The 72,089-nt window shown below is 32.8% G+C and overlaps 5 protein-coding genes, 2 non-coding genes and 1 pseudogene across 13 annotated transcripts; 4 read left to right on the forward strand and 4 right to left on the reverse strand.

Annotated features, from left to right (window-relative positions):
- The first annotated feature begins 4,654 nt into the window (after positions 1 to 4,654).
- LOC112766957 (uncharacterized) lies at positions 4,655 to 10,431 on the forward strand. 7 transcript variants are annotated; one of them, XM_025812846.3, is made up of 6 exons: positions 4,655 to 5,090; positions 5,178 to 5,301; positions 5,507 to 5,645; positions 7,309 to 7,348; positions 7,708 to 8,014; positions 9,880 to 10,431. In XM_025812846.3, exons 1-6 carry the CDS (start codon positions 4,905 to 4,907, stop codon positions 9,999 to 10,001), a joined length of 918 nt encoding a protein of 305 aa, XP_025668631.1. In that variant the 5' UTR covers positions 4,655 to 4,904; the 3' UTR covers positions 10,002 to 10,431. The 7 variants fall into 7 exon arrangements, with proteins under 7 accessions (XP_025668631.1, XP_072079707.1, XP_025668632.1 ...); XM_072223606.1 differs by having other exon boundaries at positions 4,659 to 5,090; positions 7,729 to 8,014; XM_025812847.3 differs by having other exon boundaries at positions 4,741 to 5,090; positions 9,897 to 10,431.
- A 5,851-nt stretch (positions 10,432 to 16,282) lies between these two features.
- LOC112766064 (uncharacterized) lies at positions 16,283 to 17,668 on the reverse strand. Its single transcript, XR_011874959.1, has 2 exons — positions 17,415 to 17,668; positions 16,283 to 16,623 (listed from the first exon to the last, which is right to left on the reverse strand). It is a non-coding gene; the product is annotated as an uncharacterized protein (transcript).
- Positions 17,669 to 21,275: 3,607 nt separating this feature from the next.
- Positions 21,276 to 27,712, reverse strand: LOC112763949 (alanine--tRNA ligase, chloroplastic/mitochondrial-like; annotated as a pseudogene).
- Positions 27,713 to 39,641: 11,929 nt separating this feature from the next.
- LOC112767463 (7-deoxyloganetin glucosyltransferase-like) lies at positions 39,642 to 42,223 on the reverse strand. Its single transcript, XM_025813318.3, has 3 exons — positions 41,538 to 42,223; positions 40,718 to 41,293; positions 39,642 to 40,137 (listed from the first exon to the last, which is right to left on the reverse strand). The coding sequence occupies exons 1-3, from the start codon at positions 42,046 to 42,048 to the stop codon at positions 39,761 to 39,763; spliced, it is 1,464 nt and encodes a 487-aa protein (XP_025669103.1). The 5' UTR covers positions 42,049 to 42,223; the 3' UTR covers positions 39,642 to 39,760.
- An 18,413-nt stretch (positions 42,224 to 60,636) lies between these two features.
- TRNAM-CAU (transfer RNA methionine (anticodon CAU)) lies at positions 60,637 to 60,720 on the reverse strand. Its single transcript is given in 2 exon segments — positions 60,637 to 60,672; positions 60,683 to 60,720. It is a non-coding gene; the product is annotated as a tRNA-Met (tRNA).
- A 3,081-nt stretch (positions 60,721 to 63,801) lies between these two features.
- On the forward strand, positions 63,802 to 64,933 carry LOC112764537 (protein PHOSPHATE-INDUCED 1). Its single transcript, XM_025810197.3, has one exon. It carries the CDS (start codon positions 63,802 to 63,804, stop codon positions 64,756 to 64,758), a length of 957 nt encoding a protein of 318 aa, XP_025665982.1. The 3' UTR covers positions 64,759 to 64,933.
- Positions 64,934 to 65,711: 778 nt separating this feature from the next.
- LOC112766382 (uncharacterized) lies at positions 65,712 to 67,417 on the forward strand. The gene is made up of 4 exons (XM_025812273.2): positions 65,712 to 65,784; positions 66,189 to 66,752; positions 66,859 to 66,922; positions 67,033 to 67,417. Exons 2-4 carry the CDS (start codon positions 66,484 to 66,486, stop codon positions 67,171 to 67,173), a joined length of 474 nt encoding a protein of 157 aa, XP_025668058.1. The 5' UTR covers positions 65,712 to 65,784; positions 66,189 to 66,483; the 3' UTR covers positions 67,174 to 67,417.
- A 3,207-nt stretch (positions 67,418 to 70,624) lies between these two features.
- On the forward strand, positions 70,625 to 71,831 carry LOC112765451 (protein PHOSPHATE-INDUCED 1). Its single transcript, XM_025811350.3, has one exon. The coding sequence runs from the start codon at positions 70,698 to 70,700 to the stop codon at positions 71,616 to 71,618; it is 921 nt and encodes a 306-aa protein (XP_025667135.1). The 5' UTR covers positions 70,625 to 70,697; the 3' UTR covers positions 71,619 to 71,831.
- The last annotated feature ends 258 nt before the right edge of the window (positions 71,832 to 72,089 follow it).

The following is a 72,089-nucleotide window of genomic DNA, read 5'->3' on the forward strand; positions in this document are numbered from 1 at the left end:
TATCGTTATGATGATTATTTATTAAGAGTTTATGGAGCCAACTATCCCCTTGAGTGCGGCAGGTTCTTTTGGCATAGACATCGCAGCAATAGGTGTTAGTTGTTGATCTCCCTATGGTTGCGGAAAAAAAAAGAATACATACAATTATTTTAACATAATTTTCAGCACATCATACTAATAAATGTTTAGATATATACGATTATATTAAGCTAGCTAAGATTCTTTCTTCCTATATTCTTTAATTGTCAAACTAGCTAAATAAATAGTAGATGTGAGAGGCCGTTAAACTTATCATAGTTTGTGAAAATGAATAATATTATGTTAACATTAGAAATAGAATTTTACTAAGTAGACCATCGCTTTTGTAAACGATCTGAACAATAATATATAATAATAATAATAATAATAATAATAATAATAATAATAATAAGGAGGATGTTTTTATAAAGACGCACAAAACGTCTTTTTGTAAAGACACTTATGTGTCGCATTATTATTGGACGTATCAATGAATTGGTTATTTTTGAATTTCTTAACAAACTAGAATAAAATCAATTTTTTTATAACAATAACAATAAACTCAATTATTATCAAATATGGTCGAACTGACTAATTTACATAACCTACCGGATCATAGTTTTTTTTTAAATAAAAATTAGGGATATATTTGTCTTTTTCATCAAAAAATTTAAACATAATTCAGTTTAAATTGTGTAAATCGGTCGGATCAAATTGGGTCTAATAATTATAATGCGGACAATTGGGTTTATTATTTTTGCTATAATAAATCAATTTTGTTTTGGTTTATTAAAAAATAAATTATTAATCGGTTTAATAAAAATATCCAATAATATTATGACACATGTAAACGTCTTTAAAAAAAATATTTTTAATGTGTTTATCGAAGGGAGCCACTCAAATAAAGGCGCCTAAAACGTTTTTTTAAAGATGTTTTTCAGTAATTAAAATTTAACATATATAATCGATTAAATCATGTTATTTTTGTCAAAATTAGACTAGACAATTTGATTTAATCAAAAAAATAGTGAATCAAATCTTAAATTGGTCTAAATTAATATTATTTTTTTTATAAAAAATGACTACAATACTCTTATTATATTAATTTAAATCAGTTCAAGATTTGATTCACCATTTTTCAGTCAAATCAATTTGTCTAGTCTAATTTTGACAAAAATAACATAATTTAATCAATATATATGTTAAATTTTAATTATTAAAAAATATTTTTATAAAAAGACGTTTTCAGCGTCTTTATCTGAGTGACTCCCTTATCGAAGTGGGCTCCCAATAATAATATAATAATAAGAGGGTTTGTCCAATGGGCAAAAGAAGAAACATGTTAAGAAGAGGGTTAACAAAGACATGAAACATAAGTCCCAAAGTGGAAATCTATAAGGAAGAAGAGATTTCCCAAGTGATACTTCTTTTATAGATATGGTGAAAACAGTAGTAGTGGGTTAATAACAAGTATGTGAATATGATGAAAACTTTATAAATGGGGGCATTGATTGGTGGGTGTTGGTTGATGAAAACCAGTGCAAGTTATATTATGTACTTTGCCTAATATGTAATGTATCATATCCTCTCCCCTAAGTAGTAGATGGAAATCCAGCTCATAGTTCTTGAGCACTCATAGGACCCCATGTGGCCAGTACTGCCAGTTCACGGACTCATAACCTTAGCTTCTATTCAATTCAATGGTTTCTTCCTTTAATTTTCTTTTTTCCAATGCTTCATAAACATATATAAACTAGAGGGTCCTTATAGCTGGCAACAAGCTACATAATCACCCTTTCTTTCTCTGTTCTAACTTCTAATCAGGTCAGTCCAAAACCCATTACACACATCTTAATTAATTATTCCTAGCCTCAATAAGATATTAGTTAGTATACAATATAGTTGACGCCATTTTGATTCCAATTTTTTCATCATATTATATATTTATCATTTAATCAACTCTTAACTATAGTCTGTAATTTTAATTCATTACTTTTAGAAAGGAAAAAAAAAAGAGGGGGGGGGGTCATTTAGAAAGTTATGTTGTTATTTGATGATTAAAGGCAAGGTGTAATATAAACATGATGGGAGTGCCAAACATGTATGATCCAACTATGTATGACTGTGGAAGAATCATACTTTGGAAGAAAAGTAGTATATTTTTTGTTAATTAATTAAGTGGTAGCAAGAGATCAGAAGGGATAGGACTTTGTGGCTCTCATGTCTCCTGGGGCTTGTGGACAAGATAATTAATGATCTACCATATACATCATTAATTAAAAAATAAGTGGCATGTTATTGTTACCCTTATATATAGTTGGTATTAACAATTCTTATTATTGTGGATCATGAATTGACAAGGGAATGATACGATGGTGATGGAAACAACATAACTCATTTCATAATTAATTAACACCAGTGATCTTAGGTTATATGTTTCTTTGTTTTTGCCATTATCTAGGGCTAAGTACGGGTCGATTTGGTTTGGGTTTATGGTAAAATTAGAATCGAACCGATCAAAATATAATTGGTTCGGTTTAGTTTGGATTTGCATTTTTTTTATATGTACTCGAATCAAACCAAATCGATTAAAAACGGATTAGTTCGGTTCGGGTAATTGGGTACCCGATGACTTTGAAATTCATAAAAAAAAACCAAAATTTTATCTTAAAAATTCAACAAGTACAATAAACATGTAACATCAGTAGAAATAATCCAAACATGTTAAACATCAAATACATTAAAAACTAAACTCATTAAAATCCAAACATATTAATAATGAATAATCATTGTCTAATGAAAAAGTCATATATATTTTTTTATTTTTTTATTTAATTAATATATGATCGGGTTCGCGAGTTAGTTCGGGTTCCGCACTTCCAAAACCGATACTCGAACCAATCACTAACAAAAGTTATCGGTTTAGTTTGGGTTGGATCCGATTATCCGTTAGTTTCAGAACCAATTTAATTGGTTTGGTTCAGGTTCGGACGAGTAATCAGGTACCCGCTACCCGTGCTCACCTCTACCATTGTCCCCTTCTCTTGCTGCCATATGGCTGTGGCACATGATTTCCTATTTTCATTAAAGAAAAAAAATTCAAAACCTAACTGTAAAATGTTGGTATTGGTTTGATTTTTGGTCTGTTTATAGTTTAAGATTAGGGGATTGTGGCTTAGGAACATGGGGTCATGTGGATATATATTTTTGGTCCCAACATTAAAAGGAAAAAGGTGTAATAGTGATTGGTGGCAGATGATTACACTAGTGCATGTGTGCACATAACATAGTCAAATGTAATTGACCAACAAATGAAAACTCTCTAGGCAACAAATTAAATTAAAAATTAAAGTAGTGGAGGTAATAACACTTGGTTATATAATAACATAAACATGATGAATAACTCTTGCAATGCAACCAAATTAAACTGCATGGAAAGAAGTGGAGAGGCCAGGGAACTATAAAAAAATTGAGCCCCACTCTGTAACTGAAAACCAAAGCTGCAAAGCACAGCATAGCATGCACCTTATTGTAATAATCCATTTCAACAGTATTAGTTTCTTCTTTTCATGTAAAAATATATTACATGTTTCTTAATTAATTAATATATATATAAAGAAGTTTTTAATTTTGAATAAAAAAAGAGATTGACATGTGGGAGTGTTGGTGGAGAAGTGTCAAAAAAAGAGAAGCGAAAAATCAACGGACAAGAAGATGGAGGACAAAGGGAAAATAATAGAGAGTACTTAGCAATAAGCACAGAGAGAACTAAAAGGGAAGAAGTGATTGGACGGTAGGAAGTGAGTATATTCAAAGATACTATTTTTATATTAATATCAGTTATTAAAATTAATTATTATATATTTATATATAAATATATATTATTTAATCTATTTTTAATATATATTTTATGATAAAGATTTACATATTATTTTTATGTGAAGTTTATAATTTAGTTAAATTTATTAAATTATTTAATAATTTTTAAATATTAATTTTATATGAAGATAATTGTATATAAATTTTTTTTATATTTTATACGAGTAGTTAATTTCAATAATTAATTTTAGTATATATTTAATATGGTCAGAATATATTAATGGAGGAGTAAATAGTTAAATTAATCTCTGAAAATTATTCATTATTCAAATTAGTTCTTAAAAGATTTTTTAGTTAAATTCATCCTTTAAAAATTTTAAATTAGTTATGTTAGTTTTTCTGTCACTTTTTTTGTTGATAGTGTCAAAATTTATTAATATGACACGTTAAGTGACACTCCAACATACACTTAGAAGTCTTAATTGATTATTAACATGATTAGTTTATGAAATTAGATAAAAATAACTTCAAATTGAGGAATTTTAATGTCTCAAGTTCTTTCCATAATTAAATTTTTATTTGATCTAATTTTATAAATTTATTATGTTAATAGTCAATTAAAACTATTAGATATATATTAGAGTGTTATTTAATGTGTTACATTAGTAAAGTTTGATCAATAAATAAAATGACAAAAAAAATTAACATAATCACTAATACAAATTTAATTAAAAAAATTTTAAAAATTAATTTAAAAAATTGGTAATTTTTTAAGAACTAACTTGATTATTTAGTCATTAATGGAGAGGGACAGAGAGGATGTACACTCACACACTCTCTCTAGTGAGAGAGTTACGCAGCTGTCACTACCCACTACAAAACCATTCTCTTTCTCTTCTCTGTATCTTCTTCTTGGCCAGCAAATTAGCGTTTGCACTTCTCTTTTCTCTGTCTTTCTTCGAGAATGAAACAACACATCTATGGTCTTATTATTAGCATAAGAAGAAGCAGCTTGATTTGAAGGAGCACGCTCTGATCTCTTAGCTTCTTTGGTTGATCATCGGACGATGGCATATCCGCATTACCGGCCACATCAGTTCGGAGACACCACATTCACCAAACTCTTCGTTGGAGGCTTAGCTTGGGAGACTCCAACTGAAGAACTCAGAAAGTACTTTGACCAGTTCGGTGAAATCCTTGAAGCCGTTATCATCACTGATAAGAACACAGGAAAATCCAAAGGCTACGGTTTCGTATGTCTTCTTCTTCTTCTTCTTCTTAATTCTTTTCATTCTTTTCCTTTTCTTCATTGTTTCTCACAACGAATGAAAATAAAGCAGGTAACGTTCCGCGATCAAGAATCAGCAAGGAGAGCATGTGCTGATCCAAACCCAGTCATTGATGGAAGAAGAGCGAATTGCAATATTGCTTCTCTTGGCAGGACTCGACCATCACCACCCCGAGGTCAATTTACATTTACACCCCTTATAGGAACAATTAACATTGAGGTTCTGATATTGGTAAAAACTCAGGTGTAGTAGACTTCAAGTGAAGTTGATACATGAGAATCGTTAGATGAAAATTTAGTCTAACGACTTTTAGGTATTAACTTTAGGTGAAGTTGACTGAGTTTCCACCTCTGATATTAATATATAAATATATAATGCAGGCAGGAACTATATGGTTCAAGGAGGAGGAGCAGCACAACAGGGTGGTGCGGCAGGGGCGTCGTACGGCGGTGTTCCGGCGGGAGCAGGACCGTCATCATTGGGAGCAGCACCACCACTAATGTACCCGCCACCGTATGGGTGAGTAAAACTCTTCATTTACTGTGTCACCCATTAATAATTATTATCGCTTAGTCAAACCTCCGTGGTCCATGTTATTAATGTGGAACTGCATGTATCACATACTTTCTACTCTACGTATTTTTGAAATGGAAGGATTAATAATTAATAATTTAATATTAAATATGTTTCGGTAAGATACAAATATTTGTCGAATACATATACGATGCTTGACTGCTCCCCCACCATTTTCAGTAGGTATCAGTGTCAGCCCCAAAATCATGTCCCAACAAAAGTACAAAGGGAAAAAGGTTGCTCTGACCATAGTACTTAACGTCCATTATTGGCCCCCTCTAATTTTCCATAATCTCAATAAACTTAATAATATTCCCACCAATCCTCTTCATCTTCATTCTGCACATAGGGATAATAAGGGAAAAGCACATTGTATCAACAATGGTAATAGTAGAAATGCTGGTGGTGATAACAGGTAGTGATAATAATAGAGGGATGTAATCTGTGGTAATGGATGGATGTACGTATATTTATGTCTCACAGTGGTCCTGCATCGATCAATTAATTTGATTTATGATCTTGTACATGATAAAATCTCACAGCTCTCGATCGGTACTTTTGCCTGCTTCTCAAACCATTCAGTCATTTTCACACCAGCGATGTTATTGTTGTCTAATTACAAATGTATATATATCTTTCCTGCTAATTTGTTTTTCTTCTTTAAAAAGAAATAAACACACACTATTAAAGGATGTTCCACTTATAAAGGTAAGTGGACTTATTCCTTTTTGGACATTTCTCATTTCTCAATGCTAGCTCTGGATATAGTAGACAGAGAGAGAGAGAGAGTGTGAGAGATTCCAATAAGTTGATAATAAGGTAGATTAGAATAATGTATGTGAGATGTACATATATCAATTAAATAACATTAGCTGAATGCTTTCTTTACTCTAAAGCAAAGGAATATGGTAAAAATATGTTGGAAACACAGGTGAAGTAAACTTGACGTAAAGTTGATAATCAAAAACTGTTATATAAAAATTTAGTCAAATCATTTATATCATTTAACAACTCTCAGCTATTAACTTTACGTGAAGTACAGTTGACTGCACCTGAGTTTTCACCTAAAAATATATGGAGGGTTCTGAAATTAGTTTGTGAATTTCACGCAACTAAACTGACTCAAATTTAATTCTTTAATTCAATCACAACTTGATCAATCAATAACTTGCATGGTAAGTAGCCTATCAACTTGTTAGTTCCTCCCTTAAACATACACTACAAATTGATCACACACAAGTTATATATAACAAAAGGAATCGATGAAGTCATAACTAGTTAATGATTAATACAATAATGCAGCCACACATATTTAATTTCTCATCAATCTCTCATTATACAATGATGATCAATATGGGAGCCAGTCACATAAAACGTCACTGGTATTAAATGATATTACAGTCCTCAGTAGAGACATACATATTGAACAGAAGTGCAAGACAAGAAAAGAAAGAGTGGTGCCATTTTAAGTCATTGCTTCTTTTTATAAGAAAAGAATAATATAAATCATTGAATCATGTGTATGTTTGTTAGTTTTTCTTTTTCATATTACATATATACCACATTATTAATTAAATTATTGTTCCTTTCATTTTTACTACTCTTTCAGCTACCCAACCTACACTCCTGAATACGGGTACCACCACCAAGTAAGCACCTCTAACTTTTAATTATCCCTCTACGTATATCCTCTCTTTCAAAATTATTACATATCGACTTCATGTGAAGTTGATACTCAGAGCTGTTAGATGAAAATTAGTCAAATCATCTAACGATCTCTCAGATATCAACTTCACGTAAAGTCGACTGCACCTGAGTTTCCACCTTAATAAATTTGACTTAATTATTATTTAATAGTAATTCTCTTTATATTATATGAATATAAATATAACTGCAAGTCAGTTTTTACTTTATTATAAAAACAAGATATTATCTAAATTAAGAAAGTAATATAATGGGAAACAGTTGGATAATCTTTAATGATTATAATAATGTGATGAACACATAGGCGACATTGTACACCCCACAGATGCAGCAAGCGCAATATTATCATCATCAGCAACAACAAATATATGGATCACCATCATCCGCTATGGGATCACCATATTACTATGGTGGTTACTCAATGCAAGCACCAAGAAGCACATTACTTTCTTCACCGCAGCATGCAAATCGCTTACCACCACCAGCTGCAGCTGCCGGACCCTCCTATGTATACTACCCTACCACACCAATGGAACCCTCCTCCTTCACTCCTTACCATCATCATCCTCTCCAACAACCAACGATAAGGCATCCCTTTCCATCTCCTACTGGTACATACATGCAATGCAACTTAATTTCTCTTCTCATTAATATTGATTCTTTTTGGTTTGATATGTTTAACTAAAAATAAAAATTTATATGCAATTATTTTTATATAAAGTTAATATTTAAAAATTATTAAATAATTTAATAATTATTATCTGATAATTTTTAACTATTAATTTGATTGGTACGAAACCAATATGCATGCAGTTATAATTACAGTTGCAATATTGATCGTACCATTACTAAATTAATTATTTGTATAAAATATAGGGCTACTTAGATAAAGTCGTCTAAAACGTCTTTTTTTAAAAATATTTTTTATTAATTAAAATTTAACATATATAATCAATTAAATTATGTTATTTTTGTCAAAATTAGGCTAGACAAATTGATTTAACCGAAAAAATGGTAAATTAAATCTTGAACTGGTCTAAATTAATATTACTTTTTTATAAAAAAATAACAATACCCTTAGAGAATGATTAAAATACTCTTATTTTATATATATATATATATATTAATTTTAAAAATTCTAAATCCTAACCTAAGATAGAAAAATAAAGGACTAAAATTTAAGATTCTCAAAATTAATATATATAATAAAAGTATTTTAGTCATTTTTTATAATAGAGTATTGTAGACATTTTTTATAAAATATAATATTAATTTAGATCAATTCAAGATTTAATTCACCATTTTTCGATCAGATCAATTTGTCTACTTTATTTTGAGAAAAATAACATGATTTAATCGATTATATATATTAAATTTTAATTATTAAAAAATATTTTTATAAAAAGATATTTTAGACGTCTTTATCCGACTCCCTAAAATATATATTAAAAATAAATGAAAAGAAGTATATTGATATGATTCCTTTTTTCAATAGTTGGTTGATCTTTCTTTCCTTTCCGTTACATAAATCTCAAAGAAAGACACATGCACATATGGCCACGCATAGAGGGCAGTGCAAAGACACACATAGGTAGATATATGAATTATGAAGCAGTTACTGACAGAGAGAAATACATAAGAGAAATAATGAAAATGGGAAATGGAGGGTGGTGGCAATATTATATGTGGGGATAGGGGTCCACATGGGGAAGGCAGAGAGCCATGTGAATGAGCTGTCTTGGTTGTGCCGTATATAAAAAGATTATAATAATAAAATGATGAAAATGGGTCAAAGTGGGATGACAGAGAGGAGAAGATAGAGGTGGAGAGGGTCATCGTGTAAAGTAACAGGGATGCATGTGGTTTTCTCAGTATTGCGGTGGTTAAATTCTTTAAGATGCGGTCAAACCTTCTTTCTTACATGCATTGGCCCACATTGCATCTTTCCATATATCACTCCTTGCTGTAACTTTCGTATTTCAATAATCAAACCCCACCTTGTTAACATTTTTATACTGCTTACATCAATTTTGGTCTACTTTTAATTCTAGACAAATACATAAAATGGTGGAAACTCAGGTGCAGTCGATTTCACGTGAAGTTGATATTTGAGAGCTGTTAGATGATTTGATTGATTTGACTAAATTTTCATCTAACGGCTCTCAAAATATCAACTTCACATGAAGTCGAAGTCGACTACACCTAAGTTTCCACCAAATAAAATAGTCTCTTTCATATTGTAACAGTACAAATGTAATATATAGGGTATAGAATTGACTTTGTTTAACCGATTCTGATAATTTGTACCGTATGAAAGTGATCTGAAGTAATACTTAACTTAGTATATAGTAGTATATATTATTACCAATAAGATATAGCAAGATTTGAGTTTTTGTTTTAGTACTTGCTCTCACACTGTCTCCTTTATAATCCAATGTGAATTATTGGTGTATTATGGTGTTGTTGTATTAATCAGATCTACAAACTCAGCAGCAGCAACGAACATCATCATCATCAACTGAAACAGCAGCAGCTGGAGGAGTAGTTATAACTTCATCAGAAAGTTCGAATACCCAGCAAGGGAAGAAGAATAACTAATAGTAATAAAAATATATACACCATGCTAAGTTTCAACTGTATAATCCTTCAAGTTGAACTTTTTCATCACATTATTAATTCTTCTTCTTCTTCATCTTTATTTTCACCCATCATCATATCTTCATTTTTTTGGGTCCACAAGCTGTCACTTTAGCTAAACAATAATGGGTTAGCTGATTACTTGTGTTCTCCACAGCTATGGCATTCAAAAGATCATCCATCATGGACTAATCAACTACTTCATTCAGATACCATCCCTCCTCATCCTCCTATTTTTCCTTTTCTTCAATCCCTCTTCACTTAATATTTATTATTATTATTATTATTATTATTTTTCTCTTTTACATACATTATATTATGAATTTAATTATTTTGGTACATGATATTCTAATTATTTACACTGTTATTCAATGGAATCTCTTTATTTGCATTATTACTGTTCAAGAGGCTGGTGTGGAATATATTGAAAGTCATCTACCTCTACTTTGTATCATAGTATATAGTTAAATAATAAAAGCATATACCTAAGTCATGCATTAAGATCGAAAATTTCTTAAGCCATTACTTAACTGTTTATATATATGTTTCTACAGAGTCAATAGAAGAAATAAATTAAAAAGAGACCAGCATATGCTGGTTGAAGTAATAAATATATACTCCTTCCCTTTAATTAATATATTCAATAGTTTTAAGTATATCTTTACGTGAAATTACATTGTTAGTTGAAAATCGTTAAATAATTTAATATAATTAATTAAATTATTATTTAATAATTTTTTAATCTCAACTTCATATAAAAAATAATTCCATGTGAATTTTTACCGTATATTTTTAATAATGAGAGAGTCATACCTCTTGTGGCAAACTCAATTTAGTTACTCATATAAAAGTGTATGTACTTCAATATATATCAGAAGAAATTGAAGACATTATTATAATATGTTAATTTGTTTGATATTTACTAAATGTATTTTTGTGTATTGATAAGCTTATTTAATGAACATTATCCTAAAATTAGAATGAGTTAGACTTGAGTTATAGTGCAAGATGATTTGAAAACTTGCTTATTTTTTTTATTTATTGGAAAACTAAGTTTTTATTTGAAGGCATGACTTGTCATTATGCGGTTTAATTATGTTTAGAACTTTGGATATTGTTTTTGAAACATAAATATAAAATAATAAAAGTATTATATATACACGAAAAAATTAATTATTATATTTATCATATTTATATATAAATATATATGTTATTTAATTTATTTTAAATATATATTTTGTATTTTAAAATATATTTTATATGAGTGATTAATTTGATAATTAATTTTTTATATATACTTAATATAATTGTAAAAACAATAATAGATATAAAAATTTATTTAGTTATGAAATAAGGATAGAAATAAATTCTATTTTTTTTTTATATTATATAAAAGTGAAAATAATATCTAGACATAAAACTCGAGAACAATATTTACTAATTGAATTGACCTCTTGAACCATCGTTGGACCACACTAGTACCAACAACTCCAGTACTGCACTACCAGCAAAAAAGTTTTCTTGAATTTTTTTTTTTGGTATTGTTTCACGTTACAACCAATTAAAATGATACAAAAAACATTACTTTTATGTTTAGTTTCCACCAGTATTTTATATACATGAATGTTAATAATATTTATGATCACTAAATATTATTATTTTAAATAAATATTATTATTTTAATTAATATTTAATCAATAATAATTTATTTTTATATTTATACAATTTGTATATATAAAATATTTAATTTATTTTTATATTTATTAAAATTTGTAAACATAAATTAATATACTTTATATTCATATTTATTAAAATTTAAACACATAAAATTAATAAAATTTATTTATTAAAAATAATTTAATACTTGTACCGGTTAAATATTAATCAAAATTGATAAAAAATGCTTGCCGTCAAGATTTTCTGTTTATGTATGCATGCATTTTTATTTGAGGAAAAAAAAATATTTAAATACTTGTTAGTTGTTTCTTTTGTTATGATCCGAATGCTTTTTTTGTTATGATCGGCAGTCTAAAAACATGAGATCAATCATCTAGTTTTTATATCTCAACCACAAACTTAGCTATATTAAAATAATGTGATCAATGTTATATTTAATGAAGTAAAGTACTTCTAGCAGCATTTTTATCTGAGAAAAAAAAAATTCAAATGCTTGTTAGTTGTTTTTCTTGTCATGATCCGGATGTAAGGTAAAACATCCTCTTTTTTTTTTTTTTATGAAAGATAAGAGACTCGAACCCGCAATCTCTTAATTGAGTATGGAGAGACTATGTTATTTGAGTTATAACTCATTGGCAAGGTAAAACATCCTTAGTCACTAAAAAAATTATTAATTGATAATTTAATATATCTTTTTTGATATAAAAATTAATTTTATTTTAAATTATCATAAAGTTATATAATAATATTACTTTTTTTTTTAATTTCGTGGGTAGAATTAGAGTTAGAGTCATAATATTCTCAATCCACAAATAGAATAAAGTTGAGTTTATATAAAAATTTCAACGTTAGGGTTGGATCTAAATCCTACCCTACCTTAGCCATTGCCACCCCTACCTCTAGGAAGCTTAGCGGCGACTACCTCCTCTCCTTTCCTTTTTTTTGTTCTTGCCTTTTCCTTCTTGGCTTGTCGCCCTCTTCTATTGCAATTCCTGTTTTTTCATCTTCCTTTTCTTAGTTGCTACTACCTTCATCATCTCTTTACTCTTGGTACTTTTCATGGGTTGACGTCTAGACCTAATCAGCCTAAAGAAACACAATGTCAATAGAAGTGTTCAGTCCTTAGAAGTTGGAGAACAAAATCCAAGATAGAAAACGATGCTATGATTAATTGAGTCAATCGAATATCTCAAAATTCTTTTGACATATTTTTCAATGAGTACTTAAAGGACTTTGCATGTATCGGTTATATATATATATATATATATATATATAGGTCACTTGACAGTTGGATTGGAAACCATCGGTGTAGGTATTTTCTTGGAACCAATCATATGCCAACTTTATTCAAGAGATCAGTAATATATTTAGATTCAGAAAAATGAAAAGAATCGGAAGAAAGCTTAGATGATTTAATACCAAGAAAGTAGCTAAATTCTCTAACAACTCTATATAAAGAATATTGTTCAATTGTAAAATAGTTTATGTATATAATAGCATAATTAAGGATCATTATCCTTAATAAGTATGTCATCTACTGAAGCTTACCGGATTTCTTTATGCGGAAATGTTTGGTAACCAAAGAAAATCAGCCAAAAACAGCCATAACTTGTCTTATTTAGCATTCATTAATTGTTGCGATAATTAATTAATGCTAAATAAGGCAAGTTCTGGCTGTTTTTTTTTTTTGCCTTATGAATAGAGATGGATCATATCATTGAGTATTTATTGAGAAAGAACAAGAATATGAAGTAAAGATAGAAGAGAAAATTAAACTATGAATGAAAGCCTTATATTGATTTTGTTCAGTAGATATCATGTACTGTGATAAATATTTATACAATTGATGGTTGTACTCTCTTCTTATATTGCACACTTTCTTAGCTCTCACAACTGCTATAACTACCAATAACTAATCAACAGAATTGCTAACAAAATGCTAAGAGCTAGAGTTAATTGTTTTATGAGTGGAGAAAGCTTCCAAACTTCATTAATTATGAGCCAGCAATAATTATCTAAAGTTTTGCATCATATGTAGTGTCTGCATCCATGTGCAATGTCTTGTGTCAAACATAAGAAGTTAGACATGTATCAGACATACGATGCAAAAATTCATCTATAATAAGAAAGTGTGTTCATTTTTAAAAAGGTCAGCAATTTTACTCACCATAAAATTACAAATCAATCCCTTCCAAAGACATAAATATTTTATAAGTTATTTGTCTGAGTAATGTTCTTATTCTTGTAATTTTAATTTTAATTTTCTTTTAGTGTTGAAGTTCTTACTTAAATCAAATATCTAATCATCTTATTTTCTATAACATAAATACATCATTAATACTTTAAAATTCTTTAGAGGTTAAGGTATTGTCGCGGTAAAAGCATAATGTTATAATAATTGTCTTATTTCCATTTTGGGATAATGTTAGGTAGACAAAAAAAACAGTCATAACTTGCCTTATTTAGCATTAATTAATTGTCGCAACAATTAATGAATACTAAATAAAGCAAATTATAGGCTGTTTTTGGCTGATTTTTTTTATTACCAAATATTTCTGTTTCCGTTATTCTCTTAATGCGTTTTCTGCATTTGATGCAGTTCTTTGATTGAGATTTGAAAAAATAATTGGCAAACTTAAAGCAGTGAAAAAATAACCGTGCTCTGAAAAACTTTCTTTAATATATAAGTTTAGCTAACATATAGGGTAAATTTACTATTAGTTAAAAATTTTAAATATTTTTATTTAATAAATATAAAATAAATATATTAAAAATTTATATTTTTTATATTTTTTAATAAAAAATTTTAATTTATAAACTTAACATGTATTTTTAAAACACAAAATACATAAATCTTTAACATATATATATATATATATATAGATCAAGGATTAGTTTCTGGTTGCTATACAATATAACTAAATATCCATCATACTTTATTTTTTAATTAGCTATTAACTATAAAAATATAATAAATTGATTGTAATAATGGCTTTTTTTAGATATTATATCTCAATTTTTTTCGTATATTTAAAATTCAAAATTACATCTCTTTAACATTAGAATATTTAAATTTAAATTTAAACTTAATAAAACAAAAACAACAAACTAAAATTAAATTCTAACTACATTAAAATTAAAATAATACTATTAAAATCAATTTTTTGATGTGCCTAGCTCTATCTCCTAGGTAGTACGTCCAATTTATTTTAAATGATATATGTGAGTGAGTTTGTATGAATTTTGGATGTGTTCAAAACTATTTTATACACTATTGTATTATTTTAAATGTATAATAGTAAAGGTTTGATGTACTATTCTTTTAGGTAATTGACATTATACAATCTTTCTCATTTATTTAAATTTCTAATTAATTTATGTAAACGATTTAATTCTAAAGACTCTTTATTGTGTTTTTTTTTTTTTAACTATAGATACTATTATTGTTCTATATAATTTTATAAGAGATTTTTCACAACAACCATATTCACATAAACAAAAATCTTTTGACAGGCTCAAATAATATATACTATGCTAAATTTGTTATATATAGCCAGAAAACTATAACTTTGTACGAGTTTTTGAATATCTTAAGAAAGTATTTTATATACTATCATATGCTTAGATATGTATTATTATTTTATTATTTTTTTAATTTTTATCTTAAAAGATATTTTTTTTAATGAACATAATTTTATTGATAGTAGAAATAAATGATTATCAGAATTAGAGAAGTGGAATTTTCTAACTTCCTTCAAAATAAATTAGCAATACATTTTTTGAGAGAAGAGAACTAACAACTAACTAACACTGTGTCCTTCAAAATTGAATGAAGACAATTTTGTTCCATGAAATGGTCAAGCTCTTGCATTCATCAAGTCCAATGACCTCTCAAAAGATCACCTCAATCACAAAAAGAAGATTCCAAAAAGTATGATACTAAAGAAAACAAAGCGACTGAAACTAAAAAACAAGAACTCTTGGAGTGGGAGATCAGAGCAAGAGGAACAGTTTTCAATTAATATAGAAAATAAAAATACAAAAAAAAATAAGATCTATAGCTTACTCAAAATTTATGCGTTAAATTTTGGACTGCTGAATTTATCCTGGTAAGTAGATATTAATTAGTGTTGATCGATTGTGCTAATTATTAGCTGGAAATTAAGAGAATGACTCATAAAATTAAGAGTAAATATTTAGTTTGGTTTTAATAAATTTTTATTTTTTTTAAAAGTTTTTAAAAATTGTTTTTATCAGATAAATTAATCTCTAAATCACTTTGAATTAACATTTTTTATATTTATGATAGACAAATAAATTCCTAACATACAAATTTTATTATAAGATAATTAAACTTTTAAAAAATATATTTTAAGACAAATTAGTTCTTTTTAAAATAATGCAACAATTAATTTATCAGACAAAAGTAATTTTTAAAGATATTTTAAAAATAAAATTTTGTTCGAAATTAAATTGTTCAATCTGAACATTTTTAAGATGAATTTAGATATTTATTCTAAAATTAAATAAACAAAAATTAAAAGTATTTTGAAACTATAAATGTGTGGTGATATTAAAGATATAACATATATAATTAATGGTATATAGTCCAAGAGCATGGTGTATATATAGTGTATACATAGTAGCCCATAGTTTATTTCTTAGTTCATAGATGCTATAATTAGTACATGGAATGCATCTAGGTTTTTATTTTTAATATTTTTACATCATTAGCAACGGATAACCGCCGCAATATCTCATCAGCGATCTGGTCCTCCATGTCCCCACCCTCCGCCATGTCCTCCATGACCACCTCCTCCCCAGCCTCCACCGCGTCCTCCATGACCACCTCCTCCCCAGCCGCCACCTCCTCCGTGACCACCTCCTCCCCAGCGGTCAGGGTGTACTGAATAAAATTAATAGCAACAATTTTTTTTAGGGTAATGTAGATTATTGTTTTATTCCTAGGATTTTACAAAATTTTCAATTTGATCCTAACACCTAATTACAGAAGTAACTTTTTCTAAAACTTGTAAAATATAGGTCAACAACAAAAGTTAACATGAGAATCAAATTATAGAGGTATATTTGAAAATACTTAATTAAAAGGGTTTGTACAAAATTAAAACAATTTAAATATATACAATTAAAAATTATGAACGAATTAAAGTCTGCTTTATACTTTAATTTAGATAGAGTGAACAATAATTATCATTTAGACTTTTCTAGTATATTAATGTACTTGACCATAAAATTATATAATTTATCACGTTAATTTATAAAATATAAATGAAAAAAAGGTAAATAAAGAGGTCAAAATAACATTTTTGGTGGTTAAAGTTAAAAAATAGCATTATGTAGAACTTAAAAGATTAGTTTTGACTTTTGAATTAATGGTGAAATCAATCATGCATGAAAATTGGTGTGTAAAAAAAAATTTATACAAATATATTATGTATACTAATACACACTAAAAATTAATTATTTAATATAAAATATATATTAAAATATAAAATATATACTCCTGTTAATTCTGTATTAATTATAAATTATATAATACATAATATAATATTTAATGAATAAAAATAAATTATATAATATATAAATATATAATAATTAATTTAATAATTAATTTTTAGTCTACATATATAGTATTTTTAAAATTCATATGCGAATTGTTATTTTACATATATATACCTTGTTTCTCATCTTTGGATGGTTGATCAATTGCCACCACAGCAGAGATCAGCAACAATGTGCAAAACAAGCAGAAGAGGAAAAAGGGCTTGGTATTCATATTTGCCATTGTGATTAATTAAAAGATATGTAGTGAAAGTACATGAACTATGCGTTTCTCCACACTATTTATAGTGATAAACGAAAAAGAAGATAAACCAAAGGGGTTGAAAATTAAATGAGAGAAGTCATATTGATGATAGTGTTAATTTGTCTTTTCCTCTCCTTGGGGCATAGAGTGACACTAAGGCCCTATCTAGTAACCGCTTGATGCTAAAAATTGATGCTTTTTATTTTTTGTGTTGCAATTCAGGTGGTATTTTTTGATAATATAAAAATTTTGTATTTTTTTATAAATATTATAAATTTAAAAATTAAATTTATAATTTTTAATTTACAAATTTAAAGGTTAAATTTATGTTTTAATATTAAAATTTTTTTTAAACATATAAATCGGATCCTCTTATTTACTTTCATAAATTAAATCTTAAGTTTTATATTCTAAACAAATTTGATCATTCGATTTGTGAATTTTAATTTTAAAAAAATTTATCTTCATATTTATAAGAAATATATTATTTTTTTATAACTGGATATAACATATTTTGAATCTCCAAAACTAAAAAAATTAGCCAAAAATAAACATATATTGTATCGTATTGTATTTGTAAGGTATATATAAATTCATTTGAAATAAATAAGTAAAATAAATGTATCAAGTAGATATAAAATGATTTAGGATAAAGGCTTCTTGTATGATTTTAGATCATGGTTTTATGTCCATCTAACTAAAATCTTAAATACAACCATGATTTTATGTCCACCTATCTAAATTCTTAAAACGAAAAGCATAAATATAAAATTATAACTTATTTTTCATTTGAATATTTCTATTTTGATGCACTTAAATACAACCTAAAACATTATAATTATTTGGATCATTGCAAGGAAATCAAGGGTCAACGAAGCTTATCAACACCGATTGAGCCAATAGACTTTAGAGTGTGAAATGTGAACATAAGACGCGTGTGTAAAACTAAGTACGCAAAGTTCATGAAACAATGCCAATTGGCAACTGGCCTTGGGAATATATATGCAAATTAAACCGGTATTGCATCATCCATATATAATGCAACGTAAAGCACTGGAGAAGGGTATCAATGGTGAAAACTCAGGTGAGAATTCGAGTTTATGTGAAGTTGATATTTGAGAGCCGTTAGATAAAAATTTAGTTAAATTAGTCAAATTATCTAATGGCTCTCAGGTATCAACTTCATGTAAAGCACCTGAGTTTCCACCGGTATTAATTGTTTCTTTTATATTTTATTTAAGTATAAATTAATATTAATTTTAAATTAAAATTTATTAATTAAATTTTGTTAATTTTACCATTTATTATTAAATAAAAAAATTTAAAAAATAAAAATTACTAAAAAAAATAATATTAAAAATATTTTTTAATTTTTTAATTGTTTAATAATTGATAATTATGTACAACTAAAAAATAAATTTAAAGCGTAAGGGTAATTTAATATAATTTATAAATTGAGTTATTCTATAAAAAAAATTGGTAAAAATATAAAATTGAAAAATTAAGTATCGATAGATGGATGATGGTCAACATTTTCGAATGATGTTAGGAAAATAAAAAAAATTAAAATTTATTTTATTTAATATTTATTAATTATTAATAGTTGTTTTTTATTATTTTTTTATCAAATATTTTTTTTATTATATTTACTTTGCATTTTTCTGGTGTACATATTTACTTTGCATTTAATTATATTAACATTAACTAATTCTTTATTTTGTTACTAAAATTTTTTTGGTAAATCACACACATATGACAAGATCGACCAAAAGGATCAGCAAATTCTACAAAAGTAGATCGCCACCTTTTATTTTAACAGTATTATCCAAAATTCACGGTTCAATATTAGGTTCTGTTGTTTGAATACTATTTTTGAGAAAAAAAAATCGTAAAAATAGTAAACATAGGAATTTGATTAATTTTGAAATGCTTTCTTATTATCTCAACGAACTTTTGAAAAAAACACTAATAGTTTCAATTATATTTAAGAAAATAAACTTCAATTTAGTAATTAATCAATTGGCTTGTTCCATATAAGACTTGAAAGTGCAATTCTGTTACTAATGCCAATTGAAAATGGTCAAAATTAGTTAAAGGCTAATCTAGAAATTAGTTAGGAGTGCTAGTTGTGTCATTCTTATTCCCTTTAATTGATAGAATAAAGAGATTTGTGAATGTGTAAAGTTTCAATCAAATGTTTTGATTTTTTTTTTTTCACAAAATATTCTTCTCTCCACATTAGCATTCTCATTCTTCTTCTCTGCATAATTCATGTTCTGCTTCATTGCTGTAATCTTTTGTAGCTAATGTCACAGTTTATTATCATTATTTAGTAATTTTTTATTGCGTTTATTTATTATTTTTTACTAGATCAAATTTTATAAGAGTTACTATTGTATATTAATCTATACCTATAATGAAAATATGAAAGAAGTTTAGTGCATAACTTTATTTTCTGAAAATACTTTTCATCATATATAATTTATAAAAAGATTTATTTTGCTTCTTTTTATTACTTAAACCAAAGACTTCTGAATAAAAATACAAAGTACTTACTCTTTTGATTGATGCTATATTTATTAATTTGACTCACATTTAGTAAATAAGAAGTGTCTAATAATACACTAGTTTCAATAAAATATTTTTTAAACATAAAACTTAAGAAAATAATTTATATTTTATTGTGAGAGACTGAGAGCAAATAAAATATAATAATGGATCGTAACAATTAATGAATGCTAAATAAGGCAAGTTATGACTATTTTTGACTGATTTTCTTTGGTTACCAAACATTTCCGTTGGAATTATTACCTTGACCAGAATTGTTTAACTCATTATTAGTACTTATATGCACCAAGACTGATCAATCGGTGATTAATTTGTATACATTTTTTTTCCGAAATAAAAAAAAAAAATTATGTTAAAGATATAATTATTTATGTATATTTTTTATTAAATTAAATTTAAAAAATTAATTTTATAATAAATAAATATTAATAATTATTTATTTGAATATATAATTACGTAAATTGTTAAAATTTATGATGAACCCTAATAAATTAAATTTGATAATTTAATTATAATGACAAAATTAATCTAATACCCAACAATGAACATAAATATAATATGATATATATTTAAATATTATATTAATATATATCTAAACATATCTCAACATGAATGATTGCAAAACATAAAACAGACAAAGTTATTCATGAGAGCTTTCACTAAAAGAAGTTTTTTCTTGATAATCCTACTTAATTATATTTAATTGTCAATAATTATTAGACCATAATATTAAAAATGCCTTTAATATTTTAATTTTGCCAATTAGTAACAGTGAAAATACTTTTATATATAATTTAGTGATCATAAAGATACTCTAATGAAATAATAATTGTTTTTGACCATTAATAACTGTAAAAAATGCTTATTTGTCTTGAAGGTAAGCGAGTGTATGTTAATTTGATTTAAATTGTTAACTATCATGACTTGCAATAAATGCAACTTAAAAGATCTAAAATCTTGATTGTTTATTTTTCTTTAAAACCCATTGCGAGTTTGAGACTTTAAAAATGTAACTACTTACATAAATTAGTTTTAAAATTCATTGTTTATTTTTTTTTTTGTAGTGATTGATCATTCGACTAACTCGAATTAGTGTTACATATGTCTCTTTTTATTTAACTTCGTAAATTTGTAACTACTTTTTTACAACTTCTCATGTTGCATTATGAGTTCATCTTCTCGAATTCAGTTTTTTTTTTTTTTTCCGATAGAGTAGCTATGAGTTCGGTCTGAACTTTTTCAAGGGCTGACACCAGGTTTTTAGGTTTTCTCCCACCAGCCTGGGAAAAATTGAGCCTTCCTCCGCCACCACCGCTATATGATGTTGCTATCTGTCCAATAAATTTATCAGTCTCAATTTCAAGATCGACGATCCCCGGAGTTAAAGCACCACCAGAATAACCTTCGCTTCACCTAGACATGAGCCCAGTACAATGGCTGTACAATGGCTGATACGTGCTTCAAATGCTCGTGATATAAAAAGATTAAGTATTATCTAAAAGTTATTAAGTTATATTTTTAGAATGTTTAATTTAGTTTGATGTATTTTGATTTTGTTTATTTAGTTACTAAATTGTGCATTATGTTATGGGCTTAAGATTTTTCTTTATTTTAACATAATAAGAGGTTATAAATACCTCATAAATTATGAAAATCGTCATTCAGTAATTAGTGGTGTGAAAACTCCCTTTTTGGTTTCGTGATAAAATCATGATGTGAACAAGTAAGGTTGAGTGAGTATCTCTCTTGTTGCATTGGAAAATTGTGTAGAAGGTTGAGGAGTCTATTCAATTCAATTCCCAAACTATAGCATAGATAAGTTAGGTTGAGGAGTTTCTTTCTTGTTGCGTCAAGAAATTGGGTAGAAAGTAGAGTGATTCTTTTTGTATTCAATTTCAATCTATCCATTTTATTTTCTATTTTCAATTTCGATTCATCTTTTTCTGTTTCAGTTCTTATCTTCTTATTTATCATTAGTCTTTATTTTTTATTATTGATATCAGAATTCAAGTATTAGATTAATTCTTATTAATCTAAATTTGTTCTTTTTGTGTTCTAAAAAAAAGAGTTTCGGTGTCTCTCACATCCTTCTTTATGTTCTTGTTATCCTTGTCTTTTTTGTTTATGTTTTACTATTGTTTTGTCATCTTGTTGATTTCGTTATTTAAAAAAATTAAAAAATAAAAAAGCATAGAATACAAAAAGAAAAAAAAATTATCTTCCTTATATTTGTTCTTTTCAGACACTAATTTCCCAACAACAAGATTCAAGAATGATTTTTTTTAAGAGGAGGAGAATGATACATGTTTCAAACGTTTGTGATATGAAGAAATTAAGTATTATCTAGAAGTTATTATGTTATATTTTTAGAATATTCAATTTAGTTTGATTTATTTTGATTTTATTTTTTTAGTTATTAAATTGGGTCTTATGTTATTGGCTTAAAAGTTTTCTTTATTTTAACCTAATAAGAGGTTATAAATATTTTATAAATTATGATAGTCATCATTCAGTAATTAGTGATGTAAAAATCTCCTTTTTGGTTTCGTGATGAAGCCATGATGTGGACAAGTGAGGTTGAGTGAGTCTCTTTCTTGTTGTATAGGGGAATTGGATAGAATGTTAAGCTTTGAGAAATCTTTTCGATTCAATTTCCAAACTATGGCGTGGATACGTTAGTTGATGAATTTCTTTCTTATTGTATCAAAAAATTGAGTAAAAAGTAGAGTGATTCTCTTTATATTTAATTTCAATATATCCCTTTTATTTTCTATTTTCAATTTTAATTCATCTTTTTTTATTTCCATTCTTATCTTCTTGTTTATCATTAGTCTTTATTTCTTATTAATGGCTCCTGGACCTGGTAATATTTCTATTAAGGCAAAGTCTACGATGTTAATGGAGGATTGATTTCTATACCTATAAATTTGAGTTGGTTGATGAAAAGTTGAACAAGTGTCTCAAGAAAAGACAAATTTTACTCTTATTGCAGGGATGAGCTGGTTCGATGACCTTTCTTATTGTGCATGCGATGAAGAAAATATTTGAATGAATAATTATTCATGTTATTACTAAGTAAGCTGAGATAATTAGAGACTTCACTATAAATTGGATTTTTTTTTTGTATTAGTAAATTTTTTATTGTCTAACTCTCTATCAACCAACTCAAATCTATAGATATAGAAATCAACCCTTCATTTACATAATAGACTTTGTCTTTTATTAAATATTCCGCATCACTTTTAAGTGACTCAGAAATCAGCATCGTCCAAGCACTCAAATAACACCCTAAAAATTTTTTAGGGGCTGTAAATAAATAGAGTTATATTACGTGCATATCAAAATCAACCACCAAAGTTAGCCACCAGTATAAAATACATGTTGAAATATAAATACATATTAAAAATAAATTAAACTACATACGTATATAAACAAATACATTAGTGTCTGATTTTAGTGGCTGATTTTAGTGTACAAATAGCATTTTTGAAATAAATATCATACACATCGTGTACGTATGGCGGGGCAAAGATTATTTGCATCTATCCAACCCTCAAAATAATTAAAGAACATCTCTAAGACAGTTATTTAGTTTCAGACAAAAACAAAACTTTTCTATTTCTTAGATAGAAAATTCATGTATTATCAATACTTGTTGAAAGTAAAAAACAAATAATATTCATGTTCTCTTTCAGTCTCTGAGAAAATACACAAGCAGCTTATATGCTATTACAAAATTTTTGCCATATGTAAAAGTACACGTGCATAAGAAAATTCTCTAAAGACTTGAGTTCTAACCATATTTGAGCATCCATAGAAAATAATACACAAAGAAAAAATACAATAAAGTGATGCAATTAATAACTTTCGTTTAATTGTTATAATTTTTTGGTTATGACAAGAAAATTCTTCAAGTAGAAGACGAAGATTCTGTATCAGACATATCTTTTATCTTTTCTAAGAGTTATATTAATTCATTAGTTAGTATCTTAGCGCTATATTATAGCATGTAATCAACAGGAAAGAAATATTACTTGTACCGTTCTGATTTTTCCACCAACAATATTTTGCCGACAATAACTGAAGCCTTGTAGATTGCGGCTTTGGCACGCAAGGCAGAATTTTCATTTTTTACAACTCGCAACTCTTCTAAAATGTTTTTTATCCTTATCATCACTTCTTCAGATTTAACCTTCAGGTCGTAAGATTAAATATAAAGCATAAAGATTAGTAGAGATCAACAATGCCAAAATGAAGTATTAACTTGTTCTCTTAAGGATAATCATAACATCTCAAGACATCAGCAGTATTATCATGAGAACTCAGGATCATGAAACATACTTTGAGAGTGGAATATAGCTGCTTCAGCTAAATATCTCAAGCATTGACATATTCAATGAAAGCTACCTCAGCAACAACTTCTATATGCCTGATTCCAGAAGTAATACCCTATTCAGATATTATCTTGAAACCACAAATTTCGGAAGTATTACTGACATGAGTTCCACGTCAAAGTTCCATTGATACACCAAGAACCTCTACAACACGCACCTGCAATACAACAAATTAGAAAACCACAAGAGCCTGTATAAACATCATATCAGCTAGATAAATAATGACATACATATATTGAATATATTCTACTTCCCTTTTTAACTTTTACTAAGTGATTGATAATCTTTTTGGTCATTAGGATTTAAACTTTATTCATAGTTTCATTTCTTACTCAAGAAGATTGATATCACTCAACTTTAAAAATATAAACTTCATGATATGCATATCTCCTCAGAACAACTAAACCATAAGATGGTAAAATTTGAAAATTAATGTTATGTCATATGTGTATGGAGTAATTCCAACCTCTTCTCCATATTTTTCTCCAAACATTGCGATAGTTCCAGCATGTTTTGCATCAGCAAGTGGCTATCACTTTGGTTTGAAGAAGTATTCCTGCTTCAATCCAGTCATTGATTAGCCATTCAATTTATCCAAACTCACTGTCAAGAAGGGGTCGGTGGAATTTAAAATCAAATCTCAAACGTTCATATGCCACCAAAGAACCAGCTTGTGAGGTTTTTTGACCAATCACTTTCTTTAGTGCTGCTTGTAATAAATGAGTAATAGTATGACGATCCTACAAAGCACCAAATATATTTGCTATCAACATGAACCACACTTGAAATTTGAAAACTAACGTGATACAAAGGATGTGTCTGTATCACATTGTAGTGAGTTATGATTCACCAAATTGGTTACTGAAATGGGAAAGTCAACAATTGTTATACCTTAGCTCTCTTCCTCAACTTTACATCCACTATGAACAGTACCCTTGTGAACAAATATGTTATCTAAAGACTTCTGAACATCTGTTATCTCCACAACATCTTTTGGTTAATTTTCACCCTCTACAACATAAATAAAACCATGATCTCCAATTTGTCCCCTTAATTCAACATAAAATGGAGTCTTATTTAACAAAATTTTCATGTTACTCCCTTCACTAACTTGTGCAGCTGGATCACTATTTACTACTAGGCTTTGTACATTTGATTTAGCATAAAGATTGTCATAGCCTATAAATTCAGTATCAGATGCATTTTCTGCAATATTTGCCCTGTTTCCTGTGGCAAGTTTGACAATATTGTGTGCAGCTTGAGATTGGCGCCTTTGCTTCTCCATATCAGTATCAAAACTATTTATATCAACACTCACACCACATTCTTTAGCCACTTCTTTTGTTATTTCAATAGGGTATCCATATGTTTCATACAAAAGAAATACGTCTTCGCCAACCAAGCAAGGTGCAGTTCCATTTTTCTTAGCACTTGACAAAGCATTAGCAAATTTCTCTTCAAGCAACTTTTCTTCTCTCTCCAATGTTTGTACAAAACGAAGCTCTTCTCTCTTCAATTCCTCAAAGATGTGGTGGGATCCACTCCTAACATCGAAATTAATAATGGTGCTTAGTTCCACAACTTTCTTAGCAATAATGGTAAAATTGCCCCTTCAAGGTCTTCCTCTTCCATAGCATCACCTTTTATACCAAGCAACCTGCCTATACGAATAACCCTTCTGATAAGCTGTCGAACCCTATAACCTCTTCCAACATTTGATGGGGTAACACCATCAGAGATGAGAAATACAATCTAGGATAAATTGGAGAAAGAGAAGACTTAAACTGAAAGTTTTAAGAAATACAATTGTAAGTTTAAATAAGCTATATTTAAGATAGTACAACAGTCTATAATCAAAGTTTGTATATTGTGATTTTAGGATCAAGAGTCGATGTTTTCATTCCTTGAATGTCGGATTGATTTTTCTTCGTTTTAAAATTTTTCGGTTTCATGGATTTTCCGTTGTGGTATCCCAACTCTTAGCTTGTAAATTCGAACGTCTAAGTTTTTGAGATTCTGACGAAGACATATCAAAATAAATTTAAGTTGTCAAAATTAATCATTATTAAATTTGCTATACATGAAATAGTAACTCAATCATGAAAATGTTGAGTTTAAAACAAAGAAATTATTTTTTGCAAAACAATTGCTTAATGAATTTTTTCCATTTAAGTATAATTTATCTAAATGAATTTTTTTGATCTAAAGCAATTGTTTGGAGAATTGAATGATGAAAATTTTCAATTTAGATTAGTTAACTCGTGAAATTTTTTTCAATAATCAATTATTCAGAGATTATTTCTTTATGTCTATCACAAATTTCTATATTATTTTTTTAAATAATAATATGCTCAAATATTTTATAAAAATTTAAATAAAATAAATCATACCTTTACGTGTCTAAGTATGAATGTGATTTACCTTCAAGGAGTTTAATTAGAATTCTTAACATTTTTTTCATTAGTAGAGAACGACTTTTTGTTTTTCGGCTTTGTAAACTTCGAAAATTTTTTTTTTCAATTTATTTCTTTACAACTTTTATGTCGTTACTAAATCTCCAAATCATCTACTATTTAATTGGTTTAGCAATTATAAACATTTAAAGCATATAATGACCATGTATTTTCTGCTTTATTTTTATGTTTAAGTATATTGTTCATCTTGTGAACATATGTTGTGTTAAACTCATTTGTAATGAGATATGATAATATGATATGATTTTTCAATATAATTAAAATTATTATGAGATTTGATCTTATTTTCTTCTTTTTTATGTAATTTTTAGTTTTTCTCTAAAGGACAAAAAGAAAAATAAAGATCAATTTGATATTCAAACTCAATAATTTAGAGGTTTGAAATTTATGATTTTCAAACCTTGGGATAGAACTCATACTGAAGAAAATATGACAAGCGATGTGTCTCCACATACGATATTATTGCTCAGAAATATTTTTGATTTTCTAAATTTAGGAGTTATCTGAACAAAATTATAGATAGTAAGTTGCAGACACGATGGTGTTGCCATCCTCCTAGTCTGAGTTCCTAATGTTTCGAGTTCGTCATTCTCAATAGTGGACGGTGTTTCTGTAAGGACTCTGACGCTCAAATTAGCATGTGTCGCAAAAAGAATTAAGTTATAGATCATACCTTAGTGCACGTATTTGGAATAGTGCATATATTATGAGGTTGTGAGGTTGTGATGTCATGGGCTCATTTTCTTATATTTCTTTAAAGGTTATGAATTGCCTTTTAAATTAAGTTGATCTAGGAGAATGAATTGATATTTTCATGAGTTGTTTGAAATTTTGTTCTAATATCATATGTTCATATGATGCTCTTAATATAGTTAATGTTGTAACCTTTTCTCTAATAGTAAAATGATGATTACAATGTAGTAATTAACTTCATAAAATTAAGTTATTAGGTATTATAATAAGTGATGAAGAATGATGCAAGAGCATCTATTAGGTTATTAGCAATATTAGTTAAAGTAGTAAAGCTTAGTTATGTTATTATAATATGCATATGAATTAGTCCCACATCACCTAATACTCAAAGGCTCCTCCTCCCCTACTAGTATAAATATGCGTATGTACCATTTTTATTTATGAGTTGAATTGATTGAGTTATATATTTAAATAAGTTGTGTGCTTATCTTCCTCTAGGCTCTTTGAGAGTAAGAGGTGTATCCTTGGCTTAGCCAACCAAGGTGGGCTTTTGGCTATTTTCACCATAGTGGGATTGTTAACCTTGCCAAGATTGGTGACCCAAGCGATGTCCCGGCATCAGTTTGGTATCAGAGAAAGGTCAGTCCTCGACTTGCTCCAATAAAAATTTATTTGGTTTGTGGGTACGGTCTTTAGTGCGGTTTTCTCGCTGTTGGTACAAGTCGTCGTCAGTATGGATTGTCTGCTGCGAAGTTCCGGGTAATATTGTTCTTTTCTCTTCTTTTGATGCCATTTCTGTTGGTGATTATATTCGTTCATTTCCATCATTATCATCATTGGTGCATCCTCATCATCATCACAACATCAACATCCAAGCATCAATCTCATTGCATAGTAGTAAAAGATGGCTCCAAAGCATAGAACTACTTAAAAAATTGAAGTAGAGGAATTACGCTGTCAGGTTAAAGAGTTGCAAGAGCAACTTGTAAAATGTGAAGCTGCTCAATATAATCATGGAAACCAGACTGAAGACAGTCCTTCTAGCGAAGAGGATAATACAAATCTATTTCATTATTCTTCTTCATCTGAAGATTTGTCCACACGAAGAGTACGGCACAGTACAACGCACAAAGCTAAAGACTTAGGAATCAAAATTGATATTCCTGAGTTTGAAGGGAGACTCCAACCTACTGATTTCATTGACTGGCTTTGCACAGTGGAAAGAGTATTCGAGTTAAAAGACATTCCAGATGACAAGCGTATGAAGCTTGTGGCGATCAAGTTAAAGAAGCACGCGTCAGTATGGTGGGATAATCTCAAGCGTCAGCGAGAAAGAGAAGGATGGAGCAAGATCAAGACATGGGATAAAATGTGCAATGAACTAAGGAAAAAGTTCCTTCTAGAGCACTACAGGCAAGAAGTTTTCATCAAATTTCACAATTTGAAACAAAAATCATTGACCGTGGAGGAATACACTATGGAGTTTGAAGAGTTTCTTATCAAGTGTGACATTCAAGAGCCTGAAGAACAAACTGTTGCTCGCTACCTCGGAGGGCTTAATGAAGACATTGCAAACATTGTTCAACTACAACTAATCTGGACATTAGATGATATCACAAGACTAGCGTTGAAGGTTAAAAGGCAAATAACACAGAAGAAGAACAATCACTTCTCAAAAGAGAGAGGGGTGGTTAATCTTCCAAAGAAGAAATGGACTCCTCAACAATCCTCTAAGGTAAGTCCTTTAAAAGTTTCACAAGCCAATAAGGAGCACAACTCTTCTCGCTCTACTGAATCCAACAGAAGGTGTTTCAAGTGCCAAGGGTTTGGGCATATTGCTGTTGATTGCCCAAATCGAAGAGTTATCACTCTAATTGAAGAAGAAAACCATGAAGAGCCAAGTGAAGAGTTTGAGAAGGAGGATGATATTGAGTATGATGCTGAAGAGGAGGTTCCAGCGGATTGTGGTGAAGCTTTGGTAGTTCACTCTATTTTGAACACTTCCATGCTAACTGAAGATGAAGGATGGCTCCGCCATAACATTTTCCACACAAGGTGCACTACCCAAGGAATACCCTCACCCTTATAAGTTGCAGTGGCTGAGAAGAGGGAATAAGGTCAAAGTAACAAGGCGATGTTGCATTCAATTTTCAATTGGGAGTAAATACACAGATGAAGTATGGTGTGATGTCATCCCAATGGACGCATGTCACTTATTGCTAGGACGTCCGTGGCAATATGATTGTCGTGCTGCCCACGACGGGTTCAAGAATACGTATTCCTTCTTCAAGGATGGAGTAAAGATTGTGTTGACTTCATTAAGACCTGATGAGTACGAGAAGCAAGTTGAGTCGTCCTTAATCACAAGGTTAGACCTTAACAAAACTCATCGAAAGTTTAACTTCATGTGTTTTGTACTAATTTGTGAGGAGAACAAAGAGACCTTGTCCATGCATGAGGATGTCAAGCCTTTAATTGAAGAATTTTCTGATGTGGTCCCTGAGGAGATCCCTAACGGGTTACCACCAATGCGAGATATTCAATATGCCATCGATTTTGTCCCTGGTTCGGTGATCCCAAACAAGCCAGCATATCGTGTGAGTCCTAAGGAGCATGACGAGTTGCAACGCCAAGTAAAACATCTCCTAGACAAAGGCCTAGTCAAAGAAAGTGCTAGTCCTTGCACTGTTCCTGCTCTGCTAGTTCCAAAGAAAGATGGTTCGTGGCGTATGTGCATTGATAGTCATGCTATGAATAAGGTCACCATCAAGTACAGGTTCTCTATTCCCCGACTTGATGATCTGCTGGATCAATTACATGATGTTGTTATCTTCTCTAAGATTGATTTAAGGAGTGGCTATCATCAAATCCATATGAGGCCTGGTGATGAATGGAAGACATCTTTCAAGACACAAGATGGATTGTACGAATGGGCTGTTATGCCATTTGGTCTCTCTAATGCACCAAGCACCTTCATGCGCTTGATGAACCAGGTATTCCGATCCCTCATTAGGAAGTTTATTGTTGTTTACTTTGATGACATCTTAATATATAGTAAGGATCATGATGAATACCTAGTCCACCTACGTCAAGTATTTGCGGTACTTCAAGAGCAAAAACTATATGCTAATCTCAAGAAGTGTGACTTCTTGACGAATAGAGTCATATTTCTGGGATATGTTGTGACAAGTCAAGGCATTGAGGTGGATCATAGAAAAATTGATGCTATTGTTAATTGGCCTAATCCAAAGACGTTGCATGATATAAGGAGCTTCCATGGATTAGCCTCGTTCTATCGGCGATTCATCAAGAATTTTAGCTCTATTACTGCTCCACTTACTAAATGTCTTAAGCATGATACCTTTACATATAGTGCTAAGGCGCAACAGAGTTTTGAGGCATTGAAGGAAAGGATTGCTATTGCTCCTGTACTTGCACTTCCAAACTTTGATTCCATGTTTAAGGTCGATTGTGACACTTCAAATGTTGGTCTCGGTGCTGTACTTTCTCAAGAAAGCCGACCAATTGCTTTCTTCAGTGAAAAGCTTAATGACGCTAAATTGAAGTATTCCACTTATGACAAGGTGTTTTATGCGATTATACGAGCATAAAGCCACTAAAGCCATTATCTATTGCCTAATGAGTTCATCTTGTATACTGATCACGAGGATCTTAAACATATTAACTCCCAACAAAAGTTGAATCGACGCCATGCAACTGGGAGTGAGTTTCTATAATCTTTTCCATTTCTCCTTAAGCATAAATCTATGACTCAAAATAAGGTTGCCGATGCCTTAAGCTGACGACACACTCTCCTTTCCACTCTACAAATTAATGTTGTTGGCTTTGAGATTGTAAGGGAGTTATATGAGGGAGATCAAGATTTCGGAGAAATCTAGACGTGCTGCTTGCAACAACCCTATCGACAATTCTTCATTCAAGAAGGTTATCTTTTCAAAGGCAATCAGTTGTGCATTCCCCGTTGTTCACTACGCCAATAAATTATCTGGGAGACCCATAATGGAGGATTAGCATGACACTTTGGAAGGGACAAGACATTGGCTCTCATAAAAGAGAAATTCTATTGGCCAAAACTTGAGCGGGATGTCATTCGTCACATTCAGAGATGCTACATTTGTCACATTGCTAAAAGTGGAGATCAAAACACTGGTTTGTACAAGCCGTTGCCTGTTCCGAAGTCCCCGTGGGAAGATGTTAGCATGGACTTCGTCGTGGGATTACCTAGGATATAGAGGCAAAAGGATTCTGTTATGGTGGTTGTTGACAGATTCTCAAAGATGGCTTATTCTGTACCTTGTCATAAGACAGATGATGCCTCCTACATATCACATTTGTACTTTAAAGAGGTTGTGTGCTTGCATGGTATTCCTCAAACAATCACTTCAGATCGAGACGTGAAGTTCATGAGTCACTTCTGGAGGACTTTATGGAGAAAAATAGGGACTCACCTACAATTTAGCTCTGCTAGTCATCCGCAAACGGATGGTCAAACAGAAGTGGTCAACAAAAGCTTGGGAAATTTGCTACGAAGTTTTGTGGGAAAACACCCTCGCCAGTGGGATCTTGTTTTGCCACAAGCCGAGTTCTCCTACAATAATTCCATTAGTCAAACAACAGGGAGGTGTCCGTTCGAGGTGGTATATGGCAAGCGACCCCTGAGTCCTTTAGACCTTCCGCCGTTACCAACTCCTCGAGAGTATAGTGCAAATGCTGATGAACGTGCTGAACAAATTAAGAAGCTCCACGAGGAGGTACGACAGAAGATATTACGTCAGACTGTTCAGTATGAGGCCCAAGCCAACAAACATAGGAGACCAAATATTTTCAATGTCGGAGATTTAGTATGGATTCATCTGAGAAATGAACGATTTCCTAAGTCTCACGGGAAATTGTCTCCTCGAGCGGATGGACCATTCAGAGTCTTGGAGCGCATTAATGATAATGCTTACAAGATTGAGCTTCCAGGAGACTATGGAGTATCTGCCACTTTTAATGTTGCTGATCTGTCACCTTACTATGAAGAAGATGCAGAATCAATAGGAGATGAGACCAAACCTCTTCCAACCCAGGAAGAATGATGTAGGAGCATCTATTAGGTTATTAGCAATATTAGTTAAAGTAGTAAAGTTTAGTTATGTTATTATAATATGCATATGAATTAGTCCCACATCGCCTAATACTCAAAGGCTTCCCCTCCCCTACTAGTATAAATATGCGTATGTATCCTTTTTATTTATGAGTTGATATGATTGAGTTATATATTTAAATAAGCTGTGTGCTTATCTTCTTCTAGACTCTTTGAGAGTAAGAGGTGCATTTTTGGCTTAGCCAACCAAGGTGGGCTTTTAGCTATTTTCACTATAGTGAGATTGTTAGCCTCACCAAGATTGGTGACCTAAATGACGTCCCGACGTCAAAGAATTTTAATTTTTTCTTTGTAATATCTTTTTTAAAATTTAAAAAAATATTTAATCATTAAACTGATTCATTAGAATTTCTCATACTCTTGAACCATATTCTTTGTATTAGGCTTAAAGTATTTCAGAATATATGTATTGAGAGAGAGAGAATCGAATGATGTATTCAGTTTTTTAATAACCAACTAAAAAAAGAGAAAGATTCAGCCATAGATCTGCTTTACTTTGCAGTTAGCAATGACTTCCAAATTTGTACGTTGTGTGGTGTTTCCTCTTCATAATGACGGTGGCACATAATATCACAATATTCAAGACCTTTGTTATTATGATATGAGTTTCATTAACCTTTTTTCTCCTCTCTTACTCTATAAAAAAAAAAGAAGAGCCTTTAATTCATATTCATAAATTAAATTTACCTGCATTTATAATTCGGTCATATATAATTTGTTGTAAAATAAATAAGGAAGACATAATAAAATATAAAATAAATATGTATAAATGAAGACTTTAATATTAATATTCACCAATACTATTATAATATATTGATATTGTATTAGTAGAATATGGAGAGAAAAGAGAGAGAAGTGCTTTTATTTATGTTGTTGTGTATCTCGTAAGAGGCTTAAGCCTCTATTTATATACATACATAAGGTTATGTTTTCAGACCTTATTAAATGCAATTTCTCTTGAAAACTTAAACCTTATGGAAAATAGGCATCCACCTCAGGCTATCTTATCTTATCACAACACTCCTTCTTGGATGAACATTTAGGATTATGCCTCGTTAAAACCTTACTAAAGAAAAACTCAATGGAAAAAAAATTTTAGTGAAGGAAAAAGAGTACAATATCCTTTGATGGGGACTGCCTCATTAAAAACTTTGTCAAGAAAAACCCAATGGAAAAAAATTTGACCAAGGGAAAAAGAGTACAGTCTCCCTCTCTTGTCGACATTATTTTATATCTCGAAATCGGCGCATCCCAATCTGATGTACCAATTTTTCAAAGGAGGATTTTGGGAGTGAATTTGTAAACAAATTTGCCAGATTGTCACTTGAGCGGATCTGTTGGACATCAATTGTCCCTTGATTTTGAAGATCATGAGTGAAGAAGAATTTGGGAGAAATATGCTTTGTTCTATCACCTTTGATGTATCCACCCTTAAGTTGAGAAATGCATGCTGTATTATCTTCAAACAGGACAGTTGCTGTATTATCTTCAAACCCTTAAGTTGAGCTATCTTATGGTCAATTAGTTCACATGATGATAGAATATATTGGATCAAACTCCTGAATAAAAAACACTCGCGACTAGCTTCATGTATCGCTAGTATTTCAGCATGATTAGAGGATGTTGCTGTAATCGTCTATTTTGTGGACCTTCATGATATAGCTGTACCACCATATGTGAACATGTATCCTGTTTGAGATCTCCCTTTATGTGGATCAGACAAGTATCCAGCATCTACATAGCTAACTAATTGTGACTTGGATCCATATGGATAAAACAATCCCATATCAACGTTCCATAAAGATATCGAAAAATTTGTTTAATTCTACCACAATGTCTTCTGGTTGGGGAGGAACTATATCTTGCTAGTAAATTCACAGCAAATGATACATCGGGTCTTGTATTATTAGCAAGATATATTAGCGCTCCAATGGCACTAAGATATGGTACTTCAAGACCAAGAATATCTTCATTTTCTTCCTTAGGACGGAATTGATCCTTTTCCACATCCAAATATCTTACAATCATTGGGGTACTTAACGAATGTGACTTATCCATATAAAATCTCTTCAAGATCTTTTTTGTGTATGTTGTTTGATGAATGAAGATCTCATTTTTTGTATGCTCGATCTGCAGGTCGAGATAAAATTTAGTCTTTCCAAGATCTTTCATCTCAAACTCTTCTTTTAGAGTTTTTATAATTGTTGGAATCTCTTCAGGAGTTCCAATGATATTTAAATCATCAACGTACATAGCAATTATGATGAATCCAGATGCAAATTTCTTTATGAAAACACATGGGTAGATATCCTCATTCTTGAATCCGTTTTTGGCCAGATACTCAGTAAGACGATTATACCACATTCGTCCAGATTGCTTTAGACCATATAAAGATCTTTGCAATTTAACTGAGTATAAGCCTTGCGAATATTCATTGAATGGTTTAGACATCTTTAGTCCTTCAGGGACTTTCATATAGATATCACGATCCAATGATCCGTATAAGTAGGTTGTTACCACATCCATTAAATGCATATGTAGTTTATGGTATGCGGATAAACTGACCAAATAATGCAATGTTATTGCATCCACTACAAGAAATACGTTTCTTCATAATCTATACCGGGCCTTTATGAAAAAACTTGTGCCACAAGTCGGGCTTTGTAGCGCACAACTTCATTTTTCTTATTTCGTTTTCTCACAAATACCCATCGATATCCAACAGATTTTACATCTTCTGGTGTACGGACTACAAGTCCAAAGACTTCACATTTTGCAAGTGAGTCTAACTCAGCCTTCATGGCTTCTTCCTATTTTGGTCAATCATTCCTTTGTCGACATTCTTCGACTGTTTTTGGCTCAAGATCCTTACTTTCATACATGATATTTAATGCAACATTATATGCAAATATTTCATCGACAATTGTCTTATTTTGGTCCCATTTCTTTTCGTTAAAGACATAATTTATCGAGATCTCGTCATTTTCACAATTTTCAGGTACTTGAACGTCTTCTAGCATTAAAACTATATCAGAATTTTGGACAACTACTTATTATGTCTTTTTCAACAGGAATAGTATTTACCTCTTTTCTTTTTCGGAGATTTTTGTCTTTGGAACCAACCGGTCTACCACGCTTCTGACGTGAATTTGTTTCAGTAGCCACTAGTCTTACTGGGACATCAATTCGAATTGGAAAATTTTTCGCTGATATATAAGATTTGGTTATTCTCTTTGTATCAGAAAATACATCAGTCAATTCATTTGCTATCCTTTGTAAATGTATAATTTTTTGAACTTCTAATTCACATTACCCTGATCGAAGATCCAAATGCATCAAAGATGATGCATTCTAATTAAGTTTCTTTTCAGGAAGCTTATTCTCTCCCCCTAATGTTAGAAATTTTGATTCATCAAAATGACAATCCGCAAATTAGGCTTTAAATACATCCCCAATTTGTATCTCAAGATACCTTACTATAGAGGGAGAATCATATCCAACATATATCCCCAATTTTTTTTGGGTCCCATTTTGATGCGAGAAGATTGTGCAATGGGAACATATATCGCACACCCGAATATTCTTAAATGGGAAATATTTGACTGCTAGCCAAAAGCTAATTGCATAGGAGAGAATTGATGGTAACTCATTGGCCTCAAACAAATAAGTGCTGCGGCATATAAAATAGCATGCCCACAAGCCGAAGTTGGGAGATTTGTTCTCATAAGTAAGGGTCTAACAATTAATTGGAGGCGTTTAATAAGTGATTCTGCTAACCCATTTTGTGTGTGAATATGAGCTATTGGATGTTCAACACTTATTCCATTAGCCATACAATAAGCATCAAAGGTTTGGGAAATAAATTCACCAGCATTATCAAGACGAATTGCTTTTATTGGATTTTATGGAAACTGTGCTTTTAATCAAATAACTTGAGCTAGTAATCACGCAAACGCCAGGTTGCGAGAAGACAATAAGCACACATGTGACCATCTCGAAGATGCGTTTATTGGGACCATAAAATATCTAAAAAATCCACATTGTGGATGAATAGGTCCACATATATCGCCTTAAATCCTTTCTAGAAATTCAGGAGACTCAAATCCAATCTTTACTGGTGATGGCCTTAAAATTAACTTTTTCCGAGAACATACAGCACAACAAAATTCACTAGTTTTAAGAATCTTCTGGTTCTTTAGTGAATGTCCATGGGAGTTTTCAATAATTCTCCGAATTATGGTTGTTTCCGGATGACCCAATCGGTCGTGCCAAATTATAAGTTCATCTGGGCTAGTAAACTTCTGGTATATAATGGCATGTGATTCAATTGCACTAATTTTAGTATAATACAACCCAGATGAAAGTGAGGATAACTTTTCTAATATAACCTTTTTATTTAAATCATGAGTTGTGATACATAAATACTCATGATTTTCCTCATTCATTGTTTCAATATGATATCCATTTCGGCGAATATTTTTGAAACTCAATAAGTTCCTTAGAGACTTAGTAGACAATAGTGCATTATTTATTACAAATTTTGTTCCTCCAGGAAATAAAATTATAGCTCTTTCGGAGCCTTCTATCACATTGTCTGAGCCAATAATAGTATTAACATATTCTTCTTTTGGCACAAGAGGGGTAAAGTATATAGTACTTTTGAGAATGGTGTGCGAACTTGCACTATCCGCAAGGCATACATCTTCATTATATATGCTTGCCATTTTTTTTTCAAAGACAAATAACAATAAAATGAGTAGAAATATTTGCACAATAAAATTATTTTCTTGATTGAAAATATTTTTTCAAGAAGTATAGTATATACTAAAAATTTTATTATTATTATCTTGGTACTTTCACTAATTTTGAAATTTATAAATATTTTATTATACATCATACTTGAAATTCAGATGCATAGAAAATAAAATTTAACAAGAAGATTTTTTATATTATTTATTTACATGAATACTTAACAATCTCATATTAAATTATTCTATCATTGATCAAATGGCCAATATTTCCTTCAAGATCCTCAAAGAAATTAGATACATCATAATGAGTGGTGTAATTTCCAGCATCATTTGAAACAAAATTTGTTTCCTTTTCTTTATCATCCTTTTTCAAAGATGCTTGATAAAGATCGACTAGATGCCTTGTGGTATGATAGGTATGCGATCAATGGTCCTTTCCACCACAACATAAATATTTATCCTCAATTGATTTATTTTGCCCATTGTTTCTTTCTTTATCCCACTTCTGGTGAGATCCTTTCTTGTGAACATAATTCCTTTTTCTTCCATAATTTTTCTTGTTACTAAAGCCTTGCCATTTACTCTTCTAAGGTAATGATTTACCGCATTTACTTCAGGAAATAGGGGGCGCCAGCTGGGCGCGCTTCGTGACTTTTTAAAAGCAGCTTGTTGTTGCGTTCAGCAACAAGAAGGCAAGAAATTAACTCAGAATATTTTTTAAATAATTTTTCTCGTTACTGCTGTTGCAGGAGCACATTCAAGACATGAAAGGTTGAGAAAGTTTTCTCTAACATATCATTATCATATATCTTTTCCCCACATAATTTCATTCGTGAGGTGATTCGAAACATTGCTGAACTATATTCATTCATGGATTTAAAATCATGTAGACGCAAATGCGTCTATTCATATCGGGTTTGAGGAAGTATCACCGTTTTTTAATAATTATACCTTTCTGCAAGATCTTTCCACAGATCTACAAGATCTTTCAATGTGAGATATTCATTTTTCAATCCTTCGTCAAGACGACGACGAAGGAAAATCATGGCCTTGACTTTATCTTTTTGGGATACATTATTTTCAGCCTTAATGGTATCTTCAAGATCCATTGAATCAAGATGGATTTCAGCATCTAGTATCTATGATAAATAGTTGTTTCCAAATATATCAAGAGCATTAAATTCAAAATAAGAGAGTTTCGACATAATAAAAATTTATTACCTGAGTCTTCCAAAAATTTGATCAGAGTCTCGTACTGATAGCGTGTTGTAAAATAAATAAGGAAGACATAATAAAATATAAAATAAATATGTATAAATAGAAGACTCTAATATTAATATTCACCAATACTATTATAATATATTGATATTGTATTAGTAGAATATGGAGAGAAAAGAGAGAGAAGTGCTTTTATTTATGTTGTTGTGTATCTCGTCAAGGCTTAAGCCTCTATTTATATATATATATATATATATATATATATATATATATATATATATATATATATATATATATAAGGTTATGTTTTCAAATCTTATTAAATGTAATTTCTCTTGAAAACTTAAACCTTATGAAAAATGGACATCCACCTCAGGCAATCTTATCTTATCACAACATAATTCTTATTATTAGAAGTTGTATTTAAATCTAATGATATTTTTCTATAAAATCAGAAGTTGTATTCTTAGAAATTAATTTAATTAATTAATTATATATAATAACTGAAAGTTAAAGGATAAATAACTTTTTTTAAGGGTTTGTTTGGGTGAGCTTTTAAGAAAAAAAATTTTTTTAGTTATTTTTTTAAAAGATCTTATGAAAAAGTAAAAGTAATTTTATGTTTGGGTATCTCATGCAAAAAAATCTTTTTATCTATCAATTATGTTTATGTATAATATAAAAGTACTTTTTTATTTATTTATTATATAAAAAACATCTTTTTTTAATTTTTTTTTTTAAAAAGATATAAATTATAGCTTCTCAAAAAAAATATTTTTTATTTTTTTAATATTTTTTTTAAAACCGAAAAATTGTCAAACACATTAAAAAATAAAAAAAATATTTTTTTTATCAAAAGAACAGCCCCTAAACAAGTAATAAATCCAAACGCAACTTTGAATGGGACAAGGAAACAAAAGAAAATCCAAATTAAAGCATACAAGTTGTCACTTAATTATCGCCACCAAGAAGATGACGAACAAGTTTATCAAAATTCATAAAAGAAGACCCATTCTCACGAGTAGTGGAATCTTGTGCAAGTATCTTCCATTCCAAGGCTTTCTTGGTCAACTCCTTCCCCTTCTCTCCCTCCATCAACTCCCTCACAAGCTTTTCAACTCTCTCCCTCACCACACCACCTTCTATCTCCAACCCAACACCCCATTCCTTGCAACAAAATCGACAGTTTGTCGGTTGCTCCGAGAAAAAAGGCCAACATATCATTGGCACGCCGCTACTCAAGCTCTCCACGGTTGAATTCCAACCACTGTGTGTCAAGAATCCTCCAATTGCAGGGTGACCCAGCACTTCCTCTTGAGGACACCAACCTGTGTATTCAGTCATGGACTTAGAAAATTTTATTAATACTAGAATTCCAACAGGCACAAAGGCCACTTTTCATTTGTATATAACCCAATAAACACACAGATAACAAAAAAAAAATATTTGTATACTAAAATTAGTGACTAAAATTAGTTATCAATATATTTGTATATAAATACATATATAATTTAATTTATTTTTAATGTGTAATTATATTCTAATATATATTTTAGGAAATATTTTAAGTGCATCAGGGAGTACTGGTGCACCAATTGTTTTAACCGTTGATTTCAATTAATGTATATATAATTTTTATAATTCAGATCAACGGTTAAAATAACTGGAACACCGATACTCTCCATGCACTTGAAATGTTTCTTATATTTTATACTAATGATGGAGTGAAACCCAATAAATAAATAGTGGTAGAAATTAATATGCAGTTTATATTGTACAAAGTTAATAATTAAGAACTATAATATAATACGAGTAGATATATTTGACTAAATTGTATTGTAAAAATTTTTAGCTATTAATTTCTCACCAAAACAACTGCAATGAGTTGTCACCGTAGTTGGTACCAACCTGATAACATGCCTCTGTTCTCTGTCTCTGTAACGAACTCTTGAGTAAGAACTGCGTTGTCGCCGGCGACCAGATCCGGTCTTATGACCCACAAGAAAGAATGGTTGCTGTTAGCGAGTCCCCATGCAAACTCAACCAATTGCTCACTCGTCATAATCGTGATGCTCCCAAAGTTCACGTAAATCACAGAGTTTGGATCCTTGGTTTCAAGCCATTTAAGACACTCTCGTTCCTCCTTCCACAGGTTGCATCCCACAGTGTTCATGTAATCCTTATCATGTATGATGTGTTTGGAGAGTGAATTTAAGGGACCAATGGTGTAGATAGGTGGAGGCAAAATGGATGAAATTGCTTCCAAGGCATCATGCTCTAATGCATCAAATGTGTTGAGAATGATTGGGCAATTTGATTCCTTAGTTCTGCCAACTTCTTCAAGCAAAACTTGTAGCATAATGTCATCTGGGTCTGTGGTTTTGATGAAGCTGGGAACATCTCTTAACCTTAATTCTTTGATGCCTGGTATCCAATCGATGGTATTTCTCTCCAAATACTCATCATTTGTTAAATAACTCGCATCTGCAACTCAAACATATGTACTTAACATATATACATGATTTATTCAAAGCTTATATGATCAATATTACAATTAATTTACGGTGGAAATTCAGGTGTAGTCGACTTTACGTGAAGTTGATAGTTGAGAGCGGTTAGATGAAAATTTAGTCAAATCAGTCAAACCACCTAACGGCTCTCATCTATCAACTTCACTTGAAGTCGACTGCACCTGAGTTTCCACCTTAATTTATTCATTACTATGTACCTTTGAAGGGTGTTATCCCCTTTTCAATTAGTTGATCACAGTGAAGGTAACACAAGAACCCAGAAGCACTCATAGTCCAAAAAAGCACCTCAGGAATTCCCAATTCTTCGGCAGCAATTAAGGTAAAGCTCATGACACCATCAGAGACTATGCAAGAAACTGGAGGAGCATCCACGGTGCTGTTAAGTTTGAACAAGAGGTTCCTAAATGGAGCTAAGCAATTTCTTCTAAGCGACTCACAGAGGGTGGGAGTATCCTGTGTGGCGTCCACATCGGACTCAGGTAGACCATCAGGGATTGTATTGAAACGAAAGAAAGGGTTGTGATGGTCACTAAGGAAATCAGGACCGTTAGATCTTAGAAGGCGCTTGTGATTGAACTCTGTGTTGACGAAAGTGATGTTGAAACCATTGAAGTGAAGAAGCTTTGCTAGTTTGATCATTGGGCTTATGTGGCCTTGTGCTGGGTATGGTATGCAAACTGCATGATGAGGCTTCAATGAATTCATCATCTTCTTCTTTCTCTTTGTCTTGCTTAGCTTGATTCTGCTGAGTCAAAAAAGAATTAATTAAACTCACTAATTCAGTGATTCTTGTTGCTTAAGGAAGACTAAAACCTTCTGGGTTATATACATATAATAGTATCGTTAATTAGTTTAATCACAAAGTTGAAAGTTGAACAATAATGCACGTAGTTGACTTAGCTCCAAAATATATATTGTTTTCAGCTAGATGAAAACTCAGGTGCAGTCAACTTCATGCGAAGTTGATATCTGAGAACTGTTAGATAAAAATTCAGTCAAATCATCTAACGACTCTTAATATCAACTTCACGTAAAGTCGACTTTACTTGAGTTTTTACCTTTCAGGTAATATTCTTTGACTGACTCTCTAAAATCTAAATACAAAAACACACAAAGTAATGAATTCACCCTTCTTTAAAAACATAAAAATATTTTCATCATTACCACCGTTTATGTAAATATAAATTCCACAAGAATTTATACCAAGTTTGCTCACTCACATAAACATCTAACGATAATATAACATAATACAATTTTGGTATATTTTTTTTCAACAATAATATAATAATATATTGAAAAAGAACTACACTATAACATTAAGACATATCTCCATTTTCTATTAACTTTTCTAATAAAAAAAAGTAAAGACTTTCAATTTAAATTTATATTAATTTATGAACTTCGTTTGAATGATATAATTACATATTATGCTTATTTATAGACTTAAATATGCTAATTTTTTTAATTACTAAGTCATTTTTTAATCAATTCCAACTAATAATATTTCTATAAAGTTCTAGCATAATAAGTTGACAACTTGATTTAATACTTGATAAACATACCAATATATGATTACATAATGTGATAAACTCTAGCCACAAATTTTCATTATTTTTTTTGTAATTTAACCGATTTGACTTTCATGAAAACAGTTTAGAAAATGAAAATAAGATAATGCTAGAAAGCTAACACATTTAGTATTAAAAAAATAAGTTAGTTAGTGTTAGTTTAAATATAAAATAAAATTCAAAAAATATTCATCACCTAAAATTTCTCATTAAAATAAGCAATTCTTTTTAAAAATCAACCATGTTTTATATGATCACTATATATAGGAATACAGGTTTTCCACTTTAGTTTGTGTAGTTTTTATAGAGACAATGTGTAATGAACCATATAGCCAAAAAGCTCAAAGACAGTTTAATTTTAAAAATATGATAAGATAAGATAATAAAAATAAAATATAAAAAATAAAAATATAAAAATTAATATTTTTATATTTTGTTTGATGATAAATTAAAATAAATTATAAAAATTTAATTTTTTTTATTTTTTTATTTCAAAAAATTTAAAAAATATATATAATTATAAAAAATAAATAAAAATAAAAAAAATAAATTATATTATTTATTAGTCTTTTAATATTTTTTATTAAAATAAATTAATTTAATATTTTTAAATATAATATTTATATTCGTATCTTATTTATTAAATATAATTTTGTATTTCTATATTTTTATTTTAATGTCTTAAAGAGCCTCTATCACGTGGTCTGAAAAATCCAGAAAAGAGAGAGAAAAAGGAGCGGGGTGATAGAGTAGGAAGCACGTAGTTAGATGTAATTGATGGAAGTAATTGTACTTACATTCATTGCTATATATTCAGGTGTATTTATACACACAGGTCTATCCTAACTAACTAGCTTATACACCTTTTATACTTGCGCAACTACCACGTGCGAACTAATCCTTAATCGTTCGAATTTATAAAAAAGAATCCTATTTCAAAAATTATCTAGAACGTTCATTTGGACCTAAATGTGAGGTCTAAATTTTTTATAAGACAACATTTAACTTGTTTAGTGTTGAGTTATTGTAGTCCGAGTTTTTTCTGAGAAGATGGAGAGTGATACTTACAAGAGATTCTAATACTTAAGTTAATAAGGATTTTATGCAATTTTTTTGTAGATTAAAACATAAATTATACTTGAGGGATATTAATGTATTTATAATAAAATTTTAACCACATTTATTGGAGTAATTCCACTTTTATGGATGGATATTCGTTCCCTTTATGCTTTATGTTGTCTTGGGAGTTGTTGAGACCTATCTTTTAGAGAAGATAGAGATAGTGGAAAAAATCTGTGGAGGCAGTTACCTATTTGGATAGGTAGAGCTAAGCTCCTTCATTATGCCCGACCTATTTAAAGAGGTCAGGTATGCTATAGAGGCCACCTCTTTTGGTGGGCCTTTCTTCGTTATTGGGTCTGCCTTTATTTGTTGGGGCAGGGTATGAACAGTGTCCCTGCTTGAGTCCCAAACTTTCAAGAGGTCGGACTCTAATAATTCGTGGCCCTTTGATTTGACGTCGGGTATTCTGCTTTTAAAGGTCATATATCCGACGTGTTTTCAAAAAATTTGAACATTACCTATTTTAATGCACGGTAGTTTTTCTTGGGATTTGCGCACGTTTTTAAAGAGGAGTTAAGAAGAATTTTTTGCCCCTTGTTTCTTATAAAAGCACCTTGTCCCTTCTTCTACTCCCTTTTTACATTCCTGAAAAGATCTTCTATTGCTTTTCTCTTCGCTTTCTTCTTTCACAGAGAACCTTTTCTTACCGTAAAGATTTTTCTGCTTCGTTCACTTTTGAGATTCCTTTCCCAAGACTTTCTTCGTCTTGGCTTGCATTTAACGAAGAGGATCGTCCGTGACTTTGCCGCTTGACGTGCCCCTCTCCCTTCTGACTTTCATCAAGGTTGGTGTCTTATCTTTTTGACAATCTTTTGTGATTTATTTGCTTAAGACTGTTTTGAGTGGTCCCTTGAAAAAATGTCATCGATGTTGATATGTTTGTTTTTTTATTCTTGGAGTTGCTTTTAACTGTTGTTGCTTTAATTTTGCTAATAAGTCTTTCGGTCTTCTTCATCGATCGAGACCGACATAGAGTGTTGGATGTGTATCTGCCATTTTGTAGAACTGTAGTTGTTTGAAACTGTTTATTGTCGTTTGATTGTTGCTTGAGATCATTTTGAGGAATTCTGAATTTTGCCAAAATTTTCATTGTTTGTTTGGTTGCATTTGTGTTTCCCCAATGGTGTTACGACTATGCGATAATGTTACTATAGTAGTATAGGAGGGACATCATTTCGACTCATTCTGTATGTAGCAAATTTTTGAAATTGCCTTTTTTGGTTTCGTTGGTTGTTACCCGACTTCTTTTGGACGACGTCTGAGCTCTTTTAGTAATGGCTTCTTCACTTTGCATTTGTAGGTATAGTTTTTATGTCGCGCTCTATTGTTCTCAGTATGTCGACTAAAGCTCCTCCTAGTCTCCTTAATTGAGTAGATACCTCTATTCTTTCTTGTGTCCCCATAGTTGATAAGCAATATTAGAAGGAGTTCCATAGACACCATAAAATTTGTGAGAACAGAGAGGATGAGAGAAATTACAAGCTAGTAGTGTCTGATCCCGAAGAGAGAATATGTTTTCCTCTTCTAGATAACTCGGAACGCCCTTTCTTTTACGCCTACGATTGCTTTTTTTCAAAGTTAGGCGTTTCACTCCCTTTTACCGATTTTGAATCCAATATTCTTTGGGCTTGTAATGTTGCTCCTTCTCAACTTCATCCGAATTTCTGGACCTTCTTAAAGATTTTTCAGCTTCTCTGCCGAGAACTTGATGTCTGACCTTCTTCTAAGGTCTTCTTTTACTTGTTCGTTTTGACCAAACCCGGGACGTTGAAAGGGAAGGCTTCTTAGTTCTCTTTCCGCGCTGTTCAGGGTAAGAAAGGATTTTCTATCTTTGATGAGTCTTTTCACGATTTTAAGAACTAATTTTTTAAGATCCGAGCTGTAGAGGGCACCTGGTCTTTCTATTTAAATGAGAATAAAGAGCCTTCTTTTCCTTTGTACTGGCAAGAAGAGCCTGTTATAGCTAAGTACAGTGTAGATAGCCTAGATGAGGTGGAAAAATATTTTGTAAATGTGTTGCAATAGTGCTAGGGCCGAGCTCCTTACTTGGACACAAAGAGATTCTTAGGGGACCCCGGTCAGCTTCGGTCCGAGCTAGGTAGTCTCCCGACCTTTAACTTTTATAATTTTTTAGTTGTATTTTGTTTTTCTAATGTGTTTTTGCTCTTGTTTGACAGATACTATGACCCCTAAGACGGCTGCTATGAGGAAAGCTATACCCGGGTCTACGGGTAGAAGCTCAACCTTCAAGAAGAGTTAAAATCTTTCTGAGAATAGTATGCTTCCCTTCAGGAGTCCGTGGTCATCGGGATGGATGAAATGTTTGAGAACTTGAAGCCTCAGATCCAGGTCTTGGCTTCTGGGGTTGATCTATCCTTGTTCAGTCAGGACAACATTGTTGTGGATGGAAAGATCTTACGATCCCCCAAGGACGAGGAGGAGGGTGCTTTGCCCGATTCGAAGACTCAAACCGGGCAAACCTCTAATATTCTGGAGGTTTAGCCCGAGGTCCTGAATGTTGAAGCCCCTTCTTTGCCTCCTGGTCCTATCCCGACTGTCCCAGTCTCAGTGCATCCTCCGACTCCTCCTGTCCGAGGTAAGGATGTCGAGACTGGTGAGGATCTTAATCCGCTAGTTGGCGCTGGTCCTTAAGTTGTTTTTGTTTTGTGACTTTTTGAAGATTACCCGACTTGTGGGTCTTAGAACACTTTCCTTTGTAATAGCTTAGTAACTTTTTTGAATACTTTACTTTTATTACAGTTGCATTTCTAACAACTTTTTAAAGTTGTATTCGAGTTACTTTTTTGGGACTTTTAAGAACTTTTATGCCTTTAAGTAAATGAAGCTAGGTCTTAAAAGCCAAATATAGTTGCTAGATTTCTTATCTTGGCAATTTTTTGTGATAAATAGCGAATTTATTTATGTGTTTCCTTTCCTAATTCCGACTTCGTGTAGTCAGACTTTGTTAAGTTACTTCTACACTTCGTTTTTGTCCGCCGTGTTGAGGTTGGTTTTCACGAATTGTTTATATAATTTCTTACATTAATTTGTACCTCGTCGCTTCATCTTGCCGATTGTCTTAGGTCGGGCAATGATTTTCGCGGTTTGTCGAGCTTAACTTAATGTGTTTTTGATAAGAAACTTTTAAAGAAAGAAATAAGAACTTTATTAATAAACAAGAATTTCCTTATATAAACTTATGCAGTAAGGGCTTGAATACCCTTAGTCCTTGCTTTGGTGTCTCATTAAAACCCCCTTTAAAAAAATACCTTTTTTAAGAAAAAATCCTAAGGTTGGGAAAAAGAGTACACCAGGAAACAAGGTGCGCTACCTAGCAGTAGTACTTTCTTAGGTTACACGTATGCCACGACCTCGGGAGCTCCCACCCTTGGAGGTCGGACACTTTGTAGTAACATTTTTCTAAGACTTCAACAATTTGTAGGGTCCTTTCTAATTTTCTGCTAGCTTCCCATCGCCCGGCTTCTGAACTCTGATGTCATTTTGGATCAGCGAGGTTGTTGGTAATGAAACTTCTCCTGATACCCTTCTAATTATACTGTAGGGCCATCCTTTGTTTTAGTGCCCATTCTCTAATCTGAGCTCGTTCTCGGACTTCTGGAAGGAGGTCGAGCTCTTCCTTTTGTGCACGGGTATTGGCCCCTTCATTGTAGAATATGACCCTAGGAGATTCTTCAGCAATTTCTATAGGGATCATGGCTTCTATCCCATAAGCAAGTCGGAAAGGTGACTCCCCTGTCGTGGAATGCGGGGTTGTCCAATATGCCCATAGAACTTGAGGGACCTCCTCTGCCCATGCCCCCTTTACCTCTTGTAATCGACATTTCAACCCGGCCAGTATGACCTTGTTGGCAGCTTCAGCTTGTCTATTGGCTTGAGGATGTTCGACCGATGTGAATTGGTGCTTTATTTTTAAGTCGGCCACCAAATTTTTGAAGGTTGAGTCAGTAAAATGAGTTTCATTATCAGTGTTGATGGAGTCGGGTACTCCAAACCTTATGATAATGTTCTTGTAAAAGAACTTCCGACTTCTTTGGGCAGTGATGGTTGCTAGTGTTTCTGCCTCGATCCATTTAGTGAAGTAGTCAATCCCCACTATAAGGTATTTAACTTGACCTGGAGCATGAGGAAATGGTCCTAGGAGGTCAAGGCCTCATTTTGCAAATGGCCATGGTGAGGTGACACTAATAAGCTCTTCAAGAGGCGCAACATGAAAGTTGGCATGCTACTGGGAAGGCGGGCATTTTTTGACAAACTCAGTTGCCTCCCTTTGTAAGGTCGACCAGAAGAAGCTGGCTCGAATCACTTTTTTGGCTAGTGACCGAGCTCCCAAGTGATTCCCACATATGCCATTGTGTACTTGCTCTAAGACCTCCTTAGGGTTAGAAGTCGGAACGCACTTCAAGAGGGATATTGATATCCTTCTTTTGTATAAGACATTATGGACCAGTGTGTAATTTTGTGCTTCCTTTATGAGTCTCCTGGCCTCCTTCTCGTTCTTAGGGAGGACGTTGAATTTAAAATAGTTGATTATAGGAGTCATCCACCCCAAATTTTGATTGGATATGGTCATTGCCTCTGGATTGTCTTCCCCTTTTGATATTGATGGTGCTTGCAGGATTTCCTGGATTAGGCTTCTATTGTTACCTCCTGGCTTGGTGCTGGCTAATTTTGAGAGGGCATTAGCTCGGGTGTTTGATTCCCGGGCTATATGTCGGACCTCTCCTTCTAAGAAGTGCGTTAGCTGCTTTTTTACTTCATCCAAGTACCTTTTCATAGTGGAGTCTTTGGCTTGATAGGTACCGTTAATCTGTGAAGTTATCACTTGAGAGCCACTGAACACTATCAGCTTTTTTGCTCCCACTTCTTTGGCCAGCTTCAAGCCAGCAAGCAGGACTTCATATTCTGCTTGGTTATTAGAAGCTGGAAACTCGAACCTCAATGAGAGTTCTATCTGAGTTTCTTGGTCGCTTTCTAGCATAACTCCTATCCCACTGCCAACTTTATTTGACGACCAGTCTACAAATATGCTCCATGTACTTGGGCTTCCTTGGGTTTCTGTATACTCGGCAACAAAATTAGCAATACTGGGACTTGATGGCTGTCCGAGTTTCATACTTTATGTCGAATTTGGACAATTCTACAGCCTATGCAACATTCGCCCTGCCAGGTCCGTCTTTTACAGTATGTATTTCATTCGTTGGTTAATACGAACCTTTATAGTGTGGGCTTGAAAATAAGGCCAGAGCCATCGAGAGGTGAGGATAAGGGCATATACGAACTTCTCTATTTTTTTGATAATTCATCTCTTTCCTTGATACGTGAACTTTATAGGCTGCTATCCCTTTGTGTATTCACGGATCAAAGACGAAGCTATAGCTCGGTTTGTTATTGCTAAGTACAATACGAGTTCTTCACCCTTAACAGGTCGGGTAAGTATGAGCGGTTGACCTAGGAAGGCTTTGAAGTCTTGGAAGGACTACTCATATTCTGGAGTCCACTCGAAAAGCTTCCCCTTTCTGAGTATGGAATATAAGGGTAGTGATTTCAGAGCGGATCCTACTAGGAACCTGGATAGAGCTGCTAACCTTCTATTCAATTGTTGGACCTCTTTAAGACAGGTCGGGCTCTTCATGTTGAGTATGGCTTGACATTTATCCGGGTTTACTTCTATGCCTCTCTGAGTTAGCATGAAACCCAAGACTTTTTCGATTCTACTACAAAGGTGCATTTTGAGGGTTTTAGCCTCATCCCATGCTTCTTTATTGTAGAGAACACCTCAAAGAGGTCGGATAGCAGTGTTAAGTTCTATTTGGATTTGACGAGCATGTCGTCTACATTTACTTCAATGAGTTCTCCCAGATGGAAAGAGAACACTTTATTCATCAGCCTCTGGTACCTGGCTCTAGCATTCTTTAACCCAAAATGCATCACTATGTAGCAATAGTTAACTTTTGGAGTTATGAACGAAGTTTTCTCCTGGTCCGACTTGTACATCGGGATTTGGTTGTATCCCGAGTAAGTGGTGCACGAAATTAGAACTCGCACAACTTTACCGGCAAGTGCACCGGGTCATCCAAGTAATACCTCAGGTGAGTGAGGGTCGATCCCATAAGAATTGTCGGATTGAGCAAGTAATAGTTATCTTGCTGGGCATAGTTAGGCAACAGTAAAGGATGGTTGTTGTTGAAAGCACATAAAACAAGATATTAAAGAGAACAATTAAAGGTAGGTGTAATAACTATTTTAACAATGAATGATTCATTCTATGGCAAACTGTAAGTGATTAAACCCTAATTTGTTAGCAATTTAATCTCCTCTGATCCTCATCAAACGCCACTTCCGTGGTCATTCAATTTGAATTAGAGGTGAAGTTCAAAAAACTAGTTTATACCACAAAGGCCCTAATCACCCCAGATCCCGGGTGAACAGATGTTCCTATGTCCCCAACAGGTTGTGGATTATCCATCTAGGAGGTGTGTTCTCAAGCTGTAGTTCAGGCGACCTTGGTCAGAGTATCACGAGAACTCATTAAGAAAAACAGGTCATACTTCCGTTCCACCCAGTTTCATTAGATTAAGAATGAGACACACCTTAGAATTGAATCAAACATATATTAAAATAGAAAAGTAATAATATTAATCCATAGAAATAAACATAGCTCCTAACCTTAACCAAGAGGTTTAATTGCTCATAACTTTCAAAGAAAATAGGATTCTCAAAAGTGCGGGGGGAGGAAGATTCCTAAGACCTAAGTGATATTCTCCTTAAATACTAACCTAATAATAAATGATAAACCTAAAAGATATTATTTTAAATTAAAAATTACAAAGATAAAATAAGATAAGACTAATAAGTGCTAAAATCCACTTTGAGGCCCAATTGTTGTGTGAAACGGACAGCAAGCTGGCATTCAACGCCAGGATTGGGCGTTGAACGCCCAGAAAGGAAGCGTGCCTCTAACTTCATGCCCCCTTGCTGGTATTGAACGCCAGGTTGGGCATTTAGCGCCCAGGGGGGAGCTGACAGCATTTTCGTTTCTTGCTCCAGACTTCTCTAAACTGCTCCGAATTTCACCTAAAAGTATAAAAAGACAAGAAAAACTCAAAGTAGCATCCAAAGGCGAATTTTGCACAAAAATCAAGTAAAAATAATTGAAATCTAACTAAAAATAATGTAAAACCAACTAGAAAAAGGGTATAAGATGCTGCAGCTAAAGAAGTTGTTGATGTTTATGCTTTTTTCCAAAGTTTGAGTAATATTATCAATGTTGTGTGCTCTTCTTGCAAATGCAATGATGAATTACGATCTACTTATGCAACTGAAATTTCCCATTTAGTTGCAACTAATCAAATTGAAACAGGAAGGGGAGCTAATCAAATTGGCATATTAAAAAGATCAGGAGATACCAGATGGAGCTCTCACTTCAACTCAATTTGTAGCCTTTTACGTATGTTTGGAGCAACAACTTCAGTTTTGGAAGATTTGGCTACTAATGGATCTACATATTCTCAACGTGGTGATGCTACTTATGCTCTTAAATCTTTATTATCATTTGATTTTGTTTTCATTTTGCATATGATGAAAGAAATCATGGGAATCACTGATAAACTTTGTCAAGCATTGCAACAAAAATCTCAAGACATTTTGAATGCTATGCATCTGGTTTCTAGTACAAAGTCATTAATTCAATAGTTAAGAGATAATAGTTGGGGAGCACTTTTGGAGAAAGTTAGTTCTTTCTGCAATGATCATGCTATTCAGATACCTGATATGGGTGCTTCTTTTAGTGACATAATTCGGTCTCGTCGTAAACAAGATGTTGTCACTGTTGAACACCACTACCGTGTCGACATTTTTACTAGCGTGATAGATTTTCAATTGAAATAGCTAAATAGTAGATTTAGTGAGCAAGCAACCGAGCTCCTCATATTGAGTACATCTTTGGATCCTAAAGATGCTTTCAAGTTATTCAGTGTTTGCAACATATGCAATCTTACAAAGAATTTCTATTCTTTAGATTTTTCTGAGCAAGAAAAGATTCAATTGGATTATGAGTTACAACATTATGAACTTGATGTGGTTAAAGCTCCAGATTTTCAGAATTTGTCTACTATTGCTAAATTGTGTCAAAAATTGACAGAGACAGGAAAATTAAATATATATCCTTTAATTGATAGCTTAATTCGTCCTGTTTTGACTCTTCCTGTGACAACAGCAACAACTGAACGGGCCTTTTCAGCTATGAATATTATTAAAATAAGGCTTCGAAACAATATGGAAGATGAATTTTTAGCAGATTATATGATTGTATATATTGAAAATGAGATTGCTTCAAAATTCACTTCAGAGATGATAATTGATGATTTTAGTTCGATGAAGCATCGTCGAGCAACATTTTTGTTAATTTTTGTTATATTTATATTTAATTGGCCCCTCTTATGAAATTTCTGGTTCCACCACTAGGTGATGGAATGGATGAATGTGGATAGAAAAGTGGGTGAAAGAGGAGAGAGAAGGGGGTAAGAGTGAGTTAATGGTGGGGTGGTTGGTGGTTGGATTTTATCCATTGGCCAAAGACTCCAAAATCCAAACTTCACCTTGCTGCCTCCCCCCAGGCATTCAGCGCCGGAGTGGCGTTGAACGCCAGAGGGGGATCCCCTTTTGGGGGGGGGGGGTGACGTCAACGCCAAGAATGGGAGTTGAATGTCCTAGAGGGATCAAAACATGGCTTTGAATATCTCCCATTTGGACATTTAACGTCCAACTTTGCATCCCCCTCTGGCACTGAACGTTAGTTCTGGCGTTCAACGCCAGCAGGGGGTATCCTTCAGCGTGTTCTGTTTGTCCTGCTGTATTTTTTTGTTTCTGTTCTAAGTGCTACACATGATCACAAACGTTAGAAAAGTGAGAAAAACTATGAAAATAAATAGAAAATAATTTAATATGAAATCAAACTCAAATAAGCTAAACTATCATAAAATAAAGGAAAAGTAAACTATATGATACGTATGGTTGGGTTGCCTCCCAACAAGCACTTCTTTACCGTCATTAGCTTGACGGACAGCTCCTTTTACGGAGGTTCATAGGGACTCAGATCTTCAGCCCTCATGGTGAACTTCTTTCCTGTGCTCTCATGAATCAGTTCAACATGCTCTAGAGACAGGATCCGGTTCACAGTGTGTGGTATAACTAGACTTCTTGTGAAAACTACCCTCATGCCAGGTGAGAAGTCTTCAGTAGGAATCTTCTTGTTCCTCCAGTCCTTGGGTACCTTCTTCTTAAGACCCTCTCCTTCAATTGTGGGAGGTGAATACCCAACACCAAACTTAGGTTTGATGTCAGGGGGCTCTGTATGGCTGTCCACCGAGAGAGAAGGTTGAAACACTAAGTGTTGTACAATACTACCTCATTTATTTGAGAGAGAGTAGGGGTTGGGCATCTTAAACATTATATGGTCCTCCCATAAACTCAGAACCAACTCTCCTCTCTCAACATCAATCAAGGCCTTTCCAGTAGCTAGGAATAGCCTTCCTAGGATGATGGAGTCGTTCTTGTCCTCTCCGGTGTCAAGTATCACAAAGTCTGCAGGGAGGTAAGGTCTTCAACCTTTACAAGGACGTTCTCCACCATTCCAAATGCCCGCTTCATGGACTTGTCTGCCATCTCTAGTGAGATCCTTGTAGACTGCACCTCTTGAATTCCCAGCTTCTTCATCACAGATAGAGATATCAGATTTATGTTTGATCCAAAGTCGCATAGTGCCTTCTCAAATGTAATGGTCCCTATAGTGCAGGGAAACAGGAAGCTTCTGGGATCTGGCATTTTCTGAGGTAGCAGTTTTTACACTAATGCACTGCACTCCTTGGTCAGCACCACAGTTTCATCTCCCCTTAGGGCCTCCTTCTCAGAAATTGCGTTTTTCAGATAGGCCATATAAGGGGGTTTCTTCTCCAACACCTTAGCAAAAGGAATATTAACTTGTAACTTCTTGAAGACTGCCAATAACTGAGCAAGTTGCTCATCCTTGGTCTCCTCTTGCACGTTCAGGGGGTGTTGTGCTTTAGACTCTTTCATCTCCATAGGGGAGTGTATCGGTGCACTCCCAGTTTCTTCGTGAGCCTTGTTCTCCTTCAAATCCTCAGCAGCTTGCTCTTCCTTGGGGTCGGCCTCCTTGTCCATAGTGAGAACCTTGCACTCTTCCCTTGGGTTTACCTCTGTATTGCTGGAAAGAGTGTTGGGAGGTCTCTCAGGTATCCTGCTGCTCAACTGACCCACTTGTATCTCCAAGTTCCAAATTGAAGACCGAGTCTCTTGTATAAAACTATGAGAGGTCTTGGAGAGGTTAGAAAATACTGTGGCTAAGTCAGAGAGGCTTTGTTGAGGTGTCTCCATCTGTTGCTGAGAGGGTTGAAACTATCTGTTGTTGAACCTATTTTGATTGGTTCCACCTTGATTGTTGTCGAAGCCTTGTTGAGTCCTCTGTTACTCTCTCCGCCCAAAGTTAGGGTGATTCCTCCATCCCTGATTAAATATATTTGCATAGGGATTATTGTTGGGATTTCTGGAGGAACTTCCTATGTAATTCACTTCCTCCATGGTGGTCTGAGCAATGTCACCAACGTCTCCTTCATAGGGTGCATCTTAAGTGTTGACAGCTGAAACCTGCATCCCACTTAGTTGTTGGAAAATCATACTAATTTGCTGGGACATAAGCTTGTTTTGAGCCAAATGGCGTCTAGTGTGTCCACTTCCATGACTCCTCTCCACTGAGTAATCCCAGTGTTCACAGGGTTCCTCTAAGAAGTGTACATGTACTGGTTATTGGCAACCATATCAATGAGCTCGTTTTCTTCCTTAGGCATCTTCTTCATGTGTAGTGATCCACCTGCAGAGTGATCTAGTGACATCTTGGCCATCTCAGAGAGGCCATCATAAAAAATTTCCAGCCTGGTCCATTCTAAAATCATGTTAGGAGGACATCTCCTGATTAGCTTCTTGTATCTCTTCCAAGCCTCATAGAGGGACTCTCCCTCTTTCTGTCTGAAGGTCTGGACTTTCACTCTAAACTTACTCAGCTTCTGATAGGGGTGTGCATGGCCCGGCCCGGCCCGAAGACCCGGTCCGGTCCCGAACACTTTAGGAGCTAATTTGATGTGATTTCATCGGGTCTAGGGCCGGGTATGGGTCTCAAAAGTAGACCCGGTCATTATTTCGGGTCGGGTCCGGGTCATAGCTTGGGTCACCCGAAATCGGCCCGGTGGCCCGGTCATCATACACAATTAATATTTTGTGTTATTAGTGATGGATGATGGCTATTATTATGTGAAATTTAAGTATTGTAAACTTTAATATTTTGTGTTATTAGTCATTATATATAAGACTATAAGTTAATGTTTTATGTTTAAAATGCATAAGACTTTAGACTAATGCATAATTTTATGTTATTTGTATTGATTTAAATATTTGGTGTTATTAGGCAATATTAGTATTGATTATGGTTATACTTTAATTTTAGAGAAGAGTTACTTCTTATTATATTTTTCTAAGTAAATTTTACCATGTCAAATAATGGTTGGAGTCTTGGAAATTTGGATATTTTTACATGCTAACTTACAAGAAGGTATCAAGGTAATATAATGTTAACGGCCCGGTTTTCACCCGGTTTTTACCCGGTATAATCGTGGCCCGAAAGTGTATAGGTTTCATCGGGTCTAGGATCGGGTTCGGGTCTAACAAATAGGCCCGGTATATATTTCGGGTCGGATCTGGGTCACATCAAACCCGGTTTCACCCGGCCCATGCACACCCCTAGCTTCTGAGATGGAAAGAACTTAGTCAAAAATTCAGTGACCACCTTATTCCATGTGTCTAGGCTCTTCTTGGGTTGAGAATCCAGCCATAGCTTTACTCTGTCCCTTACAGCAAAAGGAAAGAGCATGAGCTTATAAACCTCAGGGTTCACTCTATTCGTCTTGACCATATCACAGATCTGCAGGAAATCAGATATGAACTTGTTAGGGTCCTCTTGGGAGAGTCCATGAAATTGACAGTTCTGTTGCACTAGAGTGACCAGTTGAGGCTTGAGCTCAAAATTATTGGCACCAATGGCAGGGGATATACTGCGCCCAAAGAAGTCAGATGTGGGTGCAGTGTATGAGCCAAGCACCTTCCTTCCTTCTTCTCCAGCATTTCGGTTGTTAGCTGCCATAGTGGTCTCTTCAGCTTCCTTCTCAAGAGATTCTGTGAGATTCTCTCCAGCTTTGTAGGCTTGGGTTTGTTGCAAACACCGCTTTAAAGTCCTCTCAGGTTCAGGATCAAAATCAAGAAGGGGTTCCCTGTCCCTATTCCTACTAATAAACAACAAGAAATAAAGAAAGAAAAAAGTAGGAGTCTCTATGTCAAAGTATAGAGGACTCTCAGTGAGATATCCAAAAAGAAATAAAATAACATAAAGTAAGAAATTATAGCTAAAAAAATTCGAAACAAGAATGCAAAAATTAACCTAAAATTTTTGAAAATTAAAAAGAAAACATTTTTTAAAAATTTTTGAAATTCGAAAATAAAGAAGGAAAGAAAAACTAAAGAAACACCAAACTTAAAATTTGAATTTAAATAAAATAACTAACACAAAATTCAAAAATCAAGGAGAAGATAAATAAGATAAAGATCGAGAATCAAGAAAAATAAACAAGATATGAATCAAAAATTAAAAAGAAAATTGATTAAACCAAAAATAAAAAATCACTAAAGGGACACCAAACTTAAAATTTGAAATCAAATAAAAATAAGATAGCCAAAACAAAAGAAAAAAGTCGAAATTAAAGGAAAGATAAATAAGATAACAATCGAAAATTAAGAAAAATAAATAAGAAAGATTTCGAAAATCAAAAGAAAGATAATTAAACAAAACTAATAAAAATACGTAATCTAATCAACAAGACAGCCGGTAGTTGTCAATCACGAATAATCCCTGGCAACGGCGCCAAAAACTTGATGCACGAAATTAGAACTCGCACAACTTTACCGGCAGGTGCACCAGGTCATCTAAGTAATACCTCAGGTGAGTGAAGGTCGATCTCACGAGGATTATCAGATTGAGCAAGCAATAGTTATCTTGCTGCACATAGTCAAGAAACAGTCAAGGATGGTTGTTGTTAAAAGCGTATAAAACAAGATATTAAAGAGAACAATTAAAGGTAGGTGTAAAATCAATAATAAGAAAACAGTTAAGGTCTCAGAGATGTTTATCTTTCCGGATTAAAAATTCTTACTAACTATTTTAACAATGAATGATTCATTCTATGGCAAACTGTAAGTGATTAAACCCTAATTCCTTAGCAATTTAATCTCCTTTAATCCTCATCAAACGCCACTTTCGTGGTCATTCAATTCGAATTAGAGGGTGAAGTTCAGAAAACTAGTTTATATCACAAAGGCCCTAATCACCCCAGATCCCGACTGAACAGATGTTCCTATGTCCCCAATAGGTTGTGGATTAGCCATCTAGGAGGTGTGTTCTCAAGCTGTAGTTCAGGCGACTTGGGTCAGAGTATCACCAGAATTTATGTAGAAAAAGGGTCATACTTCCGTTCCACCCAATTTCATTAGATTAAGAACGAGACACACCTTAGAATTGAATCAAACATATATTAAAATAAAAAAGTAATAATATTAATCCATATAAATAAATAGAGCTCCTAACATTAACCAAGAGGTTTAGTAGCTCATAACTTACAAAGAAAACAGGATTCTCAAAAGTGCGAGGAGAAGAATATCCCTAAAACCTAAGTGATCTTCTCCGTAAATACTAACCTAATAATAAATGATAAACCTAAAAGATATTATTTTAAATTAAAAGTTACAAAGATAAAATAGGATAAGACTAATAAGTGCTAAAATCCACTTGGAGGCCCAATTGTTGTGTGAAACAGACAGCAAGCTGGCGTTCAACGCCAGGATTGGGCGTTCACAATGCCCAGAAAGGAAGCGCGCCTCTAACTTCGTGCCCCCTACTGGCGTTGAACGCTAGGTTGGGCGTTCAGCGCCCAGGGAGGAGCTGGCGTTTCTTGCTCCAGGCTTCTCCAAACTGCTCCAAATTTCACCTAAAACCATAAAAACACAAGAAAAACTCAAAGTAGCATCCAAAGGTAAATTTTGCACAAAAATCAAGTAAAATTAATTGAAATCTAACTAAAAACATTGTAAAAATAACTAGAAAAAGGGTATAAGATGCTCACGCATCAGTAAGCGTCCATGAAAGATAGATATCGATAGCCTGAGGACGAGTCGACTATTGCATCGATGCTAGGGAGAAGATATGGATCCTTGGGACAAGCTTTATTGAGGTCAGTGTAATCAATGCACATTTTCCGTTTTCCATTTTGTTTTTTCACCAGAATAACATTAGCTAGCCACAATGGATACTTTACCTCCCTTATAAACCCTGCTTCCAACAAGGCTTGCACTTGTTCTTCCACGACCTGTGTCCTTTCTAGCCCAAGTTTCCAACACTTTTGTTGGATAGGTCGGGAACCCGGATATACTGCAAGCTTATGGGACATGAGGTCGGGATCTATGTCAGGCATGTCGGAGGCTTTCCAAGCGAAGAGGTCAGAATTCCTTTTTAGTAAGTCAATGAGCTGTTCTTTCAGGTCTTCTTCTAAGTTAGCCCCTATGCTTGTTTTTTTTAAGGTGATCTTCGATTTGTACTTCCTCTACTTTGTCTCCAGGTTGGGGACTAGTTCTTCCTGGGTTCGGAGACCACCTAGTTCAATAGTGTTGACCTCCTTTCCCCTAGGACTGCCTTATTAAGGCTTTCATTATAGCACTTACATACTAGTTTCTGATCTCCTTTAATGGTGACAATTTCTTTCGGTGTGGAAAATTTCATGCACAGATAGGGTGTGGAGACAACAGCTACAAGTCAGTTCAAAGTGGTCCGACCTATTAAGGCATTGTATGCAGCTGTTACGTCGACCACAATGTAATCAACACTCATGTCTTCGACTTTGCACCCTTTCCAAAGGTAGTGTATAGGGAGATGTATCCAAGAGGTCAGATCGCCATATCCCATAGTCTGAAGAGATTATCTAGGTATGCCTTCAGATCCTTTTCCTCCAACCTGAGTTTATCGAAGGATTTCTCCCGTTTCCTGTTTAACTCCTAACATGCTCTGGGCATGCTTTACCTTATCCTTCTAGATAGAGTTGGTAAGAAACTTCCTTGCTAGATAATCGAAATAGGTTACCGATCTGGGGGATAAGTTGTCGAACCATTTTATTGCTGCTTTGGTCAAGGTTGTTGGGAAGGCCTTGCAGCGTGTGGCATCAGAGGCGTCAGCTAGGTACATTCGACTTTTGAAGTTGCTAAGATGGTGTCTTGGGTCGGTTCTGTCATAGAGATCCATGTCGGGAGATTTGAAGTTCCTAGGAACTTTGACCCGCATGATCTCTTCCACGAATGGATCTTCTCCTCTTAGGGGCTTTCCTTTCTATCAGCTCGATTATTCCAACTTCGAAGGTCGGCTTTTAGTTTTAAGAGCTTTTCTTCCAACTCCCTTCGTCGCCTTACCTCTCTCCGCAGTTCTCGTTCTACTTCCCGCTGTCGCTTAGCTTCTTGCTTGAGCTACTCTAGTCGCTCTCATTGGCCATGGACTATACCTAGTATCTCTGTTGTTTGTGGAGGTTCCTCATTCTCAGGGTGGTGGATTTCTAATTGAATCCGTTTGTTGGGGGTTTCTCGATATTCCTTCTTTTGGTGGACCTTTCTTCATTATTAGGCCTGGCTTTATTTGTTGGGATAGGATATAAACAAATACTATAGTGCGTTGTACTTTCAATTAAGAGTAAAGATTATTTTTTTTCAAAAATAGAAAAAGTTTAACAAACAAAATATTACGTGCAATACACATGTTTTTATAAATTTGGTGAAAATCTTTATTCTTCACTCAATTATACTCTTTACAAAAAAAATTCCTTTTTATAAATTATTTAAAGAAAACTAATATTATATTATTCAACTAAATTAAATATTAAAATTTAAATTACACCAATCTATAGTAATCTAAATCTATAGATATGTTAATTGTTATCAGAAAAAACTACAAAAGAGATGGTGAACAATTTATTAGTACCTCATCTTCGGTGAACCATTTTATTTTGGAGAACAATAACAACTTTTTCTTAAGATATGTTATTTGGATCACTCTTTTTCCAACTTTTTTTTAGATATAAAAATGAATTATTTTAAAAGAGACACCACAGAATTTATATTTATAGTTTTAAGGTATTCTAAAAAGTTGCGAGAGTGTCATTTTCCCCCCTATTTTTCATTATACCTTTTCGTAGTATTTGTGTTGGCTAAAAAAAAAAGTTTTCTTGCATTCGGACTGAATAATATTGATAGGCCGATTAGTCCACTTCACGAAAAGACACGACACGATCTTAAGAAGATTAATATGCTATCGACGGACTAATTATTCCATTTATATTGGGCCCGTAGTAGCATTTCCTTCACAAACCTCATGGAAAAAAAAATGACCAAAAACCAAGAACAAAGGGAAAAACCAAATAAAAAGGAAGCAAAATGGGGTGAGAGAGGCTCGAACTCTCGACCTCAGGATTACTTTAAGCTATGAGACCTACGCGCTAGCCAACTGCGCCACCACCCCGTTATAGTTATTATAGCACCTTAATTATTAAAATCTTTAGTTAATCACTTAATCGTGGTTTCATCTTTTCTCGTTAGAGTTAACACTTAACACAGAATGTGAGCTAATTTCAATTCCCTAGTTCCCCCTTGTATGTTTTTCCATGAAAACTGGAAGACAAAGGGATTGCTTGATTAGTATTAGATTTCAGCAATACATGCGTGGTCAGCTCAAGCCCAAGCTAGATACTAACTTGTGTTATAAAACTATTCTTAGTCCCATTTAATTATATGACCTTTGACCAGAAAAAAAAAAAAAGAAAATAGAATAATTCTATGGCCTCTTTTTACATGTCCCCCGACGACAACCTTTCAACTAAATTGGTGTGTGTTGTGTGCATGATTCTAGCGCACCTCGTCCCTGCTATAATTTATAATTTTTGACGAAACTATTTACATTTAGTGTTACATTAACACCTAGCGTACTACTTCCGGAACTTTCCTATGCAAATCCAAATAAATGCCTTTCTTGGTGTGTTATCGGATAGGACCAAAGGAAAATTAAAAAAAGGAGGCATAAAATAAAGGCTCTATCCTCTATCCTCTATCCTCTATGATTGAGTTTGCTTGAAAAACATGAGCGGACACCAAGCTGTTGGCCAAGGTAGCAGCTCCCCCATTTATATACGATACCAACCCCAAATATATATAAAAAAGCTATGTATTGTTAATCCCACCAAACATTCAAGAGGAGATTATGGGCAATTCACAATGTCAATTGATGACTCCATTGATTAATATCTAGCTCGCACAGCTACCATCCAGTCCTCTGCATCACGGACAGACCGAATCCAATGAAATATATTCAACGCTAAGACGTAATGTGCGTGTTGGCCTAATTATTTATTAGTATTAGCTAATAATGTCGTTAGATTCTTTGACCTTGTTCAAGATATAGGAGAAACTGGTGTGCCCAAAAATTATTTCAATTCAAAATCTCACTCACATACCTTAAAATAAGTATTATGTAAATTGAAATTTATATCATAGATTCATAGCGTATAAATTATTAAATTATAGGATAATTTTTTCAGATACATTTTTAAAAACTATACCAAGTACTACGTCAATGATAAAATAAGTATTTGTCTGAAAATTTGATTCAATATCCAGAGGTGCATGCACCATCACATTCGCTGGGCTTGTCTTTGCGACTATCGGGAATTTAGGCCATTGTAAGCGGACACCCAGCAAGTGTTTCTTTCGTAAATATACATGAAACTCACACTAAAAAAATTAGCTTAGTGCTATTCCCTCGTGAATCTGGCTTATTGTTTATTATCTATATTTGTTCTCGTGATTTTAGGTTAGCAACACCATAAAATAATATATGTGCCCAGTTAATAACTACGTAAAGGCAATTATGTTGTGTCATTTTTTCAGTTTCAGAGGTGCAGAGAAAGTGCAAGGTGCAAGTGGAACGCATCTGGCCTACTAATAATAAGTAATTAAGTAATAACCCTTAAATACATTAAATTATCAAAAATCAATGTAGTCCTCAAGCCATAACTGAACATTAAGTAAGTTGATCATATATTAGCGACAGTGTACTAGTCATTAATTGCCATCATGCTGCCGCAGGAAACTATAACATAAGTTTATAGGTTTAACCTCTCTTTTAATGTCAAGATAAAAAAAAATTAAAATTGAACTGAATATTAAATTAATAAAAAAATCTTAAGGCCAACAGTTTTAATAATTTTGATTAGTATAAATATTAAATTATCTTTAATAAATAAATTTTATTAATATCAAAATATGGATACGTACTATATCATGTATGCAAATTTTATTAATTTTTTGTAAATGTAAATACAAATAATTAATATTATTCTAAAATGATAATATTTACTAGTCATATAGTATTACTATTAAATTAATACAACTTCTAATTTATGATTTTACTTCTAATTTATGATTTTATTGATTGACAAGAGTTGCTAAACTTAACAACACTTGAGTTACAAACTTTAGCGGTTTAGATTTAACATTTAATTTGTGTAACATTTTTGTTTCCTACAGAATTTTGTGTAACATTAATGCTTAGCACCATAATAATGTCGAGCAACGTGTGAGCCTTTGTCCTTTGAGGCTGTGTATAATAGATAGGTACAGGTATACAGGCAGAGGTGGAAGGAGGCATCCACCGTGTGAGGTCACGTGAGTGGCGCGTGGATAGTTATCGAATGAGGGGTGGCGCATTCAGTCACGTGCTTCCTTGGATACTCCTTTCGTTTGGGGCTATGGTTAAGTGCCAGTTGGATCAATACCCGTTCCCCAATAAAAATACACACCATCCAGGCTGGCATATATCCTAACGTCTCTCTTTGCTTTGCCCCATAATTCCCGCTTCCTATTCTTCCCATTATACCCTTCTAGTCCCTTACCTGAGAAGCCTACACCCAATGGCCAATTTTGACAATCCACCATTCTTCAAAATAATCAAACTGTTCCTAAGCTGTAACGCTCTTGTCACGTAGCCATCCCCACAAAAACAATAAAGACCTCATCACTTATTTCAACAAAGGATTGCACTTTCTTTCTTTTACTCAGAACCCCTTTTTTAAATGCATCCCCATTACCCACACTGCCTTGCCTCTCACGCTCCATAAGAAGACACATTTTAGTTCAGCGCGTGAACTTCACTTGCTCATGGAGAGGTGGGATTAGAGTAGTTTTCGGAGGGGAGGGGGGTCCCTCTACCTTACTTACTGGACAAGCCGTGGCTCGTAAATGCCAGAAGGGCTAACCACTTCCCACACACAAAAGTCACCTCTCCTTTAATCAAGTACAATAATCACTATCTTTCTTCGCAAGTTCCACACAGTGAAAACCACATTTTATTCAATTCAAACACGATAAATTAAAAACTCCTAAGTCCTAAATTAAACCCTTGCCTTGCCTGGGACCTATAAATACTCTTCCCAATCCCCACATCCAATCCACAAAACAAAATCTCATTCGCTATCTCAGCTTCCACTTAAAAAAAAGAAAAGACCGCTAGCAATCTCTGCTTTGGTCAGAATCCATTTTCAACAAAAACATGGCCACTTTATTTTCTTCTCAATGCTTTATCAAAATCTTTCTTCTCATTTCACTCTTCCAACTTTCTTTAGCTGCTAGAAACATGAAGGAGCTGGTTCAAGACCAATCCCAGCTACTCCGCTACCATAACGGTCCGTTACTGTACGGGAAAATCTCCGTTAACCTCATATGGTACGGTCAGTTCAAACCCTCCCAAAAGGCCATAGTCTCCGACTTCATAACCTCCCTCACATCACCGCCTCAAACCAACCAACCATCCGTTGCCACGTGGTGGAAAACCACCGAGAAATACTACCACCTCACCTCCAAGAAGAAGGGAACTTCCTCTCTTTCACTTTCACTGGGAAAACAGATTCTCGATGAGAGTTACTCTCTGGGGAAATCCTTAACGAGCAAGAATCTCGTTGAGTTGGCATCAAAGGGGGACCAGAAAGACGCCATCAACGTCGTTCTAACCTCCGCTGACGTGGCAGTGGAAGGCTTCTGTATGTCCCGCTGCGGGACCCACGGTTCTTCTTCTTCTCCTTCTCCTTTGAAGGGAAAGAATAACAAGTTCGCTTACATCTGGGTTGGTAACTCCGAGACACAATGCCCGGGCCAGTGCGCGTGGCCCTTCCATCAGCCCATCTACGGGCCTCAAAGCCCGCCACTTGTTGCTCCAAACAACGACGTGGGCCTAGACGGTATGGTCATCAACCTTGCTAGCCTTTTGGCAGGAACCGCCACTAACCCCTTCGGGAACGGTTACTACCAGGGCCCAGCTGAGGCGCCTCTAGAAGCTTCTTCAGCTTGCCCTGGGGTTTATGGAAAAGGTGCATACCCTGGCTATGCTGGGAACTTGTTGGTGGATTCCGCAACCGGTGCTAGCTACAATGCAAATGGTGGTAATGGAAGGAAGTACTTGCTTCCTGCTCTCTATGATCCTTCTACGTCTTCTTGCTCAACGCTCGTGTGAGGATGCCAACTGCTATATTAGTAACACGGATTAGTACTATTTGGATTAGTATATTGTAAAAATAAAGCACTTTCATGTAGGATAAAATTGAAAATTCATTGATTTGTTCCATTATTTCTTTTGCTTAATTATTATTAATGATATAGAAGCAAATTTACTTCGGTTTGCTTTCAAACGATGGTTTCATGGGTTTATATTATTCCTGTTAAAACAGAAATGTCCTTGCGTTCTTTCTTTCATTAAAAAATAAAAACACTTGAGGAATTCCTGAACTTGGTTATTGCGTATGGCCCACGTGGATACTATAATTGGAAAATATTACACGTTGGATCCATCCAGAACCATGTTATGTGTACAAATATCCATTGTGGAACTTGAGAAGAAGAAAATGAAAAACAACTGGTGATGAGTGTCCCAATGTAGACTGAGCTCTTCACGTGCTGTGCTGTTTTGCTAGGTGCTAATGCTCTTCAACCACCCCACTATATATCTAAACATGATGATAATGTTTAATTAGGATAGTAGTAGTAGTATTTGATCCTTAATTAGGAGCAATTGATTCTAGTTACATAAACAAGCGGGTTATAATAACGTACCATTGAATATATATGTAAAGAGCAATGTTAGGGTCATTTTTGTGATTAAAAAAGAAATTTGATATTGATGTTATGGCATGTATAGTTTTTTTTTTTTTTTAATTCTTACTAAGATATTTTTCATGTTGTAATTTAATTTTATTGGCTGCTCATCTATATGTAGGTCAGATTTCAGAAATTGTTGTAATGTGTAAAATATGTTGTGTAATACTTTTCCAACTTTGTCTCTTGGTTATTTTTCATTAATGTGTTTTTAGTGTGTTACTGTTTTTTTTTTTTTTTTGTATACTTAGTTAGTTGTTTTCTTGATTAAAAGTTTCATTCTTAAATTCTAATTGTACCATTATGTTCTAATAGGAGGTTTTTAGCAACTCAAGTATACTGGCCAGCGGAAAAGAACTGTTTTTAATTTCGCGTTTTCAATAAGCAGGTAACGAAACATAATGGTCAATGTGCAGTTTTGGGCAGTGGTATCAATCTCATATAATTAGATTCCTGATTTGACTATATGTTCTTGAATTTGTTATTTTCTACTATTTTCTGCATGTCTGGGAGTGGTTGTTTTACCCTTTTGTCCCTTTTTTATGGATATTTTGTTTAAATTCATTGAGCTATTTACTGAACTACAATCTTCTCATTTATTTATGCTAAAGCTTTCTTCTCATTATAATGTTAGTTCAGTTACGTGATTATTGTTCTCTTGTGTTGCTCAGTTAGTAATAATGGTAGATTTAAAATATCCCTCTTTGCTAAATAATTAGTTAAAATTATGTGAAGCTTTTTTAGTATGTTTTGTTACACATGAATTAACTTTGGGAACAAATTTGAATATAGGGTGATAGAGCTCTTCCCCCAAATTTTGTTTCAACTCATGGGGAATGATTGGGGCCAATGTTCTATGTCATTGACGAGTTAAATAATTGTTTAGTGCTGGAGGTGGTAAGAAAGAATGATCAGTTGCTCATAACTGACTCCTCATTTGAACAGATTAGAACTTTCTATTTTATCGATAGAGGCATCTGTTCAATTTAGGTATGTCGATTTTGGCATTTTTTTTATTTCATTGTGGGATAAGGATAACCAACCCATCCGAGTTCACCTTGATCCTGACTTCTATGTTCCTGAGCTAATGGACCCAGAGACACTTGATAATGTATCAAGAGTGTTCCACATAAAGTACACCAAGATGGATGAGGACTCATCAGTTGATGTGATTGTTCTCTTCGGGTCTGGACCATCGGATGATCAGTTTTCATCAGATGCTGATGAAGACAATGATCAAGGTGGGGCACTGGTAGGGGATAATCTCAATGATCCAATAGATTTGTCTAGTGGAAGTAGTTTATCATTGGAGGTTAATGAACAAAGTCATGCGGCAAACGAGTTGGTTGATCCTAGGTAATGCTAGATGTAACTTTTTCTTTGTGTTTCTGATTTTAATATCATGGGATAGCTTGCTATTTTTCAGTGTGGCGACTAACATATTCGTATTATCCTGAATTAGATACTCTCCAGAGGTTTCTTATGAAAAGAAAATCACAGCTTCGGATGTTGCACAACCTAGATTGGTAACTTGATTTCAAAAGAGTTTTTTTTATCTTTTTTTTTTCTTGCAAGCTGATTGGATGTTCTTCCTAAATCTTTTATGTTTGTGTTAACTATGAATTATTCTTTGCAGTATTTGGCTTCAAAATTCGCTGCGTATCTTAAACTGTGTGAAGATGGCTCAATTTGGACAATCACTGGTCCAGATTCCAATGTAGAGAATAATGTCTTCTTCTTCCAGTTACTGAAAAGTGGAGAAAGAGGTGGAGAATGAAAATTTGGAGTTGGGTGGAGGGAATGTTGTAGAATATACAACTTAAAGGAGGGTGATATCATTACTTTGAAACTCGGCTCGATAGTTAGACGGCAGATAGAGTTATCGATCCAGCGACATTAGACTTCCTATGTATAACTCTATTTGATGGATATTTTGAATTATATGTTAATTTGTCTTGGACATATTTTATCTTTTGTTTGATGAACAAATTTATATATGTTGTATATATTTTGTTTTGTTATCAGTAGGTATCTTGACATTATGTGTTTCTAAGATAATACATAATAGTAAACTACATCTCTGTTGGACTTTTTTTTTTTTTCTGTTTTTTTAGTGTCTAACAATTGTTTGGATATCTTATTATCTTTTATTATCTTAGAAAATATGTTATGCCATTTATTGACATATTGAATAATTGTTGTATTTTATTTTTTTATTTTAGTATAATGATAATTTTGTAATTATTCAAAATTAATACAACATGTCTATTTTTGTAGAATACATTTTAGTTATATTCTTAGTATTTTTCTTTTAAAAGAGTTTAAATTTCGTGAATCACGTGCATTGTACGGGTTATCACGCTAGTATATATGTAAAGAGCAATGTTAGGGTCAGCAACTTTTGTGATTAGTAGCCATCAAATAACCATCAATGATAATTTAATGATGTGAGATTAGTATGAGATTTCATCCAATGGCTCACCTTTCTCTGCTGGTTACATACTGGCCAAAATTCAATAAAATTGCTGGCCTCCTAGATTTTTCCATATGTAAATATATTCTTTATTAATGGTTGAAATTTATTAAATATAGTTTATAATTATAAAACAAAAACGGGGAGAAAGATCTAGATATTTTGATGTCCATTAAAGTATATGCCTAAAAAATATTCTTAATAACAAAATATAAGCAGCAGGAATGAGATTCAAACATATCATGATTATGTTGTAACAACTTTGGTTAATTTTGCTCTCTCATGGACTGTCCTATTACAAAATATTACTATTTAGGGGGAATTATATTTGAAAGCCCTATAATTAGAACCATGCACTAAAATGTCATTCAAATAAAGCAATGCCTTGATAATAATCTAATAACCTCTTTATTTATAATAATGCTAATCCATACTTTAACATTTAGTTAACATCTTACCCTAAATTGTATCAATAGTTATTCGTACAAGTATCTTATACGAAGGAGACTCAAAACTGGACTTTTTTTTTATTGTGATATATAATTAGGCAACCTTGTTCACTCGAACAATTTGTATTCACAAATGATTATACATAGTAGGCTAATAAAATGCAGAAAATGGCAACATCTATTAAATAAGAATAATATTATATGATCAAACAAAATTTATTATTTTTAATCAATATTTAATTAAATTAAATATTAAAGACTAAATTTTAAACTGTAAATTCTATTAGTACAAAAATAAAATATTGATTCAAAATACGAACTAATACTAATAAAAAAAAATATTGATCCTTAATATTTCTCATTAAAATAACACCTATATTAAAATAACACCTATGCTACTGCTATAGCTACTTGCTATATTTTGAAACTCCCAGCTCCTTAAAATTTTGTTTATTAATAATTATAGTATACTAATATAACACAAAAATTAATCTCTATTTTTAGACAATAAGAGTATAATTAAAACTTATGAATAGAAATTACCATTACATATAGATTTAAATTGAACAAAATTAAATATTAAATGTTTTTAAAATTTTTTAAATTTTTTAAGGAGGAAACATACTTTATCTATGAGCAATTGAGAACAAATAAAAAAATGTGTACTGTATAGCAGCCGGAAACGAAACCAATTCAAAGGCTATGAAAAGCTCAAAGATGTATGGCGGAGTAGTCCCACAGCCAGCCTTGCAGCAGAAACATCTTCCCTAACAATGCATAGAATGTTCTAAAATATGTTTTCCTTACTCAAGTAGGTCCCTGCCTCTAATTTGTTGGCTGCACCATACTAATTTGTTCCTCTTTTTTAATAGTGTTTGTTTATTGACTGAGTAACCTTCAAGTTAGAAGACGTACATTTTCCACTAACAGATATTTCTTTTGAAAAAGTCTAAGGAGCAATACTATTATTATAATTTGGTCATTATTTAATTAACAAAAAAATTAAATAATTTTATATTATTAGATATAATTTTATGTCATTAAAAATATTAATGATAGTTAATTAATAGCTATAAATCACAAAATTTATTCACCTTTTAATATTTTTTTTTTTACCAATTCAAGTTCTTTGCAGTGGCCTTGTTATTGTATCTAAGTGTATACTATAATATTAAATTGTTAATACTACAAAGATTAATCATAACTGTAGAAACAAGAACCCTTTATTAATTAAAAAAATATACAGATCTTTCATAAAATGGAGAAAAAATTATATCATTTCTTAACTTTTGATAAAAAATAATAGTAACAAAAAATTGTCTAATAATTTTTCCTCCCGCAAGATGGGCACATGGTTGGCTCTTGGATGAGGCTTGCCCCTGATTTGACTTGCCGTCATCGTTTTGTAGTATAAGCCAACAATTTAAAACACAGCTATCCAAATTTGAAGAAGAAAAAAAGAAAAAAGTAAAAAGGAAGGGAGTGGGGAGAGAGATAACACCCAGACATTTTAGAATTAGAAAAGCTTGAAAAATTAACTTTTGGAACACAACTTTTAAATTTGAATAAACCTATAATTATAAAAATAGTCTCTTAAAAAGATAGAATTAGAAGATTATTTACAAATTTTTTATCCACAAATGGGATTCATACGTCTTATAAACTCAATAAATCCTTCGTTCATGCATTTATTTAAGTTCAATTTCAAAGTCATTACAATGAATTGGTAGGTGATATATAAATATTTTTTTTTATTCATTCATTATTTTTTTTTCCCTTTGCAGTTTCTATTGGTTTTTGAAATAAAGGAATTGAAATGCAATACCGCAATTGTTAAATAGCATTTAGCAAATGAGTGACCCAATTGAATAGTAGGATCTACTTATTTTTATTTAAAAGGTCAAAATATATAGGAGTATTAAGCAGATATTAAGAGTTGAATCGGCGCGCGTATTCTGAAAAGAAATTGGACTAGTACTAAAGGATGCATGAAGCAGATCCAGCACATGTTGGGTGAGAAAATAAGGCACGACCTTCACTAACATGAAGGCTTTGATAGGTTTCATTTGAGAAACAATCATGCTAGCTAACAATAAATTAAATAACGCGGTCAAAACCATGAAAGCTCCCCCACCCAACCAAATTAAAATAAAATAAGCAACGCGTCATCAAGCTGGCAAGTAGTCAACCTCACACTCCTCTCTCACTTTCAAACCCTCTTAATTTGACTTCATTATCACACATAATCCCTTCCCCCTCCCTTTTACCATCATACCCTCACCCTCTCTCTATATATACCTTCTCTTTCCCTTAATAGTCCATATCATCATCATTCATTTTATAATTCATACACTTACATACATAACATACAAAATCAAAATGGCTTCTATTTTGTCTTCAAATATTGTCTTCAACATCTTCCTTATGCTTTCTCTTTTACATTTGTGTTCAGCCGCTAGAAAACTTGCTGACTCAGACCAACAACAGCTTCAATTCCAGTACCACAAAGGCCCTCTTCTCACCGGAAAAATCTCCATAAACCTTATCTGGTACGGCCAATTCAAACCTTTCCAGCGGACCATCGTCTCCGACTTTATCACCTCCTTCTCTGCCGCCACCGCCGCCAAACCCTCCGTCGCCACCTGGTGGAAATCCACTGACAAATACTACCGACTTATCAACTCCAACAACCCAACCTTCACACTGGGAACCCAAATCCTCGACGACAAGTACTCCCTTGGAAAATCACTAACCGAGAAACAAATCGTCCAGCTTGCATCCAAGGGTGCACACAACGGCGCCGTAGTCAACGTCGTTTTGACCTCCGCTGATGTGGCAGTGGAAGGATTCTGTTCCAGTAGATGCGGGACACACGGTTCAACCGTGGGCGTTCACAAATCAGCTTACATATGGGTTGGAAACTCCGTGAAGCAATGCCCCGGGCAATGCGCCTGGCCATTCCACCAACCCATGTACGGGCCTCAAAGCCCGCCATTGGTTGCTCCCAACAACGACGTGGGCCTGGACGGGATGGTTATCAACTTGGCTAGCCTTCTGGCTGGGACCGCAACCAACCCATTCGGAAATGGATTCTTCCAAGGGCCCAAAGAGGCTCCTCTTGAAGCTGCTTCGGCCTGTTCCGGGGTTTATGGAAAGGGGGCTTATCCAGGCTACGCTGGGGCCCTCTTGGTGGACCCCACAAGTGGTGCTAGCTATAATGCTAATGGAGTCAACGGAAGGAAATACTTGTTGCCTGCACTCTTTGACCCTGCCACGTCAGCTTGTTCTACTCTCGTATGAGTATCAGACATGAAACCTGCCTCGTCTTGCTGCAACGAGTTTTATATCAACCATGCTATATGTATTCTACGATATTCATTACAATCTATACTGAGTTATTTAGGTCTTTAGGGTACATATAGAGTATATTGCTATAGATATTTGTTTATTCATTTGCTGTATTTTGATGAAAGAAAGGAATAAAATGAGATTGATTGTACTAATAAAGAAAAATAATAACATGTGTCTATGAATTAAAATTTTGAAATTGTTCGTGCCGATGTCTCGGAGCCATAGCTATAGATTTTTTTAGCTTGTTTTCTTGGCGCGCAACACATATGCATATATTATGAAATGTATATTAAAATTAACTATTAAAATTAATTATTAATATAAAGTATATGTTAAAATTTTAATATATATTAAAAATAAATTAAATAATATATATATTTATACACAAATATATTAGGAGTCGACTTTAATAGCTAATTT

Source organism: Arachis hypogaea, chromosome 17 (assembly GCF_003086295.3).
Source record: "Arachis hypogaea cultivar Tifrunner chromosome 17, arahy.Tifrunner.gnm2.J5K5, whole genome shotgun sequence".
In the NCBI taxonomy this organism is placed as follows: Eukaryota; Viridiplantae; Streptophyta; class Magnoliopsida; order Fabales; family Fabaceae; genus Arachis; species Arachis hypogaea.

Bases quoted from the DNA above. Each gene is read 5' to 3' on its own strand.
- LOC112765451 (XM_025811350.3), top strand. From the start codon at position 70,698: ATGGCTTCTATTTTGTCTTCAAATATTGTCTTCAACATCTTCCTTATG.
- LOC112764537 (XM_025810197.3), top strand. From the start codon at position 63,802: ATGGCCACTTTATTTTCTTCTCAATGCTTTATCAAAATCTTTCTTCTC.
- LOC112767463 (XM_025813318.3), bottom strand. From the start codon at position 42,048: ATGATGAATTCATTGAAGCCTCATCATGCAGTTTGCATACCATACCCA. The intron at 41,294-41,537 runs GTACATAGTAAT...TTTGAGTTGCAG, and splicing joins GGGGATAACACCCTTCAAAG to ATGCGAGTTATTTAACAAAT. The intron at 40,138-40,717 runs GTTGGTACCAAC...CTGAATACACAG, and splicing joins GAACAGAGGCATGTTATCAG to GTTGGTGTCCTCAAGAGGAA.
- LOC112766957 (XM_072223604.1), top strand. From the start codon at position 4,905: ATGGCATATCCGCATTACCGGCCACATCAGTTCGGAGACACCACATTC. The intron at 5,646-7,308 runs GTGAGTAAAACT...CTACTCTTTCAG, and splicing joins ATGTACCCGCCACCGTATGG to CTACCCAACCTACACTCCTG. The intron at 8,015-9,879 runs GTACATACATGC...TGTATTAATCAG, and splicing joins TCCCTTTCCATCTCCTACTG to ATCTACAAACTCAGCAGCAG.
- LOC112766382 (XM_025812273.2), top strand. From the start codon at position 66,484: ATGGACCCAGAGACACTTGATAATGTATCAAGAGTGTTCCACATAAAG. The intron at 66,753-66,858 runs GTAATGCTAGAT...ATCCTGAATTAG, and splicing joins AACGAGTTGGTTGATCCTAG to ATACTCTCCAGAGGTTTCTT. The intron at 66,923-67,032 runs GTAACTTGATTT...TATTCTTTGCAG, and splicing joins ATGTTGCACAACCTAGATTG to TATTTGGCTTCAAAATTCGC.